At 48.1% G+C, this 72,089-nt stretch overlaps 2 protein-coding genes across 2 annotated transcripts; both read left to right on the top strand.

The window, feature by feature from the left end:
* The first annotated feature begins 23,071 nt into the window (after positions 1 to 23,071).
* LOC149336546 (endothelin-converting enzyme 1-like) lies at positions 23,072 to 37,768 on the top strand. The gene is made up of 5 exons (XM_089554727.1): positions 23,072 to 23,791; positions 27,731 to 28,866; positions 30,890 to 31,092; positions 33,215 to 33,582; positions 37,256 to 37,768. Exons 1-5 carry the CDS (start codon positions 23,072 to 23,074, stop codon positions 37,553 to 37,555), a joined length of 2,727 nt encoding a protein of 908 aa, XP_089410853.1. The 3' UTR covers positions 37,556 to 37,768.
* A 636-nt stretch (positions 37,769 to 38,404) lies between these two features.
* On the top strand, positions 38,405 to 39,577 carry LOC149336545 (uncharacterized). The gene has a single exon (XM_089554726.1). It carries the CDS (start codon positions 38,405 to 38,407, stop codon positions 39,575 to 39,577), a length of 1,173 nt encoding a protein of 390 aa, XP_089410852.1.
* Positions 39,578 to 72,089: the final 32,512 nt, after the last annotated feature.

Raw genomic sequence — 72,089 nt, 5'->3', positions numbered from 1 at the left:
CAAAGCATTGCTGGTCCAGGCATCATCCTCTCTTTTTCTTTTATGTTTTTTTTACCTCTTTTTTGAGAGGACCAATAAAAGGGTCAATGGGCTTGAGGAAGCCGGCGGGCTTGGCAGGAGGAACCTTGCGGCGCTGAAAGAGCGAACGTAGTGCGTAACGTCATGTCCAAGGGGAGACCAGTAGTATTTTTCGCGAATCTTGGCTTTCGTTCTAGTGACGCCAAGCTGGCCGGAAGTAGGTTCGTCGTGGCAGGCATTCAAAATTTCGACGCGTAAGTTCTAGGGCACGACGAGCAAGTACTCACGACTGTTAGAAAAAAAGTTCTTTTTGAAGAGTACGCCATCCCGCAGGCAGAGGGAAGATAAAGCGCGCCGGAAGGTGGCAGATACTGTGCCACTGGCACCTTCAATATAATCAATGACGTCTCGAAGGTCCGGGTCGGCGCGTTGTTGGTGTGCAAAGTCGGAAGAGTTTAGGGCGGTCACAAAGGCGTCGTCGTCCGCAGCGTCGTCAGGAGCTGGTTGTGCAGGGGCACGGGAAAGGCAGTCGGCGTCCAAGTGTTTGTGGCCGGATTTGTAGGTTACAGAAATGTCGTATTCCTGCAGTCGGAGACTCCATCGTGCAAGGCGCCCTGAAGGATCCTTTATGTTGACCAGCCAACAAAGTGCGTGATGGTCTGTCACTACTTTGAAAGGTCGACCGTAATGGTATGGTCGAAACTTGGAAATTGCCCATACGATGGCGAGGCATTCTTTTTCGGTGGCAGAGTAGTTAGTCTCGGCCTTAGACAGTGCACCACTTGCGTAGGCAATTACACGATGTTGATTTTTCTGGACCTGAACTAGGACTGCACCCAAACCAACATTGCTGGCGTCAGTGTGTACCTCAGTGTCAGCTTATTCATCAAAGTGCGCCAGAATGGGTGGTGACTGTAAGCGGCGTTGAAGCTCTAGGAACGCCTGTTGTTGCCGCGCTTCCCACTGGAACTGGACATCGGCCTTAGTCAGGTAAGTAAGTGGCGCAGCGATTTTAGAGAAGTTTTTCACAAAACGGCAGTAATAAGCACATAGTCCAAGGAAGCGCCGAACTTCTTTTTGATTGCGTGGCGGCGGGAAATTCGCTATGGCGACGGTTTTTTCAGGATCCGGAAGGACCCCTTCTTGGTTCTCGAGGCGGCCCAAAAACTTCAACTCCTCGTAACCGAAGCGACACTTCTCGGCTTTTAGAGTTAGTCAAGAGGATTTTATGGCCTGCAGCACCACCTCGAGGCGACGAAGGTGCTCGTCAAAAGTTGGGGCGAATACGATCACATCGTCCAGGTATACGAGGCAAGTGTGCCATTTCAGGTCCACGAGTACTGTGTCCATAAGCCTCTGGAAGGTCACTGGGGCGGAGCAAAGACTAAATGGCATGACCTGAAACTCGTACAACCCGTCTGGAGTGATGAATGCCGTCTTCTCGCGGTCCCTCTCGTCTACCTCTATTTGCCAGTACCCAGACTTCAAATCCATGGAGGAGAAATACTCGGCGTTGCATAAATGATCCAAAGCGTCGTCGATTCTGGGCGAAGGATAAACGTTCTTTTTTTAATGATGTTATTCAGTCGCCGGTAATCAACGCAGAACCGCAATGTTCCGTCCTTTTTCTTTACGAGCACGACAGCTGCGGCCCAGGGGCTCCGAGACGGTCGAATGACGTCGTTATCAAGCATATTCTTTACTTGCGTGCTGATGGCGGCGCGTTCTCTAGAGGAAACACGGTAGGGTGATTGACGCAGTGGTTGCGCCGTGTCGTCCGTAATAATGCGATGTGTAGAAAGGTGTGTCCGGCCGACGCGCGGAGACGACGCAAATGTGTGTCTGTAGCGATTGAGCAGGTCGCGCAGCACGCCTTGTTGTTGTTGCGGCAATGTCTGATTAATGTCGTACTTGACATCGACTATGTCCTCTGGGTCCGGTCGTGAAACACGAGTCAGGCTTTGTGCGCACTTGGTATCAGTGACGGCATCTATGTAAGCGACAGTCGTCCCCTTGTTCAGGTGATGGTGCTCATTGCCGAAATTAGTCAGGAGTACATCAACTTTGCCGTCTTCCAGAAACACTACCGCCCGAGGTACTGCAATACCGCGGTCGAGAAACAAAAGTTGTTTACACTCGACTATTTCTTCAGTGTCTCGAAAGGTATGCGAACCGACAGTCACCAGTATACTGGAGCGGAGAGGCACGGTCACTTGCTCGTCAAGAATATGGAGCGCCCACGGCAGTGCATCTGTGGTGTCAATGGCATTCTCTTTCGAAAACTGGACGGACTGGGACTGCAGGTGAATGATGGCTCCGTTGTTGATGGCTCGCACCCTTCCTTTCCAAGCGCTCCTTGAGCTTTCCTTCCTTCTAGTCACACCCCCAATGTTCCCTCTGTGGGGCCCCAGGAGCCACATTCGATCCATATTATGCGGTGGTGGTGGTGGTGAAAACATTTATTAAGAAGGGACAGGAGGTATGTTTAGATCAGCCAGTAAGAGGCCGATCCTTACAAGCACTAGGTGGAGGTCCCTAGTTTGGGACCCCAGTGGCGGTGGCCGCCGCCCCGGCACGCCCGACTAAGGCTTGTTGGGCCTGTAAGTCGTGGCAGCCGAGCAGGGTCGCCTCCCAGTCCTCCCGGGTTCGGTTGGGGATGGGGGGAATAGCGGGGTTGGAGGGGCAGGCCCACACCATGTGATAGGTGTCCGAAGACACCGCACTACAGTGCGGGCAGTTGCCCCTAAAGGAGGGATCGAATGTTTTAGTGCTGCCGGGCGCAGCTTGGTGAAGAGGCGGAGAAGGAGCCCCTAATCCGCCTTCTTGAGGCCTTTACATGGGATAGGGTAAAGGCGATGGCTATTTTGATAGTAGGTTGTGATATCTTTGAACTTTATAGACCGGATTAAAATCGGGTTCTTTATCAGGTTGGGAGGTAAAAACAGCCCGGTGAGAGAGCACGCGGGCGGCTGCGTCTGCTGCCTCATTTCCTGCCAACCCCTGATGAGCAGGGGCCCATATAAGGTAACGGTGTGCGGGGTCCGTATCCCGCATACAATTTTGGTAGATTCAATAGGCCAGGAAGGGAGTGCAGCCTTGCTGGACATTCCGACAGGCCCCTCGCGAGTCGGTGACTATGTATTTTGAATCGGAATGTGAGGCCGCGAGAGCAATCGCGACCTCTTCTGCTTGTGTTGCACTGCTGGCTCTGTTCATCTGCCGACAACTGCAAGCACCAGCCCAATGGGCCCTCGCCGACCCGGAGGGGTGGGAGGTCGTGTTCTCTACCTCCGACCCATCCTCGCAACTGAGGCTGGTGCAGTAGGCGGAGAAGGTCGCCGTCAGACATGGGCTACCGGCCACCGCCCACGACCAGGAGCCATCCCAGCTCTGAAATTTGAAGTATAAGGGCTCTGCCAATAATAAAGTTTATCACCACCATCACCGTGTTTTGTTGGATCCGAAACGCAAAAAAGCGCCCGTGTGCTGTGCAATGTCAGTGCACGATAAAGTTCCCCAGGTGATCGAAATTATTCCGGGGCCCTCCCTCTCGTCTTTCACTCGCATCTTCATCCCTTCCCTTACGGCGCGGTTCAGGTGTCCACCGAGATATGTGAGACAGATACTGCGATTTCCTTTCCTCAAAAACCAATTTACCAGTTTACCCTTCACTACGGCACTTCTTTCTTCCTTTCTTCTCTCACTCTCTTCTTTATACCTTCTCTTAGTTCGCGGTTCTGACTAGCATGCAGGCAACATACCACAAGGGTGGAAACACGCGAAAATCACTTTTATTCCTAAAGCGGGTAAGAAACTCAGCGCTGAGAATCTACACCCAATTTCATTAACATCATGCCTAGGCAAACTCATGGAACATGTGATGCTCAACAGGCTCCAAAACTATGCGGAGGACGTGAACCTCCTTCCTGAAAGAATGTTAGGTTTCAGGGCCGAACTATCTACCCAGGACATACTCTTGCAGCTTAACAAGGACGTAATTGAAGCTGACGAGGGAACAGGAACGAAAGCAATCTTGGGTTTAGACCTTTTTAAAGCTTTCGACAACGTCACCCAAAAAGCCATTTTGACAAACCTGTCAGAAATCAACCCCGGAGAAAGGACTTACAACTACATCCGATCCTTCCTCACTAACTGAACAGCAGTGATAACGGTTGGAACTATAGAGTCTGCCCCAATCACGCTAGGAAGTAAAGGAACACCACAGGGCTCCGTCCTGTCCCCTTTCCTTTTTAACCTCTCCCTCATCAAAATTCCCCCCAAATTAGCACAAATACCAGACCTACATCACACGTTCTATGCAGATGACATCACACTTTGGGTAACCAAAGGATGCGAAGGCTACATAGAAGACACACTCCAAGAAGCAGTGGACATCATTGAGTCATGCGCATGGGCATCCGGCCTCACTTGTTGAGAACAAAAATCTGAACTCTTCGTGATCCGTCATTAACAAAGAGGTAGGAGTACTACGACTTCCCCCCCGCCAATAAACGTCTATGTCAATGGACGGTCCGTCAAAGAGGTACAAACCATTAGAATACTGGGGTTGTACGAGGGGGTACCCAAAAGAAACCGGACTTATTTTTGTTTGAACTTATTTGTTGACATTTTAAGCACAGACCTTCAATCTCCTTCAAAGTATTCCCCACTTGCAATGATACGCTTGTCAAATCTGTCATTCCATTTTTCAAAACATTCTTTAAATTCATCTTTTGTGATGCTTGACAGTGCTTCCGTCGTTTTTTTCTTCACCTCAGCCGCATCAGCGAAACGCTTTCCATTCACCTATTTTTTCATTCTAGGAAAAAAAGAAAGTAGCACGGGGCAAGGTCGGGAGATTATGAGGGTTGAGGAATAGGGGTCATGCCATTTTTGGTCCAAAATTGTCGTAGAGACAGGGCTGTGTGAGCAGGGGCATTGCCATGATGGAAAAACCAGTCACCCGACCGCCACAAATCTGGCCGCTTCCACCGCACACTGTTGCCCAAATTTTTCAAAACATCCAAGTAGAAAGCCTGGCTAACTGTCTGACCCTGCGGAGCAAATTCTCAATGGACGACTCCTCTCACGTCGAAAAAACAAATCAGCATTGTTTTGAGGTTTGGTTTCACCTGACAAGCTTTCTTGAGGCGAGGTGAATTTGAAGTTTTCCATTGGCATGATTGTTGCTTTGATTAAGAATTCGATTCAGGAACACTTGAATGTTCCCCATAGCATCGTCCTTGTACGTCTTTCTTAATATTTCAGGAGTTTCCATTAAACTTTTTCCGAGCAAGAATCAGAATTTCACCGGCGCACGCTGTTCGCGAAAATCAGCCATTGCAAAAACGACACTCACACAAAACAGTCGTCACTCTAAAACTCTGCCTAAACTAGTCTGGCCTTCTTCAGCGACGGCACTCGGCTTACTGACTCTGGAATGTTCGTTCTATGCTCTCCTAGTGGGAAAACGCGGTACCACAGAGCTTTGGCGACCAAAAAATTTAGTCCGGTTTCTTTTGGGTACCCCCTCGTATTTACAAACAAATGGAAAGAATACTGACACACTCACTAAGCTAAAACGGACGGTAGAAGCGACGGCGCGATTAATCCGCCGCATGGCTAATCGAAGACAAGGGGTGAGGGAAAGAGATTTATGCCGACTAGTGAAGGCCTTTGCGCTAAGCAGAATACTCTATGCCACCCCTTATCTCAAATTTGCGAAAGCAGAAAAGGACAAATTGGATACCATGATACGGCAGGCCTACAAAGCTGAGTTAGGACTCCCACTAAATAGACAGTTTTAGTATAGCGTACGCAAAGCCTTTGCGTATGCAATAAAATAGCGCATGTAGAATGCGCATGCGCAGAACGCTAAAAGAAGCTTAGCGTTTAGCGTACGCACGCAATTTTCTGGAAATAGCGTAGCGTCTTTGCGGGGCTTGCGGAGACAACATCGCGGCGCCCTGTTTGCCCGCTTCGGTTCTAAAATACCTCGTCATTGAGTTATTCGGTGCTCAACTGGCAATAAATGGTGGTATTCGCTTCCGCTTTCTGTCGTTTCACTGGGACGCAATGCTATGTGCGATAACTTGCCGGTACTTTTGAGATAGCAGTCTGTTCTCAAGCCCGTAAGCCTAACAACAGGTTGTGTACACTGTCGTCATGGCAACGGCCATTTTTAGCACTTCTCCGAAGTTTTAGTTTCGTTTTCGTACACGTGACAAACATGGCCGCCAGCCGCGCGCGTTTTTCGGTGGCGGATGACATAGAGCTCTTCCGCGAGGTTCGCGAATGCAACCCATTCGCAAACCCGCTCAAGTGGGCCGAAATCGCGCGAACTCTTGGCGAGTATTCGGCGAAGGCGTTCACAGCTCGCGCTGTGCGCGAACGTGCCGAGCTGCTGCTGAGCCAGTACGCGGCCAACGATCGTGTCAACCTGCGCAAGTAAGTTGTTTTCATAGTTATTGAAGAAATCATACACTCGCCAAGGTTCAAAGAAAATAAAAATATTTGACGTTTCGGCGCCCGTACGGGTGCCTTGATCACAAAGATGCGAAGAACGGGCAGGAGAGCTATATATGGGCGGTTTTCAGAAGGGTGCGCAGGTATATCTCTGGGAGATTGCCATGGGTCCGGTTAATGGTGTTTGGCGTGGATTGAATGCACAATGATTGTATGAGAAGGCGTTTTTGTAATGATTTTTCCTTTGCAATTACACGTGCTGCGTCCCAGTCGATGGTATGGCCAGTTTCTTGATGATGTTGCGCTAAAGCGTTTGAGCTAGATTTTCCTTTGGCGACGTCATTTTGGTGCTGCTTGAGCCTTGTCTTGAATTTTCCTGTTTCTCCGATATAGGAGGCGTCACAATCACGGCAGGGGATCTTGTAGACCACACCTGGGAAGATATCGAGGTCTAGAGGTTCCTTGACTCGCAAGAGTCGTTGCCGAAGTTTGCACGGCGGAACGTGGGCCACATGAATGTCATAATCTGAAAAGATCCGAGCAAGGGTCTCACTCACACCATGGGCATACGGAATCGGTACCCGCTTCTTTGCGCATGCGTCAGTTCGGATAGTCGGAGCAGAGGCGCGTCGTTCCTGGGATCGCAGTATTTGGGCTGGGTAGCCGTTCCGTATCAGGTCTTGCCTGACCTGTTTCACTTCTGCTGCTCTGCGCTTAGGACTTGAGCATATCCTAAATGCGCGGTTGAACAGAGACGCAGCGACTGAGCGCTTGTGCCCGATGGGATGAGATGACTGAAAGTTTAGGTACCTTCCGGTGTGAGTGGGCTTACGATAGACGGTGGTTTGCAGAGAATGCGGTGAGCGTTCCACGAGGACGTCGAGGAAAGCGATGTGGCCATCCACCTCCTCCTCTAGGGTGAACTGAATGCTTTGCTGGAACGTGTTGAGGTGCGCTAGAAACCTGTGTACGTCTGGCCGGTTGATGACACAGAAGCAGTCATCGACATAGCGTACAAAAAACTGTGGTGGGGGGTCGAATGAGGCAAGTGCTGCGGATTCTATTGATTCTAAGGCAAGGTTTGCACATACTACAGAAACTGAGGCACCCATGGCTGTTCCGAAAGTCTGTCTGTAGAAATTCTTGTTGAAGGTGAAGTAAGTATTGGAGAGGCAGAATTTTAAGAGTCGGCAGAAGTCGTCGGCTTCAATCGGGGTTCGTTCAGGCAGAGTCGCGTCTTGGCTCAGGGCTGTCTTGGCCCCTTTAGCGGGAAAAACCACTACGCATGTCCGGAATGCAAGCGACTTCGTCGAGAAGCTGAAGAATGTGCCCATTGACGACACCGAAGCAATGGCTTCTTTCGATGTGAAGTCTATGTTCACATCTGTGCGTGTGGATTTTGCGGTGGAGTGTTGCAAGAAAGCCCTGAACGAAGACGCGACTCTGCCTGAACGAACCCCGATTGAAGCCGACGACCTCTGCCGACTCTTAAAATTCTGCCTCTCCAATACTTACTTCACCTTCAACAAGAATTTCTACAGACAGACTTTCGGAACAGCCATGGGTGCCTCAGTTTCTGTAGTATGTGCAAACCTTGCCTTAGAATCAATAGAATCCGCAGCACTTGCCTCATTCGACCCCGCACCACAGTTTTTTGTACGCTATGTCGATGACTGCTTCTGTGTCATCAACCGGCCAGACGTACACAGGTTTCTAGCGCACCTCAACACGTTCCAGCAAAGCATTCAGTTCACCCTAGAGGAGGAGGTGGATGGCCACATCGCTTTCCTCGACGTCCTCGTGGAACGCTCACCGCATTCTCTGCAAACCACCGTCTATCGTAAGCCCACTCACACCGGAAGGTGCCTAAACTTTCAGTCATCTCATCCCATCGGGCACAAGCGCTCAGTCGCTGCGTCTCTGTTCAACCGCGCATTTAGGATATGCTCAAGTCCTAAGCGGAGAGCAGCAGAAGTGAAACAAGTCAGGCAAGACCTGATACGGAACGGCTACCCAGCCCAAATACTGCGATCCCAGGAACGACGCGCCTCTGCTCCGACTATCCGAACTGACGCATGCGCAAAGAAGCGGGTACCGATTCCGTATGCCCATGGTGTGAGTGAGACCCTTGCTCGGATCTTTTCAGATTATGACATTCATGTGGCCCACGTTCCGCCGTGCAAACTTCGGCAACGACTCTTGCGAGTCAAGGAACCTCTAGACCTCGATATCTTCCAAGGTGTGGCCTACAAGATCCCCTGCCGTGATTGTGACGCCTCCTATATCGGAGAAACAGGAAAATTCAAGACAAGGCTCAAGCAGCACCAAAATGACGTCGCCAAAGGAAAATCTAGCTCAAACGCTTTAGCGCAACATCAACAAGAAACTGGCCATACCATCGACTGGGACGCAGCACGTGTAATTGCAAAGGAAAAATCATTACAAAAACGCCTTCTCATAGAATCATTGTGCATTCAATCCACGCCAAACACGATTAACCGGACCCGTGGCAATCTCCCAGAGATATACCTGCGCACCCTTCAGAAAACCGCCCATATATAGCTCTCCTGCCCGTTCTTCGCATCTTTGTGATCAAGGCACCCGTACGGGCGCCGAAACGAAAATTATTTTTATTTTCTTTGAACCTTGGCGAGTGTATGTTTTCTTCATAACTATGAATTTTCCTCGCCAGACGGGATTCCGTCGAACCCTAGACTTCACTTTAAGTTGTTTTCATTGCATGAAAAGATAGTCGAAACGTGTAGAGTGCCAAAGTTTCAAGCTGTTCCCGTGGTTGACACGCAGGTCTGGAACTGAAGAGCAGTACTGCGAAAGGGAACAGTTGTTACAAGAGATAATAGATATAGTGAGGGAGGGCGGGCATAATATTAGAGCGCCTCGGCGAGCAAGGCCTGAACCCCCAGGGCCAGCAAAGCGCATCTCTGGAGCACGGGCTCGGGATTTTGCTGCGGATGGCGTCGTACTGGACGTCACTGATGACAGCCTGTTGCAACCGAGTAAGTATGCGGCCACCTGCAGATCTAGAGTCATTAAATTTACATGACATCGCTGATTAATGTGTTTGGATTTTTGTGCTCCACTTCAGGCAGCCAAGATGACTCGGGCGCGTCACGGGTTCAGCTCTTCGTAATCGACGAAGATGGCAACATGAATCTGCAGCAGGAGGGGCCCTTGGAGCAGTTTTCCCCCCGCGCCAGCCTACCGGACGCTGACGGGACCAGTGATCGGGAGCCTGGTGCAGCAGCTTCTGAGAGCCAGTCTTCGTGTGAAGCCAGTACTTCCTCACGGCCAGCTACCCGAAGTGAGCTGCAGCAAGGTAAGCGGGGTCTACACATTTAATACTTTTGCAAGACGTGTTCTTATAGAAATAAACAACCCTGCAAAAAGATGATGCACCTTTTCAACGCGAGGCATTGTGGTGCATCAGTTGCACAGAAATTATTAGTACAAGCTGGTTGCACCTATAAATATTTCCACGGATCAAAACTCCAAAGGGTTACATTATTGCAACTTATAACAAAATAACCACTTCACAATAAACTTCACAAGAAGAACAGATTTTTAAATCAGCAAGGTCTTGGTTGTCATTGATTACTTGAGGTGGTATGCAGCACTTGTTTTTACTATACCAGAATTAAACTAAGATTAAGTTTTATTTATATCAATTAGATCAGAGGGCTCATTGTAGGTACTTGTTCACAGAACTGCAGTGATACAGACTCGATAGTGTTTCTGTGCAGTGGGCTATGAGGTGTAGCATGAATTACTAAGTTATCATTAGCTGCCTGTATTCTTCTGCTGTGTGAACTGAAAGTGCCACTAAAAATGTAGCATCTCATGATCTGCCAGAATCAATTCTTCACTAGCTGAATATGGATGGACTGCTGTCGCTATGACTGAGGCAAAATTAGCAGGCCTTAATACTGATTGAAATATGCACTCTGAAATAGTTATTGCAAAACAGAACCAACTTGAGCAGGAATTCATGCACCTAGAGATTATACCAAGGCTTGATGCCAAATGAGAATGAGACAAGTGCATTCTTCTCAAGTGCATAGCAATACACTGTTGACTGTAAGCAATGCGAGGATTATATGGCACATTATATAGAGGTTCGCCACTCGAGAGCTTTTTTTATTATCTCCAATATCAGCGTTGTTATTCTGGTCACAAACGTGTACACATGAGCCCTAAATCTTGCTCGACAACAAGAACATTGTTTGAATTTCCGAGAGATAAACATTGAGAGACAAACACAAACAAAGAAACACGGAAATTTGTAGGATTTTTGTGTTAGTTTGGCTCAGTTAACCTTTCTAAATCCCTGGAAGCAAAATTGAACACAAATCAAGGGGAAGTGAAAGCATAGCTCGTTTAATCACATACATGTCATTGAAGGGTAACAAAATGAGTGATTCTTTTCTCAGGAGTGATAACACCAGTACACCTGGGACGTGGCAGTGAAAAACATTGAGGCATGCAGGCATCACCACTTTGACCCAAAAAGCATTTGCATCATTACTTTTCAAGTACGGTGGATGTCAGCAAAGGAGCTGTATTTTTTGTTGCCTTTGATCCGCATTCTTCAGACCTTTCCGTGAGAGTGATGCCGACTCGTGAGACATTCCATTTCACATTGGCCTCACATGCGAAGGGTTGCTCGTGTGCCAGCTATGTTAATAACAGTGGTTTCACCTGTGTTTCTAAATTTTAGCTCATGTGTATGAAGTTCCCGTGATGCAATTTGCATTAGTTGCATGCTTAACAGGTTTTGTGAATTGTCCTCTGCTGGGAAAAGGAAGCAAGAAAATATAGATTATGAGTTTCTTGAGAAGAGGATGAGGCATGATATGCTGATGAAAGAAAAAGACAATCTGATCGAATCACGGATCACGACGGATCACGGCCCGTGATCGGATCGATCACGGGCCAATCCCCCGCCGTGGGTATGTGCCATTCAGCCCGAGAACATCATCATCATCATCACGGCGTTTGGCTCTTGAGGAAAGCCGGCTTGCGTGGGAAAGGGAGCGAACCCTCACCGAGGTGCGTTTGAAGGAGGCGGAATCAAGCCGCAAAGCAGAGAAGCATGCAGCACAGCTTAGGGTGCAAGAGGAACTGCTACAGCAGCTTGCAGAAGAACGTCATCGCTCTGCAGCCCAACATCAGGCAATGATGAACGTCGTGGACCGCCTGCTTACAAAAATAAATAAACTGTAGTCCACAAAGACAACTGTGGGAAAGTGCAATGTCCTACACAAACAGGTTCTGCTATATTATCTTTGCATGCCTCCTTTAACAATGGTGGAAAATGATTGCTTTCATTCTATACCACTCCTCATTTCACCTGCAAGACGTGTACTTTCATTACCGTCATTAGTGTGACTGCAGATGATGAAAAGACCCATTCTCTTAGTCCCTTTTATTGTAAACTCTCAAGAAATGAAATAAAATAAAATAAAAAAATTGGAGAGGAAGCCCGCACCCAACCAGAGGTTATCGCAGGCGATCCAATTAAACATAAAAGAAAAGGGGCCAACGCCCAAAAGAAAATTTAAGAAAAACCAATTACAAGAGAGGAAAAAAAAAAGGCACAAATGATGGTCGGGGAAAAGTGGTTTTTAAGACAAGGCGCCCCTGAAGGATTACGAAGGACGAAATGAACATGAAACAATGATGGGTCCAGCGTGCCTAGTTTCTTCTGACAGGCTCGCAGGCGGCTAGGAGGAGGGAAGGTGCGGGGATCTGTAAGAAGGAAGAAGAGACAGGAAAAGAAAGCGAGGAGAAAAAAAAACGAACAAACAGGAGATACTGGGCTTAAGAAAGCAGAAGGGGTACATGAAAAAAGGGAAATAGAAAAGAGGATCAAGTAAATAACAAAAGGCAGGTAAAAAAAAAACAAACAAAGGAATATAACGAGCGAAATTCATAAAAAAACAATTAAGACATGAAAAATATAACAGCTAGAGGAACGAAAAGGAATGGCAACAAAAAAAAATAAAAATAAAAGTGAAAAAGAAACGAAAAGCAAACAAAACAAAGACTGCGTGTGCACGCAAAGCCAACCGATATCATGGTACACATACCATCCACATGCCCGTGAGGCAGGGGCAGGGCCACAGCCCACCAATATTGGCCATATGGTGCCCCCGACCACATGAGACATGGGGAGGCGCAGAAATGGCAGGGAGGTCTACGAGCCATCCGGGCGGGAACAAAGACGAGAAACAGGTGAAAGAAGGGAAGAAACGCGAACAGCAACGCGAATAAGCAACGCACGAGACCGAGGGGAACCTAGTAAAGAGGGGAAGTCATGAGGGGAAAGAAAGTGCGGATAGCCGGGAAGCCGTGCTGCTACGTCTGCGGTGGGAGGACAGGCACGCAGGTAATGGAGAACATCCCCCACAGCTGCCCCGCATGGACAAGAAGGCGAAGGAAGGAGGGCAAAACGATGGAAGTACGAGGGAAAACGACCGTGGCCAGTTAGGAGAGGGACAAGAGATCGGGGTGGAGGGAAAGAGAGCGGGAGACGGTTAATAGAGGGGACATAAACAGCCAGGAGGGTGTCCGAATGTTCCGCGGTCCAGGTGTCCGACCAAAGCCTGAGTACAGTGGTACGCATGCGGGTGCGCACTGACAAGGGTGACAGCCACGACGGCCGCAAGAGGCCACGCGCCGACGCCAGAGAGGCGGCCCAGTCAGCGAGCTCGTTGCCTCTTTAATATGAACACTTTGGTTCCCGAGCAAACGAATCGCAAATAAAAAAATACGTGTTATGGTTAAGCCATGGTTCTGTGCATAATGGGGATCATTGAAGCCGAGATGAGACACAGTTTTGGGATTTCCAAAGTGTATTATCCTGAGTGCCATTACACTCGAAATAATGTACCATTTCACGTGTGTAGGGATCTGTGTATATGCTTCATGGCGTCTCATGGCCAGACGAACTGGTTCCTTCTACATCTGTTCACATCCCAGGGCCTCACGACTCTGTCGGCTAAGAGCTGCTTAATTAGAATACCTACATAGCACGTGCTGCAGACAGTTTCCTTCAGAGCCATTTATGCAATATGCCAAATCGTAAGGGAGCGCAGACTTAGCAACCTTTCACTTTGAAGCCCCTATGGGCTCTGAGCATTTTTCTTTGCGCATTCACCACACAGCGAGTTTCCATATTAACAAGGTATGAACACATTAAAAAAAGTTTACTCCCCAGAAAAGTTGTCCATAATCCATGTCGTCCATATTAACGGGAGTCATATTAATGAGGCAGGACTGTTGTTCTCTCAGCAGGTTTGATTGGTGCTTGAAGGGATTAGAGTGGCATTTTATGTAGCAGATGGGGTCAAGTAAGTCTTCAGCAATGGAGGGCACAGGCCAAAGTATGAAGACACCTGACTGCCATACATGCAGGTGTGGCAGTTGGTGAGAATGGTCCCAGCTTTGTACATCTGTGCCACCTGTTGTCTCAGAAGTTTCTGGTTCTTTTTGAAATCTAAAAACGCGAATTCTGCGGCGACCTTCCCAAATCCCCATTCAACCGCTAGCCGAACTTGGCTCATCGCATGGTTAAACGCCTGCTGACGAGGTGTCAGGAAAGCACCTCCGTAGGGCTTCAGCAACAGTGGTTTCAACGGATACGCCGGGTCTCCGTAGATAACAAAGTTCTCCTCGCTGGCAAGCTTTTCAATTTTGGAGTATGCACCACTTGCCTCCAGTATTCCTGCAACACAAAAACGCACATAAAGGCACGTGCACAGAAACCTAAAACTAGGGCCATTCCTGTAGTCAAAGTACATAGCACCCTTGCAATAAGGTTAGCTCTGAACACTAGACAAGACATGCGAGGCCAGAATAACGAGGTATATAAATAAAAGCTACTCTTCCATTATGCCTCTAGCTTTGATAGAATATGTATATTGTGTGTGTGTGTGTTTGGGGGGGAGGTGGACAGGCATCCGAATTTTTTTAAAATGAAGCAAACACAAAGTCATGCCAGCATGAAATTTGTGACAGTAGTTCTGTGAAATAATGCGAGCATGCTATGAAACCTTAGAATTGACAATCACAATGAAATGCATGCCTCTATGATGCATGGTGAACGTTCCATTCGTTTATATCTTTACTTTGTTACTCTGTGCCTGAGATACTCAACCTGGATCTAACTGATGCACAAAATTAGCTAAATGACGAAGTTCACAATTTGCAAGTGTCTCCTGTGTCCTGAAACCAGTACATGAAAAGAAGACATCTGAAGGGCAGAAAGTTGGCCAACAATGTCTGATTAAGCACATTCAGTTGCATGTCCAATCAACAGTTCATTATTAAAATTTAAGAGTATTGCAAATGAAGTTGACACTTTTCGGGTGATTCTGCTAACCTTGAAGTGACATTTTTTCACCGAGCCATGGCTTCATTCAATCATCTCCGATAGAGTTCCTTCAGGGATACCAGTCATAGAAAGATACTTTTAGGCCTCCTGAAATCAATCTAGCTTTGGAACATGGTTCACCTCTGTCACTAAGTGCAACTTGCAGTATGATAGATTCTATGTTTTTGTCCGCCAGGTCATGAGTTTCAAAGCTGTGACACGTTGCAGCAGATTACACAACCATAATTGCGTAATCTAGCCCAGTTACTTACCTGCATCATGCCGTATTCCAGGATAAGGCCCATCTAGTTGGCACACGATACCATTCGGACACATCAGTGATTGATATCTCACGCAGTGGATTCTTTTGTGTCCCGAAAAGTAGGCTTGCTGGTTCCTTTTGGGACGACATATGGCACGGGCAGTGCCATCAGTGAATCCAACACAGTTTGACAGAGGTGCACCTTTGTTTTTGACAGCCTGTAGCAACAAAAAATGATTAATCAATAACCGTGTGGGGCATACATGAAGCTTCAGACCATAACAAACCATAAATGTGAGCTTTTACAATTTTAGCACAACACACTGTGGTAACAGAACCTGCACGATAAAATCAGAAATTGCGTTATAAATTATTTCCTCGGCTCAGGCTAATTGCATGCGGCGATCCATACCGACAGATCTTATGCTTCATCTTTGGTTACAGCCAAAGAAAGATGAGCAGTTAGCAACTTGCCCAGCAAGACGTTCTTTTATGCTTCATCCCACATGCCCCCGCACCATATAGTAACCTCACACTGCTAAGGTGTAAGGTTTCTATTTCATTAATACGTTTTGGCGGGCTAGTTGGTTAAGCATCTTGAATAAACAGCGCGAACGAAGACGAGCACAAAAGACAAGAAAACGGACGACACAGCGCTGATGTGATTGCTAATATTGTAGTATCTCACATTTATGGACCGTTGCGACGTGGAACTATTGACACTTTCGCAATATTGCTAATTTTTGGAGTGATAAAATTCAGGGGGCACTTTGGCTCTCTAAAGTGCTGCAAGGCGAAAGCCTTTCCTGGCGCACTGTTTGTTTGGTTTTTATTTTATTTTTTCATTTCATTTTTATTCTGATTGTTTTTATCTTACATTTAACATTTATTTCTTTTTGTTTCTTTTGCTTTTGTTTTTATCTATTTTTTCTATTTTATTTTTCATTTTAATATTTATTTTCTTATTATTCCTTTTATTTTATTTATGAAACCTATGCATTCAGTGCACGTGAAAGAACCCCAGGTGGTCGAAATTTCCGAAGCCCTCCACTACGGCGTCTCTCATAGCCTTAGTCGCTTTGGGACGTTAAACCCCACAAACCAAACCAAACTAATGCCAAAGGCCCTGGTTCGATTCCCAGTATTCCCAGTATGAGGCATTAAAGGCTTTCGCCTTAAAACTGACTTACATTAGCGAATTCCCCGAGAGTAGGAGAGGAAAGCCACTGATGGTTGTTAATCTCATTCAAAAGGTGCCCGAAGCTGGTGACGATGTGGTTGAGCATTTTCGATGTGATGCTCGACATGACCGAATTGTGCCTCCCGAAGATGAGCTCTAGGTCGCACCATCGATTGGGGTACGCCAGCCGACGAAGGGTGAGGCAGAGTGCTTCGCGGCCAGGCACCTTGACGTTCTGGGCACTAATAATAGTGTCGGGCACCATCAGAGCACATAGCAGTTCGGTAATGTCGTCTTTTTCAAACCGAAATTGCTGCTTGAATAAGGAGCTCTCGATGTTGTCTATGTCCAGCAGTCCGTGGCGGGAACGCTATCGCAGTAGCTCCGACTCCCGTTGGCGCCTCATTTCGTACTCCAAGTAGTCCACTCAAAAATCTCCTTTCAGTAACCATCGCTCCGCATGCGGCAACATGAGGTCGTCGATTTCCGCCCAAGTGAGCACAGAGAGGAGGCGATGATCGCACAGGATGCTTGAAGGCATGTCGTGAAGTCTGGGGAAATCACCCGAAATAGCAAAGGTTGCAGACAAAAACGAAAGAGCGCGCGCTTTGAGAGTTTGGCTTGGTTTGGATCAAAACGACCTCAATTTTTTTTTCGACGTGTGGCGGCGCTAGGTACTTACCCAAACGGGGCTTAACCTGGATGTTGTATGTCTACGTAGCGCCTATTGCGGAACGGTCCGCAAACGCTTACCTAAAAGTGTTGTTCGCGCTTTGAATTTAGCGTATGCAAACATCTTGCATGTTGCGTACGCAAAAAACGCAAACGCTATACTAACACTGTAGAATGCCTCAACCGAAAGGCTTATGAGGTTAGGAATACATAACACCTACAATGAACTGAAAGAAGCCCATTTAATGGCTCAAACAGCGAGATTAGCCAATTCTAGAACTGGCAGGAGTATTCTTACCAGGCTTGGAATTAACTTTCAACCTACCAATACAGATGCCAAAGTATACTTACCCCGCGACTATAGGACGGCCCTATTAATCAAACCACTCCCCAAAAACATGCACCCCTTACACCATGAGGGTAGAAGACAAGCACGAGCCAAAGGCTTACATAATAAATACAGACAGTGCGCTGGAACACTTTATGTAGATGCGGCAGAATACAAACATACGAATACATTTGCAATTGTGGCTGTGAATGAGAATGGTGACCTCATCGTCTCGGCAACAATCAAAACGAAATCCTCTGAAACGGCAGAAGAGGCGGCTATAGCCCTTGCCCTAGCGCATACCCAAGAGAGCATCATCCTCAGTGACTCCAAAATGGGTATCAATAATTTCGCAAAAGGCCGAATTAAAAACACCTCTCTTAAAATCCTTAAGGCAACCAAATTCTCACCAAATTATTCCGAACTGCTATGGGTCCAAGCCCATTCGGGGAATCCGTGTAACGAGGCAGCCCACAATGAAGCCCGAGGTTTCGTCGACCGGGCAGTGGATAAGTCTGGCTCCCTGAATTTCACAAAGGACTCCATGATCACATATCATGATCTCACCAATCATTTTAAACTAGATAGGAGAATTTCCCCCCCTCCAGACAAAAGACTTACTAAAGAACAAGAGGTTACGTGGCGTCGTCTGCAGACGACATTGATACGCACCCCATCACTCCTCGCGCGCATTTATCCAGATCTTTACAACCCAAACTGCAAACACTATGGACAACGTGCCACCTACGATCACATCCTGTGGGACTGCAAAATAGAGCCACCTCCGGGTGATCTAGTTACAGCGCCTTCTCTCGAGCGGTGGGAGACCGTGCTGGCTAGCTCTCAACCCAGAACGCAAGTTTTGGCTACAACGAAAGCGGAGAGGGAGCAGGCCGACTGTGTCCTCAGGAAGGCCTACAAGATCGCTTTGCACCTACCCAGGAACGCATCAAACGAAAAACTGCTCCAGCTCGGAGTCAGCAACACCTTCGACGAGCTCGCAGAGGCTCAAACGGGTGCACAACTGGTTAGACTCAGAGGCTCCCCCACAGGAAGGGCGCTCCTGAAGAGGTTGGGTCGGAACACCGGTGGTCTGGCTGACAGATACACAGAAGTACCAGACGACCTCAGAAGGACTTTCAATGTAGGGCCATTGCCTAAAAACATGGATCCCAACTTACACGAGGAGAGGCGGAGGGCTAGGGCCGAGCAGATGGACAAAAGGCTAGGCCGATCCGAAAACACACTATATACGGACGCTTCTATGTACGCAAGCGTAGAGAAGCGCACAGCCGCTGTAGTGGTAGTCAATGGTACAGGGGAAATGACCTCCTGCGCTTCAGTGGGAGTGTCGGGGATAGCGGAGGCCGAAGAGATTGCCGTCGCGCTGGCGGTAGCCGAAGGCTATAGAAGAGGCCGCTCCCTGAACATTCTAACGGACTCGAAAGAAACATGCAAGAGTTATACGAAGGGCAACATTAGCGGCATCGCCCTTAGGATCATCGGCGAGGCGGCAGCTTCCGCTGGAAAAACGCCTATACAGCATATCATCTGGGTGCCAGCTCACGCAGGCGTAGCAGGAAACGAAAGGGCGGACAGCCTGGCTCGAGGGCTCACTTACCGAGCAGGCTTATCGGACGCCCCGGAGTTACGGCTACTCACGTGCGAGGGAGGCTACGCAGAGACCCTACAACTTTATAGGGGAACTAGAGTGAGGTATCCACCACCACACAGAGCACTGACTAGGGAAGAGGCTGTAGGATGGCGTAGGCTACAGACGAACACTTTTCCTAACCTGTACATATACAGCAAAATGTCACCAACGCAATTCAGATCAGACTGTCCCTGGTGCGGCGGTACACCTACACTCTATCACATTACCTGGGAGTGCGAAAGAAACATAGCATTCCACAATTATCAACCACCGAGTGAGGAGCAATGGGAGAGCTGTCTCTCCAGCAGCGAGCTCGAGGTCCAGAGGGCCTTGGTACAGCACGCTGTTGAAGCGGCACGACTCAGTGGAGCCCTGGACTGAGGGCCCACCCTTGCTCGAAGACTCAAGTCGCCAGCGCCCAAGCAGGACGACCAAGAAGTCTTCATCTCCGCGAATCTCTTGAAAGAGCAATAAAAGTTTTCTCTCTCTCTTTGGCGGTGGAGTGGGCTGACAAAGTTGTCGAGGGCTATGTACTCTCGACCACTTAACGCGACCTCTTACCAAGCTCTTTCCGGTGAATAAAATGTTTTACAATCAAGCAATCTGGTGTCCACGGAGATGTGAGACAGATACTGCTTCAACTCCTTTCCTCAAAATCCAATTTCCAATATCGGTCCTCTGAGGTCCTTCCAAGCTGCGCTAACTTTCGACAACGCTCGCCCTCGCTGGCTTGCTCGATAAACAACGTGCTTATGGAGACGGGCATAAGAGTTATTATATTCAGCACATAAAAGATCTGAGCTGTTTTCCGTAACCGTTTTGCTGAATTTAGAGTGAGACAGTTCTCTGCTTTTTTAAAGGTATTTTCAAGACGCTAGGCCAACAAAGCTAGCTCCACGAAGGGCGTCAGGAATGTTACCCTATACTTAGTGGGTGGTTGAACTAGTGGCGCCATTCGCGGTTCGACTAATGGTGGTGTCTCCAGTTTCCTCGTCGTCGCATCTTGTTACCTGTCGTTTACATCACTGTCATATAAACTTTTAGAGCAGAAGCTCTGCTTCTCCCCTACTTGAGCGAAGGTCATGTCACTGTGTGAAACTACCTTGGGAGGCAGCGGAGCGCTAAGGATTTAAATACAAATGTAAAAACACTGAACTGTAATAAAAAATGACGACACATTCAAAAATACAAAGCAAAACGAAAATGAACAAAAATGAAATGAACAAAAACAAGAAATAAAAACACAACAGCATTGCTTTATTGAGGTTTAACGTCCCAAAGCGACTCAGGCTATGGGACGCCGTGGTGAAGGTCAGAAATTTCTACCACCGGGGGTTCGTGAACGTGCACTGACATCGCACAGAAACAAGGGTATCTACAATTTCGTCTCCATCGAAATTCGGCTGCCGAGGATGGAATCGAACCCGCGTCTTTCGGGTCAGCAGCCGAGTGCCGTAACCACTGAGCCACAGTGGCGGACAAATAAAATATTAAAAAAATAAAAAAAGAAAAAGAAAAAAATAAAAGTATACAATTGCAGAGAGAATTTCGGAAACTAATGTGTAAACAATAGCAGACAGAGCTGCTGAAAAGCAGCTTTCAGTCTGCATTAAGGTTTGGCATAACTGCGACGAACCTGTCAATTTTCTTTGCCCCGCCGCGGTGGCTCAGTGGTTACGGCGCTTGGCTGCTGACCCGAAAGATGCGGGTTCGATCTTGGCCGCGGCGGCCGAATTTCGATGGAGGCGGAATTAAAGAGGCCCGTGTACTCTGCGATGTCAGTGAACGTTAAAGAACCCCAGGTGGTCGAAATTTCCGGAGCCCTTCACTACGGCGTTCCTCATAGCCTGAATCGCTTTGCGACGTTAAACCACAATAAACCAAACCAATTTGTTCTGTCTGAAGATGCCACCAAAGCCGCAGAAAAAACCACTGGAGTAAAATAAAGTTTTCCCTTTAGTAACCTCGCATACAGTACCCGCTCGCGTAGCTGTTGTGGCAGTGGTGGTGTTCCGCATTCTCAGCGTGACGTACGCGTCAATTTTTTGCACCGCACATGCGTGGTCGAAAGCGTGCAGACCTATGTCGCAGCATTGAGGAACGTCCTGCGCACGTGTCTCATTTCCCACGTCCAAGTTGATGACGTGGAAGGTGCCATAATGCACGAGGGACGAGACTGCATGCCCATGCGAGCAAGGTTCTCCCCCTCCTCTTCAGCCGCCGCAGGGGCTCAGCGGTTATGGTGCTCGGCTGCTGACCCGAACGAAATACGCGGGTTCGGTCCCGGCCGCGGCGGCCGAATTTCGATGGAGGCGAAATTCTAGAGGCCCGTGTACTGTGCGATGTCAGTGCACGTTAGAGAACCCCGGGTGGTCGAAATTTCCGGAGTCCTTCACTACGGCGTCCCTCATAGCGTGAGTCGCATTGTGACTTTAAACCCCAATCAACCAGCCAACCTCTCACCCTCTTTTCCTTCAGCATTCTCGGTGCTTTGCTGGACAGGAGTGCCGATGGAGGTGTAAATGGAAAATTCACAGGGACACATAATTACATCGTTTGTTGGGAACGAATGCGATAACATTCGAATCCGTATATGCATTTGCTGTTCGGTTTGGTGATATCAGTTGCCCCCAGCCAGCCAGGTAACTTTATGAACCAGGACCCATTTTTTTTCCCATGATTCAGCTCACACTCTCAGATTAGAAAGCATTCGCATGTGCGCTCTCAGAAGACGTAAAGAATTCCCGCTTATCTATATTATTATTGAGACAGCATTATATGGCTCTGTTGCGTAAGCGATAAGTGTCCGCAATTTTGTCTGCACAATTACGTCGCTCTCTGAAGATAAACGCGTGAAGGTTGAAAGTGTGATCGTGACATGATAAAATGTGGCCATGGGAAAAATTTGGTTGATGTGATGTAATTAGATGATCAATTAAACGCGAACAAATACACTGAGACGACAGAATAGCTACGGACGTCGATATGGTACATAGACGTCAGAACAGCCACGGACGTCGTATAGCCTGTGGACGTTTTGCTTTCGAATTGCTCCAATGCGGGTCGCCGCAGTGATCCAAATCTTTTTCTGTAACCCTCCACTACTGCACCCCTTGCTGTCTATGTTCTTTCTTTGTCTCCTCCATCCTTTCACGGCGCTGTTCGTGTGCCTGCCGAGATGCGTCCGCCGCTACCTTCGCCACCAGTATAGACTGGCAGCTAATGGGGTCCTTATACAGCTGTGGCTGGAAATTTACAATGTTTACTCCAAACTTTTCCAAGCCAAACTTTTCCATGCCGCGAAAGGTCCTGCAGAGGGCCCTGTTGGTTGTTCCTGAGCCCTAACGACAGCATCAATCGTCCCACCCCTTATGAGCCAGCTGCTTTTCATAACGGCGGGCCTGAGCCGTCACTCGGTTTACAAATACCAGAGGCATTTTGTTTGGGCGCACGCGTACCGCAACTACTTCCTGCTGAGTCACTGCACCACTTGTTCAAGTCAAATGGCGTTTGGCGAATGTTGGCCCTAATACAGACTGCAGTCTTTCCCGGCATTTACGTCTCTGCTCTTGGTCTTTTATCAGGGATGGAAGAGCACTGGTACCCTATATATATACTGTGACTGGACACAACCGACTATGTTCCTGTGTCAGGACGCCATGCATGCATGCAATGTCCTGTTCTGCGGATCATTTTCTCCAGTTGCATCATCAAACATCTCTTGCGACAGTGCATCTGATCTGTTCTTACAAGCATTAACAGTGCACTTTGCTTCGGTGGGCTTGCCCTTGCGAAATCAAGCTTTCGTTTATTTCTCGGACACTTAGAGGAAGTGATTTCATAATCATCATATCTGCATAAGCCGCATTCGGATTTCGCCTCGCCCGATTCTGTCATGCAGCCTGTGTTGACTCCGTATGTACAAAACTTTTGCAAATCCCCTTCTCTGTAGCACCTGTAGCGGCGCACCGGTCTAGGTTTGTGGGTTCTCTTGGCATTCTGTCTTTTTATTTTACTTTCGCGCGTGGTTAAAAGAAGGCGTGCGCACGTGAAGCGTTCGCACGTGACAAAGAAGAAGCAACCTTCCTGCAGTGTTGGTCATGGACGTCGACCCTCCGACCAAGGACGGCACGAAGACGCCAAAGGCGTCCAGAATCTCCAAGAAGGCGACAAAGAAAGCACCCCAACACCCGAAAGATACAGAACAGGAGAAGGATTCGTCCAGAGCATCGCGTAAGAAGCGAAAAAGGGGCGCCGAGAGATCACCTGATCATCGCAGCGACACAAGAACCCAAGAAGTCGCCGATGATGGTAAGCACGCTTCTGACCAGGCAGGCAACCATGAAGCGCTCGCCGAGACATCGCCGAATAGAGCAGCAGGCGTTCCTGGTACCACCAGGAACGGTGAGCAGCCAATGTCGTCCCAGCTCCCGACTGCTGAGCGGTGTGACGTCACCGCGAGCCAATTAGAACCACTCGGCCCCACGGAAACAGAGCGTACCATCATGCCAGCTTTGAGCGAGGGCCAAGCGATTCTCCCAACAGCAAGCGACGAGTCAGCTGCTGCTGCCACAAGCGGCGTTCCTGGTGACCTCGCCACCGTTCCAGCTGAGCAAGTCCAGAGCGCTGACGCAGAGCCGCAATACACGACGCGCACCATACGCAAGGCGTCTGCATACCAAGTCGGCGTCGAGGCTGAGGAAGCGATCAAGCCTAGCTGCCCTGCAGACCAGCCGAACGCGAGGTCCCTGAGCGCGCTGCCGCAGCCCACCGTGGAGCGTCCTGAAGATGGGAAGAAGCCTTCGGGTTTTGGAATGATGGTAAGCAACGCACTGCGAAAAACGAAGGATAGGTTTTAACCAATTTTCATGAGTGATGACGTCTAGCGCTGTACTTCTTTCATCACGGACCCCATTGGGCCCAACAAAGAGCACCGCAGACAGCCTGTTACATTTCAAGTGGGAGAGGTTTTGCACTGTCCCAAGTTCAAGGGTAATTAATTATGTTCATGAGCTCATAAAATTTTTCACCAAAAATTGTAACCCTTCATCAAAGAGGCTCATGGGAAACAATGGTATTAAAATGAGTCAATATAAACGTGTGACAATAATATCACTTTGCGTAAATTGCTGGGCTAGTTGGGTCATAATGTTGTCAGCGTGGAACCAGCAGAACATAGACGCAGGACAGAAAAAATAGGAGGCTTATCAAGGTTAAGCCCAGCGGATGCGAAGCATGTTAAGCATGGGCGCGCCTCTTCGATGCGTCGCCTCTTCCGATTTTCCTTCTCCGTTTCTCGTCTCCGCCGCTCCTTTTCGAGGCGCTGCTCTCGTTCTTCGGGAGTTTCTAAAGCACGCTTCTGTCGGTTGGCAACATTTCTCCCTTCCTGTCTCAGTCGTTCCTTTTCGAGTCGCTGTTGTCGCTCTTCGATGGTTTCCATGGCACGTCCCTGTCGTTTAGTGGCATTCCAGCGCTCCGAACTGGTAGAAATGCTGACGAAGTCGCCGATTCCGCTAGTTGAATCACTGGTTGAGGCTTCACTTACACCCTCGGAGCGTTGTCGTCGAGCCGCATATTAAGCGCGCCGCTTGGCTAGGCGTTCTTCGCGTTCTTCATCGGTTTCCGTAGCACGCTGCAGCCTTCGTTTTGCATTCCTATTATTAACTTCCTTAGCGTTTGGAGGCATCTTGAACGCATACACGCCCGGCGCAAAGACGCTGGCGCGGTTGCGGGCACAGACTGACGCGACGGCGGGCGCGCGCCGCTTCATCCCTGGCGTGACGTCACATATCACGTGATGCAGCGATGGTGGCGCCGCCGCCGCGTCGCGCGCGACGGCGCGAACCGAAGCGTGGAGGCCTCCGCCGGGCGACGTCCGACGGCGCGATATGAGGCCCCATCTGCAGCCGGTGTGACGTCATCACGTGACGTCACATCATGTGATCTCACTTCAAGGTCAATGGTGGCCACCGCCGGGAGGCGACCGACGGCGCGATATGAGGCCCCATCTGCTGCCGGTGTGACGTCATGACGTGACGTCATGTCACGTGACCTACTTGAAGGTCACTTGAAGGTCAATGGTGGCCACCGCCGGGAGGCGACCGACGACGCGATATGAGGCCCCATCTGCAGCCGGTGTGACCCCACTTTAGGGTCAATGGTGGCCACCGCCGGGCGTCGCGCGAAGGCCCGAAACCTACGTTAATATGCTTCGCATAAAAAGCAGGTACACACACCACACCGCTGGTGGTGTGTGTACCTCCTTTTTCTTGTCCTGCGTCTATGTTCCGCTGGTTCCACCCTGACAACAATATCACTTTGAATCGCAGTGCTTATGTCCCACCATTGCTTCTACTTTTCTAGTTCTGTTGTTTCCCACTCGCTGCCGCTTGCTGCCTGCTTATTGTGGCCTGAAGCTGCGTATTATCAAAATTTGGCTGGTCTTGACCTGCAGTGCTGCATCGCCATTTTGTGGCACGTTTTAATATTTTTGAGGAGGATTTAACCGAAAGTTGTTGCTACGAAAAGGATAGAAAGAAACGATATGTACTTGAACGCACACTGCACACAGGAAAACAAGAAGCGCTGCTGAAATGTTTCGTTCCCGCCTGGGTATAGTAACAGGCTCCAATGCCTACTGGTCATAGCAGCTGCAGAGAATTTTGCACGTTTTTAACCAATACGGTTACATTCGGCAAGCTTTATCTTGTTAGTAACTGATGCATGCAGATCAGTTAATAATGCAGCTCACTTTATCGAACATTATGGACAAACGGTGTGCATATCGTGAGATTTAAATGCTGACCATAGGCAAAAAAGTACAAGGGACGCGCGATCTCGGAAAAAACTTACTCCAGCTTTGCGCCACTGCCCCGTCGCATGGTATTGTTTCTGGAGGCTACAGTGTGAACGTCCTTCATACCTTGAGGCATTTTAGGCGAGTGGATTACTAGACTGCTCAGAAATAAACTATTTGCTTGATATTCGCGTCCCATAAAAGTTTTGTGCCCATAGAAGGGGGTAGTGGGGCAAAACGCGGCACAGAGCAAAATGCGACATCTTGTTACTTACCGCCCCGTCGCATTTAAATGAGCTAACATGGTACCTTGGTATTTATGCGGCGACCCCCGCACGTGCAACACGGGAAGCGGCTGAAAAGGCGCAGCATTTTGTCCTTTAGATTTGTCAGAACTGAGCAGCTAAATCAACCTGGCGTCCTAGGTTAGTGAAGGTTAGTAATTACAGTCGTTTATTGGTGTAATGTTATTACTCATGATGCCTGTTATGCTGTTATGATGCCTGTTATGATGATGCCTGTCATGTTATTACTGATGACTACTGATGATGCAGATCATGAAGCAAATTAATACATTTACAGAATTTACAAGGGTGAAAACTGCAAGTTACAGAAACGAAGTCACACAGACTAATAAATGACTTTAACTTAAATAAAAAACAACCTCACACAGAGAAAGAACTCTACAGTACCTTACTTATCGACTAAATCCATTAGTTAAAACTTAGGTGCTGAGAAAGATATATGCTAAGCACAGAGGCTCTACTTAGACTTATGTCCAAAGCTTTCCCGCCCCATTTTTGGGTTCCAGAAATAAAGAAGCCAGAGCGACAGTCTATCTCTCGAGTAGGCTCTAAAAGATTGTCTATAACAGTTAATGGGGCCAAATTCCTATTCCTTCATTGGTGGTATGAGCAATATGTCGATTTTACTCAGTCGGTCCTGTGCACTGTTATATTTTACCCCACAGTGGGGCAAAAAGCGACATTTTGAAGTTTTAAATTTAACGATATTTGACTGTGTCCCAATTAACAAGTACCCTTATATTTGGTGAACGTGATGTCAGGATGCTAGGGAATTAGTGGGAATTATTTGTTTTCTTACGTCTGAGAAAAAATAAGGCGATGGTTTGCATATTCATGCCCCGTTGTGCCGCACTCTCTCCAAGTAGTCTACAAAAAAAACGTAATTCTTTGTTTGCTACACTCCTGCTTCATTCTTAGTGCCCACCTGACTAAGCAAAAGGCCCCGGCCAAAACGAGATGTGCCTTGGCTTTAAGCAGTGTGGAGAGCCGAGAATTTTAATAGAACACAAATGACAAAGGGTTGCGTTGATGGGCAATAAAAATTTTAATCCAGGCGTTTTTACTTTTACGAATCATGAATTTGTTACCTAAACCTCAATTAAGTCTTTATGAAACCTGAGTCACATCGGGTTCGATCCCGGCCGCGGCCTTCGAATTTCGCTGGAGGCGAAATTCTAGAGGCCCGTGTACTGTGCGATGCCAGTGCATGTTAAAGAACCCCAGGTGGTCTACATTTCCGGTGCCCTTCACTACAGCGGCCCTCATAGCCTGAGTCACTTTGGGTTGTTAAACCCACTTAAAACAGTAAATGTATTCTATATGGCTCAGGTTTAAAAATCTTCATTGAGGATGCGGTAATAGATACATGATTATTAGAAGTGAGTACGCTTGTATTTAAATTTTTATTGCTCATCACTGCAACGTTTTTTCACTTGTGTTCTACTAAAATTTTCGGCTCTGCACACTCTTTAATCAAAGGCACATTTCATTTTGGCCGGGACCTTTTGCTTGGTCAGGTGGACATTAAAAGCAGGAATGTAGCAGACAAAAGATTACTTTATACACATTTATGTGCTTTCTGATATATCGCACATACAAAACTCTTGAGCACGAAATAGCGGCGGTCTGATTCATTTTGCTCTGGTGCACCCTTTCAGAGCCCCGAGGTCCCCAAGAGGCGCATCTGCCTCAAATGTTGCGCCGGGACATCCTGCCTATTGCTAGCCATCTTCGCCACTGTGCTTCTGGCATTTCGAGCCCCCTCCCAAGGAAGTCACTACGAGACCTGCGACACGCTGGGATGCGCCGCCTACTCGAAGCGGCTGCAAGAGTCCATCAACACCTCAGTGAACCCTTGCGACAGCTTCACCCATTACGTATGCGATGGCTGGAACAGTCGCTATGAAGCCAGCGTCAACGACATTGCGCTCCTGTCCGCTCTCACTCGAATGTACCACATTATTCGAGATATGAACGTACCCAAGAGTGGTCAAAATATGATGCAACGCGCCGCAGCGTTCTACCTCAGTTGCGAATGCGTTGGGAGAGCCCGCTGCAATGAACTACTACACGTCGCGCGGGCACTGGAAGGAGCGAACGTCGTGTGGCCTCTCAAGGCGCGCCGTCCAGATTTCCTACGCTCCCTGCTGCACGTGTCGATTAACCTTCGTTGGGCAGGTATCCTTGCTTTCGAGGTAATCACTACTAAGCGAAATAAGTACCTGCTGCTGCGACCACCGCTAGCTTTCTTTATATTAGGGCGTAGGGCAAAAGAGCAACTTCGTTCCCCTGGCAGCAGGGAGCATTATTTCGAGGTACTGAAAACAAGCTTCAAGGCCGCAAGCAGCACTGCAATTCACGGTGACCTGGTGACATTTGAAGAAACACGAAATGTCGAACGTAAGATATGGGACGTGCTTTGGAAAAACGCTGTCGCACATCCGACGTTCAGGATGAAAAACGACATTTTCTACAATTCCGTCCCAAACCTCACGCTGGAGCGGTGGAAGCGAGTTTTGGCCGACTATGGAGTGTCGTTGCGTGAGGATGAAGATGTCAAGTTTCTAAGCGATTCACGGCCCTTCGTTGATACCTTCCTTAGTTTGTGGAAGAAGTACGGGGAGGAACAGATGCACCTTCTGATGTCCTGGTGTACGGTTCAGGTGGCGGCGTGGTTTGCTAACCAGGAGCTGCTAGTCAACTTCTACGGCACCAAGCAGAAGGTGCAGCTCATACACCGCGCGTTCTGCTTCAGCAAAACTTTCATCCTCACCGGCGACATCCTGCTTCACAGGTGCGTTGTAGTACTTTGCTTCCTGACTGCAGTGATAGTTCGCGGCTTTTGTCTACCAGCGACCATACCTCGGCAAAATAACGAGTGCTCACTCAGGCTCACTCACAAACCATTGGTCAACCTACGTGCTCACTGAGCCTCACACTCATATAGGCCTCGGCACATTCAAACTAATGAACCCAAACTCATTTACGATTAGAACTCCCTTGGGCTCACTCAAGCTCACTACCCATCAGGTGTCAAGAACTAATAACGAGTCATGGCTCACTCAGGCTCGCGACTCAAGGCTCACTCAATCATTTCAACTCACGACTCATTTGGTCTCACTCGCTCATTTCGATTCACGACTCATCTGGACTCACGACTCATTTGGGCCCGCTCATTTCAACTCACGACTCGTCTGGGCTCACTCAATTCGATTCACGAGTCATTTGGGTTCATTTAAGCGCAATAAGTAATACGAGTGCACAGTAAACGCGACCGGACTGACACCGATTCATAATAATCAATGTTAGCACTGATCATCAAGACTCGAATCATGATTTGAATGCGAGCCCGGACTGGCCTCGACTCAGGTAGGGATCTGAACTTCAGCTCGTACTCACCTCGACTCAGATCATGATGTGAACGTGAATCTGAACTCACTTACGACTCAGGTCATGATCTTAACGCTAGTCCGGACTCACTCACGACTCAGATCATGATCTGAACGTGAGTCTAGACTCACGATGCAGATCGTGATCTCAAAATTAGCATGAGTGAGCCCGGGTGAGTCCACTCATGAGAGTTCGCCCACCTAAGTCAGCGACCCACAATAAAGTTCTTGCATAAGCCGGTTTCAAGACGCGCGCAAGCATGATGATCGGCTTTTCGTCAGGATTCCGTAGCAAGCTTCATTTACCAGTCCTTTACAACCTAACTGAGACAGACAGACGGACAGAAAAACTATTTGCTGCAAGTGAGTAATTCCTATGTCGAAGAAGCTAGTTCGCTCAGTTAAAAAGGGAATTGTGTCTACATTAAGAAGTGCCTTCAGTCGTTTGGCGTACAAACTACATCTGAAATAATTAGGATTCTTTTCTTTACGCCTAGCCTTTCTGTGTAGCTGTGCAATCGTTGGGCCCAAAAACAGCGCGGTAAAGACACTAAAGCGTAGTTCACAGACTCATATGTCAACAGAGAACCACGAGGTAGAGTATCAGAGAAGCGCTGGGTGCTTTGTGCTGTAGAGCCGTTCAAAGCGCTGCCTGTGGAGACACTTCTTTTCCGGTCTTAAAATACCACAAACAAGCAGCATGAGATAAAAACATGAGAAAATAGAAATAACACTGCTGGTTTTGTGTTCGTTTGTTCCTTCCAAATACGAGGAAAATGTAGGTCGCGAAGCAGCTAGCAAAATAATTAACGGCAAGTTACTTTAATTATAGCGCTTTTTTTGCATTGTAACATAAGGGATTGAAATGAGCGCAACCCTACCCATTGAAGATATTAATGTCGCGTGATATAATCTTGTGTTATGCGCTTGTGTTATTCACAATATAATCAGAGGACGTCTGCACTTCGTCGATTTCAGCGGATTTCTGGTTATGTGAGGACCTTGTTGGGATGAGCGAGGGCCGAAACATGGCGGGCAGGCTTTTGGTTCATAGCTTCTCGTGCTCATTGAAGAATATTTGATTTACTGCTGAAACACTGGCGCGTGTACTGCTGTGACTTCGGTCGCTGCGTTCACTATTCCCTTCCTTTCTCTCCTTAGACTAGAGTGAAAGTCGCTTGTCTCTTCTCAAGTCCCTCACTCCGCTCTGAACATTTCCGCTGTGTGTCACGGTCAACGGTCAAGAATGTACTGCTGCAGTACCCGCACTCATGTGTATATGTTTGCTTTGCGCTGAGGGGGTTGTCATGAAGATTTAAGAAATGAGAAAGAACTAAACAGCGGGCTGCTTCCTGAACCCCACGGTTCTTCAGCTTCATTTTAACATAACGCCACGAGACGAAAGTGACACATAGTGCATATTTACAGATTCAGCGACGTCACTCTCCCTGGGGATCTTCGGCCTCAAGCACGGGCGCTGATTTTGGACGTCCGTCAGTCTCTGCATGGGCAGCTTCTACGCTGGAAGCTTTATGATGAGAACGTGACTGCGATCCACGACTGGAACTCCACATCTGTTGCACTGCAGTACTTCGACAAACCGGCAGGAGAGGACTACGTTGGCAAATCAGGTACGTATACGCGCGGATAGGCACCCGGATAAACACTTGCCCGAAAACAGTTCCCGTTAGTCCTAGACTTTCCCTGCGGGCAGTCAAGTTGGAGCATAAGTCACAGGAACTGAATCAGTTCATTAAACCCCAAAGTTCTAACTTTCTCTGCTAGCCCGGTGGCTGCAAGATTTGTTTGTCTTAAATCCGGTGACACTACAAATGCGTGCAAATATACCGCCCCATTTCACCTACCTGTGCTGAATCGAATATCATTGAAAATATCCTGAAGCTCCTTGTAACATTCATCGGCAAAAACAATCTAATCGCTTCTAAAACGCGGCTTTAGGAAAAAGCTACCAACTACAACCCAATAATAACTCCCCTGTACGTCCAAGACGTCCACAGGACATCCAAGGGAGATTTAGTGCCCATTGGGAACGTACTTGTTGAAAACTATTCATGGCCTTACATTCGCTCTTGACAAACACAGCCACGATGACGCCTTGTTCCTTTAATCAAACGCTTTTGGTGTCAAAGCAGTTATGCGCTCACCAAAGCCAACCATGAATCTTTCAACCGACCTTACGGTCTTCAGCCGTTGCCTGAGAAGAGAGACGCCAAGTTAAGTTTCTTGCGCGTGAAATGAAAAAAAAAATGAATTAGCCTTGACTGGGGTTTCAACCCGTGCTGGCGCGAAGAGGTCAACTTCGCTCGTCAATGCAACAAAGCACTATGATACCACCTCATCCGAACATGCCTCGTGTTAAACTGCAACACACACTCCCGCGGTGCATTGCACAACGTGGTCTTCATCAGCTTCGATCTGCGGCGCGAACCGATCAGATAAGCTTAACCTCGACCAGAGCTTAACCCGTGTAGAATATCGTCGACAGACGAGCCGACGACCGGGCAAAGTAAAACCATCAGCCAATAAGGATAAATACATGCTTTCGCACGACTGCTAGGTATAACTGCGTTAAAACTCTTCATTTTTTATCACGCGTTGCACTCAGAAAATATGCTCAAACTAAAGCGCTTCCTTTCCTGTCATACTGTTTCAAAGTGGTTGAAGTATCTTCCAGGCCGGTATCAGTAAGTGCAATTCCAAGGCCACGCATCAGGCCTTTTTATAGTAACGTCTGGTGTGCAGCATAGAACGAAGAAATGCGGCTGGATCCATCGCTGTTCTAGTTACATCAACGACCTGACGTCAAATCTCAAAGCAACAGTGCAAAGGGGCTGCATTATTTAGAAAAATTAAGCTGCATGAATATCATGTAATTCTCTACCAAAGAACAGCGAAATGGGGTCTGGAATGAAAGATGACGTATAATCTCGAGAAATAAAATTTTACGACCACATCGAGAAAAAACAACCCCCTCCTTGGGTTCGGTGAGTCTTGGCTTCCGTTATGTGTATGTACTATCGCGGAGAAAAGTGCTGTACTCCACACGGAGGAAACCGGAGCAACGGAAAAATGCGGCATTTCGGCGAGCTAAAGCACGAAACATTGAAACGAGCCAAGCGACATGCCTGGTGATAATAAAGGTCGCGCATTGTCTGTCTCGATCCCAGATTGCGCCTGTAGATGGCGTTGCAACGCAGTTTTCCCTTGCTCCGGGTCCTGGAGCATGGAGTACACCACTTCTGTCCCCTATAGTACATACTGTATGTGCACGCACTGCAGTTGCACTCTGATACTTTCACGTGTGCCCTTTCCCGCTTTACTCATCGCTATCGCCGAGCGCCTCGCCTGCTCTCGGCAACAGCGATGAGTAAAGCTGGAAAGGGCACACGTGAAAGTGTCAGAGCGCAACTGCAGTGCGTGCACATGTAATATGTATTATAGGAGACAGAAGTGGAGAGCGCCTCGCCTGCGTTCGACGATAACCGTGAACGACTTATCTAAATGTGAACGCTTTCCTAAATCATTCACTTCCCATCCCACGCATATGATATTCTTATTGGTCACCACTTGATTGCTTGAGGATTATGTTTTGCGACTTACTGAAACTGAGGGCTACGCTGGGCCTGCTGGCTTCTAGGAAGTCTCCTGTGTAGATGGTGCCGTGCACTGCGTCGAGATAGGTGACATGTGGACGTAGTACGAATGTATACCGTTTCCGTTGCCGGATTACAGAGCCCAAGGATGTCCACCAGGAAGGCTTAGTGGACATGGGCGGGTCGCTGGTGGCCAACTGGCAACTCGCGGCTCGAGCTTCGTTCCGGAACCGTTTTTCCCGGCGTCTGTCCAAGGTCATCCAGGAGCTGGGACTGTATGTACTCCACGCTGTAGGGAGGGAACGCGACGTGTCCCTGCTGCCGTACGCCTTCAGCTTTCCATACTTCGATCATGGAGCCACTCACGCGCTCAACTACGCCGGGATCGGCAGTCGCTTGGCGGAAGCGCTCAGTCAGCTCTTCCTCTGGGCCTACTTTACGTCCCCTGAGGCATTACGTGCCTTCAGGGACCACTTTAATTGTATGGAGAACGGCCCATCCATTGAGGTGAGAGTAGAGCCAAACCATTCCGAGTTCTTAGCAGACTACCAGAGTATTTTGTGCACAGTCTTGAACGCCTCACTACCGCCTCCTTGGCGACTGAGTGGCGTAATGCTGTCGCACCGAAATAATCTCCTTAGTATTCAGCTTGTTCTATTCATATATTGCTGTACCCTTCTCCGCACTCTGCGGGTTTTCCAGGAGAAGGCGCTCAAAATAGAACGCGGAGAACTCCTTCGTCAATCCCGTCAATCCCCGTTAATAATAAAACGAGCTGATCAACAGCATTGAACACGAAGTGTTGCTTTCTTCGTGTCTGTTTTTGAGCGAAAATTAACTTGTGATGGGAGATAAGGGCACACGTCTGGCATCCAGCACGCAGACTCGTTATTACGCACTTATATGTTGTGTTACAAACTTAAAACGCTCGCATCTGAAGCTTCAAGCATGGCTTTTCTAGCTAACGTGTCCATATTTGGTAGCACTATAGGAAGAATGGGGTGGAGCGCATATGGCAGGTTCTCTCAGATCATGAATGGTAGCTTACCAATGTCCCTGAAGAGGAAAGTATACAAAAGCTGTATCCTACCGGTACTCACCTATGGGGTAGAAACGTGGAGGCTAACAGAGGGTTCAGCTTAAGTTAAGAACGCAGCGAGCTATGGAAAGGAAATGATAGGTGTAACGTTATGAGATCGGAAACGGGTGGAGTGAGTGAGGGAACAAACGCTGGTTAATGACATCTTAGTTGAAATCAAGAGGAAGAAATGGGCTTGGGCAGGGCATGTAATACGGAGGCAGGATAACCGCCGGTCCTTAAGGGTAACGGAGTGGATTCCAAGAGAAAGCAAACTTAGCAGGGGATGGCAGAATGTTAGGTGGGCGGATGAGATTAAGAAGTTTGCGGGGATACAGTGGCGGCAACTGGCAAAGGACAGGGTTAATTGGAAACACATGGGAGAGGCCTTTGCCCTGCAGTGGGTGTAGTCAGGCTGATGATGATGATGATGATGATAGGAAAAGAACGATAGCAGAGCCGATCAACTTCAGCATTGGTACAACTTGCTAATAAAATCAATCTAAATTATTTCCCGCAAATAGTCTCCTTACAGGGTGTCAGTCCTGTTGAGAGGAACTTTCTAGCAAACGTTTCTGGCAAATCGACAATGACCGAATATCTCTCGCGACATTCGCTCGTAACTCGGGCGTGCTTCAGGGACAGCAGGGACGCAGCCGGTTTCGAAAGCTTGTTACTACATGCTACGCCTGCAAGCAATGCGTGTGGGTCAGCACATCGATGTGCAGCTCTGCGGCTGCTATATTTTAAGGTGAAAGCCTTTAATGCCTCATACTGTCGTAACCAAGACGTGTTAGCAATAGTGTCCGCGTTTCGGATGCATGCCTTATGTGGGCATATGCCAATCAATAGCCAATCGATACTTACTCGGGTGCAATTGAAAAACATCAGAACATGATCATGTTCCGATGTAAAGGGATTTCATGATTTTATCATTGTATTTAATGACTAAATGACTAATTGGTAATTAGTAGTAGTTAAGAAGTGGCATGTGGGACTGTGCACTGCGCCTGTACCTTACCTAACACTAATTAAATAGTGTACTAGTTAAGGCCACGTTAACTATCACTAACCACACATTAACTAGTGTCACGAAATTCGCTAGTCATGCTTAATTATTATTAACCATCATTAATAGTTAGACGTTTCATAGACATTGTGTAGAACATTCTAGATAGTTCCATCACTTGACAGGTGAAGGACAGGACATGATGGATAGCATTAGAACAATGGTATAGACCAATTAGGCTAATTAACCTTTCTAGTCAGACCACATAGATAAATAAAGCCGAGTAGGAAATTGGTCGAGTTGGGAAAGCGAACCAGGGGCTCCGGAGGGCGAGACGAGCACGCTAACCACTCCGCCATGCCAGCCCGATGGCTTGGAATGAACAAAGGCGCGTCTAGCTAATACGGCGCCTCCGTTCACTCCCATCTTCTTCCCTTCTCTTACGGAGAGGTTCAAGTGTCCACCCAGATATGCGAGAGAGAGAGAGATACATTTCCTTCCCTCAAAAACGAATTTACTGTCGAGCAAGGCATAGGTGGTGGTGAAAAGCATTTATTACAGGTTATTATACATAGAGAGGTAGTTTGGGAGGTGGCCCCTAGTGCGCCACCCCCCTCACAATACTAGGTGGCGTCCCTATTCCGGGACCCCATTTGACTCTACCGCCGCTCGGGTACTCCGGACCATGGCCTGTTGGGCCGGAAGGTCGTGGCAGCCGAGCAGGGCCGCCTCCCAGTCCTCTCGGGTTGGGTTGGGGTGGGGGGTGAGGGAAGGATTTTTCTGGCATGCCCACACCATATGGTAGGTGTCAGCCACCTCCGTACAGTATGGGCAGAGGCCAGAAAAGGAGGGGTCGAAGTGTTTCATGGCTGCCGGGCACAGCAATGTATTCGTAAAAAGTCTTATCAGAAGACGCTCACCTGCTTTTCCCAGCCCCTTGAGGGGGGTCGGGTACTTGCGGTGAGAGTCTTGATAGTGATTGAGTATGTCTTTAAATTTTAAAAGGGGTTCGTTGTCCAGATCCGAATCGGTAAGGTCATCGCCAGGGGCCCGGGAAGTGAGTGCGCGGGCGGCTGGGTCTGCAGCCTCGTTACCTGGTAGGCCTTGGTGGCCCGGAGTCCAGACTAAGTAGCGGAGCGTAGGATCTCGGTCCCGTGCCGCGTTCCGAAGTATTCGATAAGCTGTGAGGGAGACCCAACCTAGCTCGTAATTTCGACAAGCTCCTTGCGAGTCTGAGAGGATATAGTGCGCCTGAGGGTGAGAGGCCGCCAGTGCGATGGCTACCTCCTCAGCGTGAGGTGCGCTGGGAGCTTTGAAAGTGAGCCCGTCCACCTGTATTTGTTGGTGTATGACCGCGGCCGTGTACCACCCCCCTCCCCCTAGAGCGGTGTGGGCCGGCGACGTCCGTATAAAATACACCGTATTTGTTGCCATAATGGCGGTGGAGGGCATCCGCCCGTGCCTGCCGCCGGCCATTATGCTCTTCTTTGGACATTTTCGTAGGAAAGGGTCGAACGTGGATGGCGCATCTCCACATTTCGGGCACTCGTAGCCTTGAGCCGAATGGGCGATGGCGTTGTGTGAACTCCCTGGCAGCGCTGCAAGACGCTGTAGCGTTCCACACTCAGAGGCGAAGCTTAACATCTGTACCATGCACGCATCAGTGACACAAGCAACAACACTGCGCTTAAGGCTTTGGCCTCACCGCACTTTAAGTCAACAAAGTGCCCCCCTGAATTTTTTCTTCTAAATCGCATAACACTAGCGCTTCTACCTTCAGCCCAGAGATTAATTCTCAAAAAATTAACGGGCCAGTATTCGCAAGCCCAGAAAGATATATGCTATCGGAATCAACGAAGGTGATCAGTTTAGCATGCGCACTGTTATAAAGTGCTCTGGTGCAGTTTATATTTGCAAAAAGACTGTCTACCATAATGTGAAAAGTACAGACTGATGGTCGAGTTGGCGTTACATTACACACCACGTGTCTATCTTCGTCCGTGTGCGCATGTACGTGGGCTGCACCGCAATATCAGTGGCCGTAACATTCCGAGCTTTATCAAAGTTTCCGGTTTGAATATTCACTCTCGCAGATCGACCGGACTACATTTGCGCCTTACCTGGAGCCCCTCTCCCTGAAGACTGCTCTGTACGCGTACCGAGCGCGCAACGCTGCGACAGACGTTCGTGTCCGCGGCCTCGAGTTCCTGAGCCCAGAGCAGCTCTTCTTCGTCGCCGCGTGTTACGTGCGCTGCGCGAGGACCAGCGGGCCTCCGGGCGTCGCCGACGGGAAGTGCGACAAGGCGTTTCGGCACGTCGCCGAGTTTGCGGATGCGTTCGGATGCGCGCCAGGCACGCGCATGAACCCCTCGCACCGGTGCGAAATTTTGTGACACCTTCATGTGGCTTTTTGACTCTCGTGTTGTTGTGATTTGAGTGAATAATAGGGAAAACTTTACTGAATGTTCAAGACAAGCGAGCCTGCTACTCCTAGTAGAAAATTTGTGGAACTAATTGTAAATGGTGGCACTGTTACCACTAAAGACAGTTTTTACATAGATATGTCTGATAGCAATCGCCACCGCATTGTTATATGCGAGCAGTCAAACGCCACAAAATTTCGGAAATCTTTCGGAAGGGAATTGGACTTCGTGAGGGCATTGTATCAACGTCAAGAAGGCTAAGGTTTCATTATTTTTTCCTGGGTGAATTCTGCACAAAGTATGACACTGAAGCAATTGTATTTCTTCATTTGAATGGCATCCAGTCTTACTCCGCGTAACAAAGAAATGCCAGCAGATTGAAAGTTTTTTGATTAATAAATATTAATACATCATCCTTCACTGAAATCTTTATTTTTGCTTAAACCTCCGTTTTCCTATGTGTGGAGATATTTAAAAAGGGTGTTAAAAGAAAGGCAACGCCTGGAGACACGCGCGTGTCACCAGCGAGGTAGGGTGGAGGGGGGGGGGGGGGGGCTAGATACCTGCTGCTACGCACGGAAGTACGCCATAACCAAGTGACAATATTGCCACGGATAATCCCCGTGAAGACGACGTAGAGAAATATCGGTGTGTGCGCGCTTGCCGCTCGGGGCCCGCTGTGATCTGTGTCCTGTGCTCCGGTCGTCCTTGTGCTGACATAGACTTGGGGCCACGTAACATCCTTGGTGGACGCGCCGGGTAGACGATCTCCAAGCCACGCAGCTCCGAAGTGGTCGTCAGGCCGGGGCTACTACCATCATGGCTCCACCCGGCGAGTCACGAACCACTCCTGCTACTCCCTTCGTGGTCATGGCTCCTCCCCGTGGCCCGAGTACCTTTTCTGGGAACGACGGCACCGATTTCGACGACTGGCTCAGCCTATATGAACGAGTGAGCACCTATAACCGGTGGGATCCCACCGTGATGCTGGTGAATGCCATCTTCTATCTTAGTGGCACGGCCCGGGTCTGGTACGAAACCCACGAAGAAGAACTGACGAGCTGGGACACTTTTAAAGAAAAGCTCCGTACTTTGTTTGACAGACCCGATGACCGGAAGCTCTCCGCGAAGAAGCAGCTTGCGTCGCGCGCCCAGTTGTCAACCGAAAGCTGTGTGGCATATATCCAAGATGTCTTGGCGCTTTGCCACAAGGTCGACGCCGCTGTGACCGATTCCAACAAAGTGAGCCATATTCTGAAAGGCATTGCGGATGATGCTTTTAACTTACTGGTTTGTAAAGACTGCACCACCGTGGACGCAATCATAAAAGAATGCTGTCATTTCGAGCTGGTTAAAAGCCGCCGAATTCCACAGCAGTTCTCTCGGCTCCCTAATACGGCCGCCACCTCTTCCTGCGAGGAACCGCGATTACCGTCCCGCGCCTCTTCCGATGATGACCCCGTCGCCGGCACTGCGATCCGCATCGTTCGTCGCGAACTGGAAGCCCTTGCGCCTGTTCTGCCCCGTCCGACCGCACTTGATAACTCTCTACCCGCCGTGTCGCTGATTCAGGCCGTCGTGCGGCAGGAACTCGCTAACCTGAACCTTCCTCCGGCTGTGTGCACCATCAGAAGCCCGGACACTCCCCAGCCACCTCTCTCTGTTTCTCGTCGCACCTATTATTCTCCGCAGCGTTATCGCAACCCCGATGAGTGGCGTACGGCAGACGACCGCCCCATCTGCTTCCAGTTTTCTCGCATTGGCAACATCGCCCGACTGTGCCGCAGTTCATGGTCTTCACCAGCCCGCAACGTCTGCCCCTCCTTCTACAGTCCCACCTCGACCCGCAACTTCTCGCCCCGAGCCCCGTCCGAACCATCTGAAGCAGCCGTTCCCCCTCCACGCCGATTCTCCCGCTCTCCGTCGCCGCAGGGCCGCCGCTCTCGCTCCCCACAGTCGCCTTCTACCAGCCGCTCTCATTTGGAAAACTAAATGATGCAGCTCCCGGAGGTGACGCTGCATCAACGACCCGTCCCACAAATCTTCTCTCGACCTCTCGACCAAATCTAATGGATGTCACTATCGACCGTGTTCCTGTGCGTGCCCTGATTGACACCGGTGCTCAAATATCAGTGATGAGTGCTGCCCTCCGCCGTCGCCTCCGCAAAGTCATCACGCCTGCAATGTACCGTGTGCGTGTTGCGGATGGTGGCACGCCTGCTGTCGATGGTACGTGTACCGCGCGCGTTATTATTGCCGGCGACAGTATATCGGTTCAATTCACCGTGCTGACCACCTGTGCCCATGACCTCAATCTTGGCTTGGATTTTCTGACTGACCATTCCGCCCTCGTTGACTGCTGGGATGGCGTCTTACACCTCGAACTTCCATTGCTGGATTCAGAACCCGTCGATGTATCCCTGCGACTGTTCAGTACCGAATATGCTCGCCTGTCATCCCGAACCGCCTCCTTTGTTCCACTGACCCCATCTCGCCCAGTTCCTGATGGCGACTATCTCGTTACGCCCAACCTTGACCTCCTGCTGTCCCGTAACGTTGCCCTACCTCATACCATCGCCACCATCCAAGCCAACGCCCTCTCTCTGCCTTTCCCGAACTTCGGCGTCTCTTCTCAAGTGCTCCCGTCCGGTATCTGCGTGGCTACACTATCTCCTCTCGCTGCTTGCCACGTCGCTCAGTTGGCCACCACCCCTATTCAAGACACTTCCACCCCGCGCCAGCAGTCTCTACAGTCGCCCGACGCCTTCGAGACCATGATGGCCACCGACCTCAGTCCCGACCACACTGCCCAGCTTCGTGCCCTTCTCCAATCTTTTTCGGATATTTTTGATGTCAACAACACGGCGCTGGGCCAAACGCTCGCAGTCAGGCACCGCATTGAAAACGGCGATGCCCCTCCCATCCGCCGCCGCCCCTATCGAGTCTCTCACGCCGAGCGTCAAGTCATCAATGTGGAAGTTACTAAAATGCTCGCGAAAAACATTATCGAACTCTCACACAGTCCCTGGGCCTCACCCGTCGTACTTGTGAAGAAAAAGGATGGCTCCTGGCGTTTTTGCATTGATTAGCGGCACTTGAATAAGATCACTAAAAAGGACGTGTACGCCCTGCCGCGTATCGATGACGCCCTTGACTGCCTTCATGGTGCCAAATTTTTTGCATCCATAGATCTTCGCTCCGGCTACTGGCAAATTGCTGTAGATGACCAGGACCGTGAAAAGACCGCCTTTGTGACCCCTGATAGGCTTTACCAATTCAAAGTTATGCCTTTCGGATTATGCAACGCGCCAGCCACATTCAAGCGCATGATGGATGCCCTTCTGCACGGCTCTAAGTGGTCCACCTGCCTATGCTACCTCGATGACGTCTTTGTCTTTTCGCCCACGTTTTCCACTCATATCACTGACCTTTCCCAGATCATTTCCCTCTTTCGTCATGCCGGCCTGCAGCTCAACTCGTCTAAGTGCCGTTTCGCGCGCCGCCAGCTCACCATCTTGGGTCATGTCGTCGACAATACGGGGGTCCACCATGACCCTGACAAGATCCGTGCTGTCAAAGACTGTCCCCAGCCACGTTCTTCTAACGACGTCCTAAGCTTTTTGGGGCTCTGCTCCTACTTTCGTCGATTCGTTCAAGTCTTCGCCGACATCGCCCACCCCCTAACCAACCTTCTGAAGAAAGACACCACCTTCATCTGGGGACCTGACCAGGCGCAAGCGTTTTCCAATCTGATATGGAAGCTTACTACCGCGCCAGTTCTGGCCCACTTCGATGTGACCACTCCCACTACAGTTCGCACTGACGCCAGTGGCTACGGCATCGGCGCTATCCTCTCACAGAGGCAATCCGGAGAGCACCGTCTGTCTGATCGCGTACGCCAGCCGTCTCCTCTGCCCCGGAGCGGAATTACTCAATTACCGAGCGCGAGTGCTTAGCTCTTGTCTGGGCTGTTGGGAAATTCCGCCCATATTTATACGGCCGCTCCTTTACGGTTGTCACTGACCACCATGCGTTGTGCTGGCTCTCTTCCTTGAAAGACCCTACAGGACGGCTTGGTCGTTGGGCACTGAGCCTACAGCGGTACCATTACTCTGTACTCCACAAGTCTGGTCGCTTGCACGCCGATGCCGACTGCCTTTCCCGTTACCCCGTTGGCCCGTGTGACAATCTTGGCACTGACAGCGAGGATGCTCTGAGCTCTCTCTCTGTCCTCGCTCACATGGCCGAAGAACAGCGCCACGATGCCGAGCTGCGCTCAATTATAGACCGCCTCAACACCGCCCCATTCGACCCTACGATGCGACGCTTTGTGCTCCATGATGGAGTTTTATACCGCAGGAGCCTTAACCAAGATGGCCCAGACCTCTTCCTCGTTGTGCCCGAGCACCTTCGCACTGCTGTCCTCCAAGAGCTGGATGATCTTCCCACTGCTGGTCACTTGGATGTCTCCCGTACTTACGACCGCGTGCGTCGTCGATTCTTTTGGCTGCGCCTCTACCGCTGTGTACGCCGCTATGTTGCTGCCTGCGACGAGTGCCAGCGCCGGAAACGCCCCACCACTCTGTCAGCCGGTCTGCTTCAGCCCATTGACATCCCCCCGAACCTTTCCATCGCGTCGGCTTAGACCTTTTGGGAGCATTTCCGGAATCCGCCTTGGGAAACAGATGGATAGCTGTTGTCACAGACTACGCTACCCGTTACGCGATCACACGGGCACTGCCCACCACTACGGCTGCTGATGTTGCCGACTTTCTTTTGGCCGACCTCATCCTACATCATGGAGCTCCCCGTCAACCTCTTACCGACCGAGGCCGATGCTTTCTGTCCAGATTTGTCGATGACATTCTTCGGTCGTGCTCAACAAAACATAAGCTCACCACCGCCTACCACCCGCAGACGAACGGCCTCACAGAACGCTTCAACCGCACTCTCACCGATATGCTGGCTATGTACGTTTCTCCGGACCATCGCGACTGGGATACCGCTCTCCCCTATGTGACCTTCGCCTACAGCTCCTCCCGCCATGACACTACTGGTTACTCCCCTTTTTATCTTTTGTACGGCTGCGAGCCCCTGCTGCCTCTGGACACGCTGCTTCCCACTTCTACTTCTCCGCTGTCTGCATACGCCCACGACGCCATTACTCGCGCTGACCACGCTCGCTAACTCGCACGCTCTCGGCTCCTCGCTTCCCAGACCTCTCGGCAGGAATTCTACAACCGCCGTCACCGTATGGTCTCCTCCCCTGGCTCCCTCGTCTTGCTTTGGTCGCCATCTCGCCGCGTGGGGCTCTCTGCGAAACTTCTGTCCCGCTCCATCGGTCCGTACCGTGTCCTGCGCCAAGTCACTGCAGTCACCTACGAGATCGCTCCGGCCTTCCCCGGTGCCACGTCCTCTCCGCATCAGACCGATGTTGTGCACGTTTCTCGCCTCAAACCCTACGTCTTGCAGCCCCCCTCACTACCCTGATGAACACCAAGACGGTGCCTTTTCGACCGGGGGGCCATGCCACGGATAATCTCCGGGAAGACGACGTAGAGGAAGTGTCCGGTGTGTGCGTGCTTGCCGCTCGGGGCCCGCTGTGATCTGTGCCCTGTGCTCCGGTCGTCCTTGTGCCGACATAGACTTCGGGCCACGTAACAATATATTTAAATAAGAGGGTGCATAAAATCGACATTAACTTTTAGAATATTCAGTTACAGCTTAAATACTCACCTGTAATAATACAACTGGCAGATTTGGTTTTTATGTTTAGTAGAAATGTTTTTAAAGCTCATGAGTTGAGGCGTAGTTGAGGCGAGGCGGCGGCCATGGCTTTAGGCGGAGTTCGCACACATGAACAGTAGAAAATTAATTTCGTTCAGACCGTCGGCTCGAAGGCATTTAGTTCGCCCATATGGAGATACTTGATGCCGAGCAAGCGTATACGACGGCGTACCCCATGCCGTGCTTTTACCCATGTTTTTACCTCCCTGTCGGACGTGCGGCCTCCGGAGCTTCTGCTGGCCAACATTCTACGTCTCTGTGAGGAAAACACGGTTGTCTTGCACTTCAGGTCCTCGATCGGCCCCATCGCAGTGAAAAAAGGTCGGCGCCAAGGGTGTCTGTCGTCGCCACTCGTATATTCTATATGGCGAGCATCGAGCGAGAGCTGCTTATGTAGCAGATTGGTTTCCGCCTCAGCTGGCATGGATGACGACCGCCGCGGACGATCTAGTGCTGCCTGTGGAATACCCCCCAAGGGTTTGCAATTTGTGCTAAACAACTGCCAGAGTGAGATTACTCGTCTGAACCCGCGGCTCAGTTCCAAGATAACTCTGGTTTTCTGTTTGGGTGGAACCAACACGGCGTATTCAGAATTAACCTTGGAAAATAAGACCTTCGCCCAGAGTTTATGTTCCGATGTCTGGGAGCGGAGATGTTTGCTTAAAAATCCGTTACGGCCTTCACAAGGCTACCGACAGGCTGCATTGACCTTCCGTGGCGCCAATTTGATTGGACAGTGGAGAGCATGCTATGCTGAATGTGTGGGCAAGCAGACAAAACTGCGGAACACTTGGCTCTCTGCTGCCAAGGCCTTTCTGGTCCACCACGGATGACACATTCTACAGGCATTTTGGTCTCCATTTCCCACCCATCTAGAGGAACAGAATCACGATCACAGCAGCAAGCGTAATATCCGAGCCCCAGTAGAAACCATCGAGAAGCACCTAGCTGGGTGGAGGGTGCTATGTTCCGTCAATACTAGGAGCTCCTCCAGAATTTTGCTCCCGACAATACTAGGAGCACCTCTAAAAACACTGGTTGGGGGTGTCATGTGGCAGCAGTCACTGTAATGGCCACCAAGCTTACGGTGTGCTGCTGTCATTTCTGTTCAAGTGTGTGTGTGCGCGCGTGTGCGCGCTCCTGTGTCTATGTCTGTGTGCGTGTGTGTCTGTGTGCGCGTCTGTGTGCGCGTCTGTGCGTGTGTCTCTCTGTGCGTGCGTCTGTCTGTGCGTCTGTCTGTCTGTGCGTGCGTCTGTGCGTCTGTCTGTGTGTGCGTGCGTCTGTGCGTGCGTCTGTGCGTGCGTCTGTGCGTGTGTGTGCGCGTGCGTGTGTGCGTGTGTGCGTGTGTGTGCATGCATTCTGGGTAGGGAGTGACTAGTGTGCGCACTGTGCATGGGTTTGTGTACTGTGGCTGTGCAACACGCCAGCTGTGCTCGTCTGATTCAAAGTGGAAAGCCGCAATCATCAGGCTTTCTCGGCTAGCTGGGCCCTCCACTGTACCACAAGGTTGAAAGAGTTTTCATGCAGGATCTCAGAAGATTTGGCGTGCATAGCAATTTCACGGAGTGCAATTTCTAACTACGTACAGGGCTTCGATGGCGCACTGCGCTCGATGCAACTGTGATGCTTCAAGCTATTGAAAGGAAAGCATTCTTGGCCTTGCCTTATATATAACCTCCGAGAGCGACGCACTATCTCGTCCGATGAGGCGCTTTTTGCGCAAAGGCTGTCGGCCCCCAAATTGCCGCAGAAGTGCCCCATTGGTCGCATTGGAATCTTGGGGCGATCTGGAACCGAATTGCTAGTTCAAACTTGCCTCAGGCACAGGTCAGGAGTCGAACTGTCAACCAACAGATACGCGGGCGTCTTAGGGAGCCTGCCGACCCTGCCTGTCAGGGTCCTTTTTGCTCGCATATTCGGGCCCAGAAGTACCCAAGGCGCCTTGCCGGTATAATGCTATCACGTTCTCCGCACGTAGTTTAAATAAAAGGTGATTAGCTTCCTTCTAGAAGTTACCATAACCGAAAGGAAGACAGGAAAGATAGAGTTCTCGCTGTTCCCTGAAACGTCATTTGGAGCCCTAGATTGTTCCACGGTAGCCTGAAGTGTAATGCAAATATGTTTACGCGAACTGCCCATGGGTTAGAATTTAAGTATACTTAGGACGGATTAATTGCGTCTTCACGAAATTACACTTAAAATACATTGCCAACACCGAAATGCGTATTCCCGTAACTCGATTTCGAGCATTAGATTGCAGCAAAACCATGATCTGAGCTAGTTGGTACATCTTCACAACTTCACCAGCGGTGCGACGAGGAACAAAAACCGAGATGGAAGGACAGGAACAAGCGCTACTAACAGCTGAAAGTTTATTTGAAAAAACACAGGTTATCTACGCTCAAATGACAAACCGAAGCGCCTGCACTTCCGGCGAAAAAAGCACACAAAATAAAGTTAGGAATCCAGATATGAAACATCACACCCGAGGTTGGTTACAGGTGTGCTAACGCACGTGTCGCTGGTCTTGTGAATGTGATAGACTTCACACAACTCCCTAGTCAGTTGATCTTGATGTCTAAACTTAACCTTACCACTGTTAAGAAGAGGAAAGCATGCTTTTTATTAGACACCTTGAACATACCGGGTTTGTTCAGATGACAATCTCTGTAATGAAGGGACCGATTTGATTAAGGAGCACCATTCAAAGACGATTTATGCTGGTGTAAGCGCGTTTTTATGCATTTGCCGGTTTGCCCAATGTAATTCGTGCCGCATTTAAAAGATATGTCATAGAGCACTCTCTCTGCTCATGGCACAAAAGGCGATTCATGTTCCACTTGGCATGCATTTTTTCTTTTCCCTCTTTTTTGCTGCTGTTCCCGGGCTCTTTTGTCAACAATAGCAAAAACCTTGTCTAGGTTATTAGGGACCGAAAGGAGCACTTTAACCCCATATCTAGTACCAACCTGCTTAAGCCAGTGGGATAACTGATAGATGTAGGGTATTACCGCTTACTTCATTCTGTCATTACCGGAATCACCATGTGGTTCATCTCAACCAAGTGACTTCATCTTCTTCACGATTATGTTGCTAGCAAGCGCTATCACATCATTCGGGAAGCCCGCTAACCTTAGGCTATGAGCCTGCTGTTCGAAACTGCTGCCTAAAGTATGAACACATGATTTCATAAGTTCAGATCTTAAACAAGACACTGCTATGCCGCATTTTACTACATTCGAATGTCCAGACTAATAATTTAGCAAAGGTTTTCCGACCGTGGTAGGAATGACCAACAAACATGATTCACCTTTTTATTCAATCTAATATCCAAGAATTGCGGCTGATTTTCTTCCGGTAATTCAAAAGTCAATTTCAGAGTAAACCCACAGTTTTCAAAAGTAATTAAAATGTCATCCACGTGTGCCTTGAAGTCATGGGCTTCAACAAAAACGAGATAATCGTCTACATATCTGAAGATTTGTTTTACATGTTTGTCTAGGTTATCTTAATGCACCTATCCCCATAAGAAAGGAAGATTTTACTAAGAGCTGGTACCACTTTTGAGCCAATGCACACCCCTGCTTTTTTAACAAATAGGCTGCCTTCCCATTCAACAAATGTGGATTTGAGATAAAATGACACTAGCTCCTAGAACGAGCCCACAGATACACCGCACTTTGAAATGAATGCTTCTTCATCATTATCCTCTGCTCTACATTTCTTATCACACTGAAGGAGCCTATCATGTGGAGCCTATCTTGTCCCTGTCCTTCCTTCACTGTCTTTGTTCCTCGTCCCAGCGCTGGTGAAGTTGTAAGCATTAGATTATTCAACGGCAACTTGAAGTTTGCTGCGAATATGGTAATGTGGACTGCCAATTTGCAAGAATTTAAGTATTCTTTGGACGAATTAATTACGTATCTACGGAAGTCCACTTCAAGTACATTGACATAATGCAAATACCATTTCCTGAAACGCGATTTCGACAAGCGATCCGGAGCTGAGAATAAAACATCTATTCCTACTTTTTTCCTATCCTTCTTAAGTTGTGTGAAATCTTGTGTGCGTAGGGAACGACTGCGAGTTTATCTTTATATATTCTTTTTTCTTCTTTGTCTCTCAAAAAGGCCTCAGCAACTGAAGACAAGAGGGTCAACGGGTAACCAGCCTGCAGTAATCGGCTCTTCCGGGCTAAGAAGCTATCTCCCAGTTTGGGGTTGCAGGATTTTGTTGAATGCATTGTTAACGCATGAAGTGATGATGCTGCGCTTAACTAGCTTCGAGTGCGCTCAATCAAAAGAGGTAAGAGGTTTGTTGGCCCGAGGCACAAAGACCCAGCAGACGTGATTGGGGTTAAAATATATTCCTAAATCTAAAAACCATGTGAAGCCTTTTGTTGGTAGTTCTTGAGCGAAAACAAATGGGTCACAATGCTTGAAAAATTACTAAAAACTTTGGAAACTTCGGAAGGGAGGACGTCCTGCTAGCATTGCAATATCACAAAGTAATCATCCCCGAATCTAAAGATTTATTTCGCATTGTTGCCCTGAACGGACCTGTGTAGCGCTCTGTCTTGCATGGCTAAGTAAAGAACACTGAGGATAGGTGCAACTTATGACTGATACAAATGCCATAGTTTTGAACGAAAAGCTAACCGTTCCATTCCGCGGATGTCGATCTTAAGAACCGATATAGTCATTAAGCCTGCAGACAAAAGATTTAGCATAGTTATCCTGCCGGCCGAAAAATACAAAAAAGAAGCTTTTAGGCAACTCAACAACCCTTGTCATTATAGAAAATTAGATTCAGATCCCACTTCAGGGTTCTGCAAATTTACTCTGAACAAACTGGCAAACTTATTATCAAGGGAACTAATCACGCAGTCCGACTACCACTTCTTAAATCCGCTAAACAAACAGGCAGGACGCTTTTACCTACTTCCCAAAATCCCTAAGGTTTCCGCAGAAGACTTGTTTACCGCAGATATCCCCGGCAGACCTATCGTTTCAAACAATAACACGCCCACAGAGAACTTATCAATTTTCCTGAACAACTATCTTGCAGATATTACCACCCACCTCCCTTCCTTTGTCGAGGATACACCGCACTTTCTCCGCATAATAGAGTCTCTGAATGACGCTTCCATTATCCCAGCAGATAGCATACTTGTCACACTTGACGTCGCCGCTTTGTACACAAATATTCCCATAAATGAAGGTATCGACGCACTCTCCAAAATTCTAACTCAAGGTCCTCACCTGCACGAAACTGAAGTGTACCTCACGCTACTTGAATTGGTACTAACACTCAACTATTTTGAATTCGATTCTTCTTACTACCTTCAAGTATTTGGAACAAGCATGGGCACTCCCTTCGCACCCACCTACGCGAACATTTTTATGGGGCTACTAGAATCGTAACTTCTAAATTCATTTATAAAAAAAACACTTATATACCTGCGTTACATAGACGACATTTTCATGATATGGGAGCATGGGGCTGAGACCCTGAAGGCATTCGTCACACATTTCAATTCATGCCACTCCAGCATTAAATTCACCTTAAACTCCTCGAAAACGCAAGTCAATTTCCTTGACACCACTGCCCGTTTAGAAAATAGCAAGCTCAAAATCACACTTTACAGGAAGCCTACTGACCGACAACAATACTTAGATTTCACTAGCCATCATCCAAGACACTGCAAACAAGGTATATTCGTAGGACAGGCAACGAGACTAAGAAGAATATGTAGCGACGACGACGACTACCTGAAACACCTCCACTCGCTAAAAAACACACTAATCACCAGAAACCATCTACAGACAACCCTTAATAATGCGTTCCAACGAGCAACCACTTTGAAACGAGATGTAGTTCTTAAAAAACAAACAAAAGCTAACAGTCAACGACCTCCTGCACTTATAACAAAATACTCAAACGCGCTTCCAAACAAACAATATCCTGCGGAAATACCACCCCATTTTAACTGGTAACGACCGTCTCAAGAAAATATTTTTTCCCGACGCACCAAGGGTAACATACAGACGCAACCCAAACCTGAAGTACATCCTGGTGCATGCTACGCTCGGTAAGAAACCACCACCGGCAGTAACTCCATGCTCTCGACCTAGATGCAAGACATGCAAACAAAGGGGCACTACGGTTAAAAGTACGGCAAGCGATTTCAGTTTCGATATAAAGACCAGTTTTGACTGCACATCGTCCAATATTATCTACATGCTCCAGTGCTCCTTCTGCCAGAAACAATATATCGGAGAAACCGGGCAAACAATGAGTGCCAGATTAAACGGGCACCGGGCTGACACAACACGGAATGAACAGAAGGCAGTGTCGACCCATTTTAACCAAAGCCATCACAAATTCGACGAACTCAAATTGTTCATTCTTCAGTCCGGCTTCAAATCGACTAGGGACAGAAAATACAGAGAAGCATTCCTAATCCACAAATTTAAAACACTGCAACAAACAGGGAATAACATGTCCAGAGGAAACCTGGAATCTCGCAGGTACATTCCAGGGTTAGCATAATTTTAAATTAACAAATGTCTTGCACGTGGTCAGACCATTTCCTAGAACCTCGCATAAGTATATTATCGCTCTTGCACCCTTCCCACGTCATATCTTCCACCCCATTTCCGGCCTTCTCACCCTCTCCCTTTGTTCACCTTTTTTTTCTAATCCCCTATTATCAGTTCTCGGAAACCATGACATTCCTGTTACCCCCTCCGCCCCAACTTTTGGCTTTCTCTGAACTCGAGCCACTCTCCGCCCCCCCCCCCCCCCCCCCCGCGTTGTCCTTCCTTGGAAATGCCCCCCCCCCCCCCCCCCCATTTTCTTTCTCCTTCCAGTGCCAGCGTATTTTGTTTGCCTTGTTCTCATTTCCCTGCACCACACTGACTAATCCTCTTATCTAAGTTTTCCAGGTCCACCCAGCGCCTCCCCCCCGTCGCAGCCCCTTCAAAGCCTTTGTTCATTGCACACCCCCCAGATATAAGTTTTTCCACTATTGCAGCTTAACGAATCAAGATTCACCTCCCTCCCCTTCCTGACACGCATCCCCTCTCACACCACTTTCCTTCCCCACCCCCGGAGCCTTCCTCCTCGGAGCGAAGGCCCTATTTAATCCCTGCCAATGATGAACGCTTTGCCCAGACGAAGACAAGTCCCCTTGTCCAAACGTTGGCTCAAGCAACCTGATGTTTTCCCCTCCCTTGTTCATTTTGTGATCGGCAAGGACCATCTACCACACCCTCTCTCTACCAAGTACTACACAGTAGCTCAAGGAAGCCGGCAGTTGTGATGCAACTCGAATTCTGGAACTTTACAGCTCCATGCTGGTCTATACAGTTCTTGATGCAATTGACCAAGTCGTCATGAGGGGGTGCATAATATAAGTCCTTTACGGTGATAGAAAATCCTGTAAATGTCATTTCGCAGTCATCTTATAGGAAATCAACCGCAGGTCCTACATTTTTTTACCAAAAATGGGTTGTCAACTGTTAGTAGCGTGTCAGCTGTTAGAAGTTGTTTTTGTAAAAATGAAGCAACAGACTTCTGCAACAGAAGTCCTGAAACCAAAAACTGTAAGATAGCATTTTAGCCTATACACGCCAATTACTGCAGGCTGCTTACCCGCTGACCCTCTTGCCCTCAGTGGCTGAGGCCTTGTTGCGAGCCAAAGAAGAAAAAAGAATAAGACATAAGGATAAGGTCGCAGTCATTCCCTACACACACGGGATTTCACACAACTTAAGAAAGGTAGGAAAAAAAATCGGAATAAATCTTTCCTTTTCAACTCCGCATCGCTTGCCAAGCCTCTGCAAGCGCGTTAATCAAGTGGGTCGTTAGCACTCAGGGTGCATCATAAATCATCGCGACCGGTTCGTTTCCTGTACTTAGGGCGTCGTGTGTTCAATGCCGTTGTCCCGCAGCCATGCATACGTAGTCCAAACCGGCAGATGCCTTAAGGGATGGTCCGAGCACAAATACAGTGTAACGCAACAAATCTCAGGTGATCTCGGCATTCACTTCCAAGATTGTAAATGCGCTCCTGAGCTGGGCACAACTACTGCGCTGCGCAGGTGCGATGAAAAAACCACGCGAGAAATCACTGAAGTCGTAAAAATCGCGCATCGTAAAGAGACTTTTGTCAGCACCCCCTTCATAGCCCTCAAAGATAAAGAACTGCGATTCTTATCGGTAGCTGGATGATCTGAGTTTTGTTATTTATGGTGGCAATGACTTTTTCAGACTCGGTTGTTCTTATTTTCTTGATGCTGCTGTACATTTTTACCGAAGAGTGTGAAAAAATAAACCTTTAGTTGTAGGTCAGCGCTGTGTGTGTCTCGACACCTTTCTTGTCCCTTAGTAGCTCGCTGTTCAGCCTTGTTATGAACCAACTTGCCCACGATGAGTCATTCAAGCTTATAAGGTATCGTAACGTGCGCAATAAAAAATGAATTAAAAACAGTTTTTCTGTATTTCACTCTAACAACCAATGCAGTCGGTGGGAAAACCAGGGAGATAAACCACTGCCATAGTGGAGGGCTTCCGATTATTTTCGATCACGTGGATATATTTAACGTACACTGACATCGCACAGCGCACGGATTCTTTTCAGTTCGACCCCAAGTAAACACTGCCTCCAAAGCTCCAAAGCCCAGCATCCTCGGGCCCACCACCCGAGCGCACTATTCACTGAGCCATTTTGGATGGCGGATGAGATCCTGGCACAGCTGCAAGTTCGGCAAGAAAGATATTTTGACGCTATGATGAACCGGTGAGCGCAGTGACCAACGGCTGTCCCAAGTTATTTTCCATCAAAATGCTGCGAAAATAGATGTCATCTTGGTGCTGGCGGAGTGGTGTATGTTTGTTTCGTAGCGCTTTACAAAACCTATTAACCCTAGCTATATCAGGAACGCATAACGAATAAGGTTCGACTTGCTTTTTTAAACCACAGACATCCCCCCTCCGTGCCCACTCCCACTGAACGCGCTCGTCTACTCAGCCGCAGTACACGGGTTGCAACCGCACCGCGCCGGCCGATTTCGATGCAGACGAGGCCTGTGTGCTGTGCGATGTCAGTGCACGTTAAGGATCCCCATGTGGTTGAAATTAATCCGGAGCCCTCCACTTCGGCACTTCTTTCTTCCTTTCTTCTTTAACTCCCTCCTAACTTTCCCCTCACGGCGCGGTTCAGGTGTCCACCGGTATATGCGATACAGTTACTGCGTCATTTCCTTTCCCCGAAACCAACTAATTATCCCCTGTTCAAGGATTCGTCATCGTAGTCGTCCGTGCCGGCGTTGCCATACAACACCACATGACAACCATGGCAGGTAGTAAAAGAGCGAAACGCCACCTGCCACGACGAGAGCGGAGGAACGGACAACCGGAAGGTTGCACTTCTGAACCCGAAGGTGGCTGCCACGGGAAGATCCCGGAGGGTGGCTAGCAGCGCAAGACGCCACCCTCCAGCGGTGGCAGGTGGCGTGCGGAGAGCTGCGTTGAAATTTCGCATTACCGACTATCGTAGTCGCCCGTCCATTTTTGTAGTTTTATTCATTTAGCTTCAACGGGGAATCACTTGTAGGCTTTCTACTGGCCCCTCCCATCAGCTGGTGTAGTGGAGCGCATGCATGGTGCAATGAATCGAGTCTGAGAATTCTGCTTCATATGCAACCAAGTTCGAGGAGTCGAACGATTTTATTGTAACAGAATCTTGAGACGTGGAGTGAATTTTCATTTTTCAATGTCTAAGTGCAAATGAGCAGCTTAGATACAACGGCAGACACCGCCGGATGCGGTCAACACAAGAGCCTCCTGGCGAACTGCCGTGGTAATTTTATTGCAACATACAGAATGTCCGCAGGCCGACTTTTTATTGTCACTGTGAGCAGGTATTTCGAAAGGTTGAATTTCTTTGGAGGAGAAATTCTAGAGGCCCGTGTACTGTGCGATGTCAGTGCACGTTAAAAAACCCCAGGTGGTCAGAATTTCCGGAGCCCTCCACTACGGCGTCTCTCATCGCCTTAGTTGCTTTGGGACATTAAACCCCTTAAACCAAACCAAACCGTATTTGGAAAGAAACTCTGCGTAGCGGAATTGATTTTGAATGAAGTTGCCATGAATTTTTTACACCAAGTGACCCTCTATTATAAAAAAAGCATGCCCTCAGCGGGCAAGCCGGCTGTAGTCTACAGTTTGTCATTGAGAAACCAATATGTGGCTCATCGGGAATGCAACGCCGGGTCAGCGTTCACCAGCTGCAGTGGTCGCAAGACTGCCAGATGACGTCACCGGGGTATACACAGAAAAACAACATTTCTTCCGAAAATGCAAGGGATTGAACCAAGGACTTTCAGATTGCGAGGCGAGCAAACAACCACCAGGCCATAAAACCACGTTGCTTCGTGGCGAACAAAGGTGAATGTAAGATATGCGTTGCGTTAAGAGTTTCTGCTAATGAGTGGGCGGGTCATTACAAAGGAAGAAAAAATCATCACAACATAAATGAAATTGAAGAGAGATTAAAATACAAAACGGATGCTTTCGCATTCAAAGCACAAAACTAGGCTTAAGTGCGCTCGCAATTTTTGCGACATAAATCCGTCAATACACAATATTTGACTTTCAGATAAATATCGAAGCAGTGATGCTGTGTCCAGTTCTAAAATGTCATTTATCAGCAAGACAATGCAGCAGCGCGCAAAGCTGAACAAAAATAAAACCTGCGAATTCGGGCATTTATCTCCCTGCGTTAGTAACCAAGTGATTAATACTGGATGTCTCTCAGATTTTAAGAAAATTAAGTCTCGCGTGACGGCTTATCGTGGGCGCTTAATTATGTGGTAAGGCGCATGGGATTGCACACCAGTTGCAGGAGCATATTCATGATATCGGCAAGTCTATGATTTCACTGCCTGTGGCCGGACAGGTGCTCTCTGAGGCTTTCCTTATGTAAGCACGTGAATGAGCACCGGGCACAGCGATACTTCTTTGAGATAATGTGCGTCAGTATATGACACTTTAAAACCCCTCGCACTGACGCTGCATAAGCGCATATATCACTATTTAAGGGTATATTCGCCAGTGTGAATTTGCTTGTGCCGATTTAATTTTGAAGACTCTGCACATGTGAAAGGGCACAAATCGCACTTGCACGGTTTTTCGCCGGTGTGCGTACGCTTGTGTTTGTTGAGGTGTCTGGAGCTTGCAGCTGTAAAGGCGCACATGTCGCAACTGAAGGGTTTCTCGCCAGTATGCTTTCGCTTGTGAATAGCGAGAGTGAAAGAATGCGCAGTTTTAAATGCGCACAAGTCGCACTTGTACGGTTTTTCGCCGGTGTGGGTACGCTTATGTATAGTGAGGTTGCTGGAGCTTGCAGCTGCAAAAGAGCACATGTCGCAGTTGAAGGGTTTGTCGCCAGTATGCTGTCGCTTGTGGATGGTGAGAGTGTAAGAGCGCGCAGCTGTAAAAGCGCACTGGTCGCACTTGTACGGTTTTTCGCCGGTGTGTGTACGCTTATGTATAGCGAGGTTGCTGGAGCGTGCAGCTGCAAAAGAGCACAAGTCGCAATTGAAGGGTTTCTCGCCAGTATGCTTCCGCTTGTGAATGGCTAGAGAGTAAGAGCGCGCAGCTGTAAAAGCGCACAGGTCGCACTTGTACGGTTTTTCGCCGGTGTGTGTACGCTTATGTCTAGTGAGGTTGGTGGAGCTTGCAGCTGCAAAAGAGCACATGTCGCAATTGAAGGGTTTCTCGCCAGTATGTTTCCGCTTGTGAACGGCTAGAGCGTATGAGCGCGCAGCTGTAAAAGCGCACAAGTCGCACTTGAACGGTTTTTCGCCAGTGTGCGTACGCTTGTGACGAGTTAAGCTTGAAGAGTCTGCAGTTATAAAAGGGCACATGTTGCACTTTAACGGTTTCTCACCAGTGTGTATAGTATCCTGTGGAGTGACGCATCCAGACTCTGCAGCTGCAAAAGTACACGCGTTTTGATTGAACAGGCTTTCGCCAGAGTGCACAGTATCATGCGGAGTGACATATCCAAACTCTGCAGCTGCAAAAGTACACGTGTTGCGATTGAACAGGCTTTCGGCAGTGTGTATAGTATCATGCGGAATGACACATCCAGACTCTGCAGGTGAAAAAGTACACGTGTTGGCATTGAGCAGCCTTTCGCCAGTGTGCATGGTATTGTGTGGACTGACACATCCAGACTCTGCAGGTGTAAATGTACACGTGTCGCCATTGAACGCGCTTTCGCCAGTTTGCGTACTAAAATATGGAGTGACATTAGGCCAGTCTGCAGCTGTAGAAGGACACATGTCGCGATCAAACCTGCTCTCGCCACTGAGCGTACTATGATGTGGAGTAACATTTCTCGGGTCTGCAGCTGTAGAAGGAAACGTGTCGCGGTTGAAGGGGGTTTCGCCAGTGTGCGTAGGCTTGTGCCGAGTTAGTGTTGTAGAGTCTTCAGTTGCTAAAGGGCACATCGGAATCTGATGCGGTCGTCCTTCTGTATGGCACCGCACGTCTCCCTTACCATCGCACTTCCCTAACTCCACTGTGTCGTCGGAGCTTTTAAATGGCTCTCCTCCTCCCTCAAGGTACTTGTCTCTCGTTACTTCGGCAAGGTTTGCTGAACGATAGGTAAAGGAGGGGCAGCTGAAAACATCTCCTTTCAGTGCAGGTGTCTGCTGCGAGAACGAATTCGGTTCCATGACCGAATACAGCGCTAGGGGTCTGTTCGGGTAGTGTTCACCGCCCTCCTGGGATGGTCGTTGTCCTGCAATGAGCCCCGACCACAATCTCCGTCGTGGTAGTCAGGAAAGCACACCGCTTCTGCGAAAAAAAGTTAATAGAATGTGTGCCGTTAGAGAAATTTAGTTGTTTTTTCGACTTACTCACTCCGCAATATTTTATTTCATTGGTTCAAGCATGCCAATTGCTTATAGGAAAGAGGAATAATTCTCGATAATATCGATGTTAAAATAACACACAGGACGCGAACATTTTAAGGAAACACGCTACATAAAGGACATGTCAAGCAATAAAGAGTGAATTCAAGGCAGCTTTCAGCATAGTGCCTGTAGTGTATGTACCGTCGTATGTGAATCTACGGGGTTTGTTGCAGCGTGTTAATCAGCTCAAGTATGCCAGATATTTGTTTGCGTCGAAGGATAATTTTCGCATAGATTGGAGCTCAGATAACACTGAGGAGGCGCAGATTTTCAGCAAACGCACCAAGTCAACATCTCGAGCAAGTGAATTGAACTGTTGCTCTGGCAGGGCCGAATATAAAGGCTGCAAGAGCAGCTGGTCGAGTGCGCCCACCTCTGCAGTACGTGGCAGCAGACAGCAGTAGACAAATATAATTACGCTGAAACAAAACACACAGAGATCACAACAAGTCAGTCAGCCGTACAGTCTGAGGTAGCAAACAAAAATGCAGAAAAAAAGGGAACGTATTGTGCGCAGAAACAAAGGGAAGAAGAAAAAAGCAGTTTCAATACATTTAGAGCAGTGCGATGGGTTTAAAATTCAGTAGCGCGAAATTTCAGCAATATTCACATCAACTGTTTATTAAGAACTGTATTCCTTGTTTTATATTTATTTTCCTTCTTATATTCTTCTGTATTTATTAACACCATTCCAGATCTCGAAATATGCTGTTTGCACCGTTGTTCTTTTTATTTTTGTGAGTACTTAGTTTTGTTTTAGAACTGGTTTGAGAGATTTGTGTATATTTTTTACTCATAACATATTTTTGTACAGTGTGTATGCCACGGTATCCGCCACTGGACTCTGTAATGTACGTTTGAACACTGACGGTACAATAAATACGTAAATAAATAAATAAATAAATAAATAAATAAATAAATAAATAAATAAATAAATGTTCAGCGTTCAGTGTGTTCAAAAATACGTGGCAATGTGTTTTAATATTTGTTTTTAATAGAGGGTCTAGTGAGCGCCGCAGGTGGTTGGTGTTAATGCGAAAACATTTTTTTGTGTCATGAGCGGTGCGTACAGCACCTCTCGGCAGAGCATGTCATCAGAGCGCGTCCGCGCGAACTGTCAGTAGTCAGTTACAGGGGTAATTAATTGAATGATTCAATTGAATAGTTTTGTGTATAGCAAGAATAATTAACTTACCAAGATGACTTATCAAACGGGTAACTAATTGATTAAAATCATTTACTAGTTCAATTAATCAATCACTACAAAAACTGTTCGGTAAAGTAATTGAATCAACGTATTAATATTTCCGATAATTAATTATTGCTTGTTTTGGTCTATTGGGGTTTAACGTCCCAATGCGCCGAAGGCTATGACGGACGCCGTACTGAAGGGCTCCGGAAATTTCGACCACCTGGGGTTTTTTAAAGGTGCACTGATGTCGCAGAGAACACGGGCCTCTGGAATTTCGCCTCCATCGAAATCCGATCGCCACGGCCGGGATCGAACCCGCGTTTTACGCATCAGCAGCCAGGCGCCATAACCACTGGGTCACCGCGGCGGCTACACGCACGGAATTAAGCAATGAATTCAATTACATCGAATTAAACCGCCGTTACCATTCGTGGATTGGATTATTAAATATTTGAAGTAATTAATCATGTAATTTTTTCAACTATTCAATTACTTCACACATCCATCGGTGATGGTCAAATGTTTAGGGGAATCCCCCAAGGTGGAGTAGATTTGTAATAAGGGAGTAATTACTCATTGACATCCACCCGAGCGCAGCCACACGGCTCCAAAGGAAAGCTATACAGCTTTCTCAGAAACTTCGTAGTAAAAGAAAAATTCGTACCCCGGACCAGGACGAATTTTTCTTTAACTACGAAGTTTCTGAGAAAGCTGTATAGCTTTCCTTTGTAGCCGTGTGGCTGCGCTCGGGTGGATGTCAATGAGTAATTACTCCCTTATTATCCATCGTTGATAAATAAAACTGATCAATTGCTTAATTTCTGAATAATCAGTACTTTTTCGTGCTTACTACAAGCTCTGTCAACGAGTCCCACGCCTTCAGATGTGGTAGAGCTGAATGGCAGCAGTAAGAGAAATGCTTGCGCATTACTGCACCAAAGAAGACTTAGAAGCACCTCTGGAATTTTTCCCAACTATGCTAGTTCTGTAAGCTTCAAGCAGTCGTAAGTGTTAAAGGCCAGATATTATGACTAGGCATATTATGCTGAGAGAAAGTCTTGGCTGCGTGGGCGAAAAATTTAGTCCCATATTGCACGTAACTTTCTGACGCAGATATATTTCCTTATTAAAATGGGCGAGGACTGGTGGTGCCTGCAAACGGGACTGAGGCTTCTTGAGCCCTACGGTTTGCATTGTTTCCCATTGAAAGTGAACGTCTACTTTTCTCGCCTGCGCCAAAAAGCGACGGCAGTGCGACAATGGCCCTTTATGAACCGTTGTGTATCGATAGGGCTGCAGCCTAAAGATACCTCCAAACGCCTTCCTTGTCGGTTGTAATCGGCAAATATAAAATAGCGACTGGCGTTCCTTGGCCGGATCCCACTTTGTCTTCGCTGACAACGATGAACAAGCTTATGTGGGCGAAGCGGTACCTTCCTGGCTTCAGCTTAAGTCCGAAAATTATTTCTGCGCCATCACTTGATTCAGCCTGCTCAGGAGTTCCTCGAAACTCCTCGCGAAGAGCACAACGTCGTCAAAATAAACAGAGCTCGGCCACCGCAGACCTGCAGACCCTTTGCCCCTGATCCGCAGAAAAAATGCAGTTGCGGATCAAAATCCAAATTACATTCTCTTGTACTCAAATACACCGTATGGCCGTATGGCATGATCTTCAGAACCAACGACAAGAAGTACTTCGAGCTGCAGTCAGATCCGGGTGTCGTGGATACAGGGTAGTGGTGCAAGTCGTAGTCATGTTGTTTATGCTACTGTCATTAACGCAGTACCAAAGAGTGTCATCCCTTCTTCACGAGAACAAAACATCACCCCAATGAGCCCATAGAGCGTTGATGACGCCGTACCACATCATTTTTTCGACCTCATGTCTGATAGCATCACGCTCTCGTGCTGTCACTTAGGGTTTGGTTTTGATTTATGGTGTTTAACGTTCCAAAGCGACTAAGGCTATGAGAGACACCGTAGTGGAGGGCTCCGGAAATTTCGACCACCTGGGGTTCTTTAACATGCACTGACATCGCACAGTACACGGGCCTCTAGAATTTCTCCTCCAAAGAAATTCACCCAGTATTCACCATTCACCATTCACTTAGTATGGGCATTGAGAGACAGGTCGCTCGCGTACTCGTCAGTTATGATGAGACGTTTCGTGACTCCGTGGTGTCTGCTGGGGCTTTACTCGTGAATTAAGGCATCCTCTGTGCGCCGTTAGGAGGTCTCTCAATTCATAAGAATGTTCTAGAGAGCTTGAGCTACTGCACTCGTTGAATAAAGCTCTAGAATAGTTAATCCCTTGCTTTCCTCGGCACTATCGTCCAACAGCGCAATTATCGTGCTCTAGCTCAGCTTTGGAGATTCATTGCAAAGTTTTAAGCCAGAACCTCAGCTTAGCAACTTCTGAGACATACGTTGCCTCTTGCAATGCTAATCCTCGGTCCCGGATGAACTGTTTGTTTCACTCTACGATGCACTCATTGCAATTCTCTGTAACCCCAGGAGCCACGGGGATTACGACGGTTGACCAGGGTGAGAAGATACCTGCTTCGATGGAGGCACAATTCTAGAGGGCCGTGTACTGTGCGCTGTCAGTGCACGTTAAAGAACCACAGGTGGTCGAAATGTCTGGGGTCCTTCATTATGGCGTCCCTCATACCTGGAGTCGCTTTGGTACGTTAAACCTCAATAAACCATAAACCATCATCGAGCACACTTGAGCAATGTTATTTGCAGGGTCGCCAGAGAACACATCTCATAGCCCGCCGTCGAAACGAAGAAGTGCTTGGATCTGAGGTCGTTGTCTTTTTTTATGTTCACTGCAGGAAGCCTATGAATTAGGGGTGTGCGAATATCAAATTTTTCGAATACGAATCCAATACGAGTACTTAGTTCCGAATATCGAATAATCATGGGCATACGCATTTAATCACTACAAAACATTTATTTGGGCACCGAAGAACATCACAGTTCAACTATCGATGATTAAATGAATACAAAAGGTGTATGTGGCTGCACAAAAAGTATCAAAGTCTCGAACATTATTCTTAGAAGAGTGGAAATATCAGAGAAGATGGCAAGTACACAGCATTCATTAAGGCTAGCTTGCCATCAGCACCAAAGCGCGTTGTTGGGATGACGTAAAAGGTTGTCGTGAAGGAAAACCAGCTGCACCACATGGTCAGGCAGAAGTAGTTCCCTTCTAACTGAAACGACTCCTCCAGCCACAGAAATTGCCCTCTCACTTGGCACTGACCTGGCACGTATTGCGAGGTACTTCGTGCACAGCTCTGACTATACCAGCTTCGCAGGTATAGCCACAAAAAAGCTCACCAGCGCAGTCAGCTGCGGCATGGCCCTTGGAGGAAGAAAGAATGTTCCTTCCGTGTAGGCGCCGCCATGTTGTTATGTATCTGTCGATAGGGCTTGCGGATCGAAATGAACGCCAGTGCTCACAATGAATATTCGGCTAGATACGAATATTCGCGTCGTGTCGAATATTCGAAACACGCATACTTGGATTTTCGAATCGAATTCGAATACTGAAAATATAATATTCGAAATATATTCGAAAATTCCGAATATTCGCACACCTCTACTATGAATATGATAAGGTCCTGAGAACACAGCCGCAGGACTACAAAGGTGACAGGCCAAGTAACTACGTGCGTTCAGCAGCACTCGAGCAAAACATGATCCTTTAAGGGCAACTGCATAAGTTTTAACAATCGACGAACTTTAAGGGGTCGAATGCGTGAAACTTTCAGGTAATGCATGCTAAATCCTTTTGGGCTAGCATTTTAAATGGTGACGCAAACGCTGATTAAAATCTCAGTGGCATTCAAGTTTCTCCGCAGCACACAGCGCCAAGTGGGAGGGCTCATGATGATGCCATCGAAGGTACCTGTACATTTGAAAGCGTAAGCGCTTGCTTTGAAGGAAAAAGCCAACGCCATAAAAGGCAAAGCACACCGAGAGTTGTTTGCCAGAATCAAACGAAGCACAGCAGGATTTCGTTGACGGCAGCGGCAATCTGAAATCTTCCCTTCCGTGACGTGACACCGAACTTGCCCGCACTTCTCGTGCGCTCTGAGGAGAAGCCTACATTTCAATCGTTGATGACGTCACTATTTTAAATACAAGCGCAAAAGCACTTGCATGATTTACCTAGAGCCTATATAAATATGAATCTATGAATATCGGGCAATTCTCGAAATGTGATTCAGTTTCCCTTTAATGCGTAGGAGAATCCTTCCTGCAGTGTGGATTCCGGAACCGTCGTGAATGAACATAACTTTAATTATGATGGCTGCAGAGAGTCCGGTGATGGCAGTGTCGCCCCTCTTGACTACCGGGTCGGTAACCTTGCGGCCATCAAATTCCACTCTAGTGACGATTATTACCATAAGAATGCACGCTGGCCTATGAGTAGGATCAGTGCTAAGTCGCAGATCGAAATATGGCTCGGGCACGGGCATGTCGTCGTATTCTGGTTAGCGTCCCTTGAGACTTGCCCAGCGTCACTTTCACGCTAAACTTTGTGTGCGGAGTCGTCGCAGTGGAATGAGGCGTAGTCAAGCGTTTTGCTCGGTGAAGAATCTTGGAAGCTCAGCTCTCGGGAGCAGCAAATCACGCAAGCCTGTATCTCTGTCCGCCGAGAATGCTGTAGCATCCACTGTCGTGACGCATTTGAACAAGCGACCTCGAACCCGATGACTGCCGTGAGACATCGCAGGCGCAGTTTGGAGCTAAAGTGACTTAATTTGCAGAGCCCGCAGGTTCATTCTAGACAAATGTGATCGTTACAGTACTTAACGATAGCAACCAGCTCATTTTACGGCCGTCGACAGTACAACCGACCGCTGGTCTCAGCCGCGCTAAATATAAAGCTGGAAAATGAACTTTCGAGGCAAGGTCCAAATGCTAGAGCTACTATCTCGCAGAACGTTGATGCAGTAGCACGTAAGTGCGATAATTCGAGAAAAAAGCCGCCGCGGTGCATCAGTGGTTATGCGCTCGGCTGGTGACCCGAAAGACGCAGGACCGATCCCGGCCGGAGCGATCGAATTTCGATGGAGATGAAATTCTGGAGGCCGGTCTATTGATCAATGTCAGCGCACGTTAAACAACACCAGGTAGCCGAAATTTCTGGAGCCCTTCAGTGCGGCGTCCCCATAAACTGAGACGCCTTGAGACGTCAACCGCATAAACCAATTCGAGATAAATATGGTCGCACTCCCGTCACAGAGTGATAAAGCCATGTACCAAGGCTAAGAACCGACAAACGTTACAAAACCTTAAGGTAATATAATCGACGCACTAATAATGGCACAGCTTCTCTCTTCTGTTTTCACGCTCTAGAATTCGGCCATCTGCAGCTAGAAATGTACGCTGGCATTTCATCTCTCGGATCGGTTCGCTGAGCGAAAACTAATTCAGCAATTCTTTAGCTCAGAGAATGCACATTCCAGGAACTTCCTATTTCTGTTCCCCCTCTGGACTTCTCGGGTATATTTTGTGCAGAAAATGTGATATTTGATGAAGGCTGCCTGGGTGCACACAGAACGCGGGCTGCTAGTATGTGGCAGGCAGGAAAGCATGCGGCTTTCCACGACACCCTCACCAAAAACACCACTCGAGGGATGTGCAGACAAAAAATGTACTCACGTGCGGTCTCCCAGAGTTGCGTCGTCGGCGTCCCGGTCCTAATTGGTCGTTCAAGGTAAAGTGGACGCTGTAGACCAAGGTAGAATAGCTTGGGTTGGCGGCTTGTGGAGCATCTAGACAAGTTGCGACAGAGCGAAAAAGTTTTTGAGTGCTGCACCATACCAAGGGCAAGGAACAAGAAGCAACACTGCGGGGCGCGTGTTAGGCCACACCTCGGTTTCCAGACGTAAACTGGGCAGGAACAACTGGTAATCTTTGATAAACCAGAGCGAAAACGACGGGCATATGAACAGATAGACGAAAGAAAGACTGTGTTCCACCAAATTATTTATTTCATATCGTCTGGAATAGATATTAGCGCTGGAAACATAGCTATAACGCAACCCGAGCACGAATGAAAGGAGGCGCGCAGGGCGAAAAAGACTCACGCTGGGTCTCCCTAGATTTGGGTCTTCGGCGTACACGTCCTGCTTGGTCATTCCTTGTAAAGTGGACGCTATATATCGTGCTACAACTGCATCCCTAAGCAGCCAGTGTAGCAGCTCGACACCTTCGCAAGTCTTAAAAGTTCTCTGGATCTCTGTTGCACACCGTTCTGTTCAGCTGAAAACCACGCCCCCGATCTCTCAAGTTTTTACCGTGACGCCATCATGTGGCAGCCGCGAGGAACAAAGCTGCGCAGTGTTTTATTTTTTATTTATTCAATTCTGCCCACTGCCTTTTAGCAGCCAGGGCAGGACCTGGTATGCAACGTGTACAAATGAATCGTCTATGGCAGATAACAAAAAACAAGAAAAGAAAGAAAATGGGCATGCAGTCAAATTTATGCGCAAGAAACCTGCCCACAAACAGAAACAATAAACGCCGCTTTTACATTCAGGGCAAGAAGCATCAAAGACATCCTTTCCGAGAATGAAACTAAGTACATAAAACCGACTGGCTTGATCTGACTGCAGATAAAAATGCTTCGGGTGATGATAGGATGGCTACATCGTGAGTGGCCAATTCGAGTACACTATCGTACTCGGAAAGAACGACATGTGGCATTGTTTCTGCACTGAGGGATTACAATTGCTTTGTCATGTTCGTACGCATGGTCTTTCGTTTTCTGTTATACTTCATATAAGCCTGAAATTCTTTCTTTGTGTGATAATTGATGATGGCGAAGAGTTATCAATGCCGCATTAATGTATTTAAGTATTCGTTTTTTTCCTAACACAATCCGGGACTGGAATAAGCTTCCGAATGATGCGGTTTGTGCACCTGATTCCATAACTGCTGTTGAAATAATAATGTCATGTATTTCTTCCAGGCCTCCTTCGTTTACAAGCGCGGTGCCGAGGTGTTATCACTCAATCTACTTTTGAACTCATTTAGACTTCTTTTACTATGTTGTGTTCTCCTTGCTGACCTGTTTGCCAATATCTGCTTTGCATGTGTTATTTTATATAGTAATATCCCCTACAATATTGCCCCATGGGCGCTGTAGGTATTTTCAATAAATAAAAAAATAAAAAGAACACTATAAAACGATGCTTTTTTAGACGACATTCCAAGTTGGGCAAACCGGAGCGGCTGAAAAGGTTAGATACCATTACCTGTCTTCAGCAGGCGTGACATAAATCGCAGTGCATTGTTTTAACTCCGCCCTTCTACCTAGATTTCTAATGTTAATTTTCGTATGCGGAAGCCATACCAAATCTACAGCGCGTTGTGGACGTGTAAATATTCTAGAGATAGCTAATATAATCGCATTAAACACTGCGAAACGGAGATTCAAGGTGATAAAAAAATTATGGGGCCGTTTAACGCAACCTAATGCGATAGCGGTGTGCTCTGGAACCATTGCACGCGGATAGAAGTTGACGAAAACAGCGACATCGAAACCACAGAGGCACGTGAGATTGGCAGCGAAACACGCGGGATGGGCAGCTGCGGCGATGGCGTAGTGGTCTAATGCAGGGGCCACTGCCTGCAGCTGTTCTCTATGTACCGCCGCATATGTTGCGGCTGAACGGCCTTTCGCCAGTGTGCACAGTATTATGTGGAGTGACACATCTAGACTCTGCAGGTGTAAAATTGCCCGTGTCGCGATTGAAGGGGCTTCCGCCAGTGTGCGTACTGCACACCGCAGGAAAATAACATTTTTCTTTCGTAGCGCTTGCTCCATTCGCGTTATTTTCGTGCCATGGTGCAAGCATGCCAGGTTGTTCGTTGCATCGAAGAACAATTCATGCTAAAATAACACACCATTCGCAGATATTTTTAGGAAACTGAGCACGTCAACTGCAACTCTAGTATTAAGCAGAGGGTTCATGCTGGCTTTCAAAATGTTACCCGTAGTGTATCGACCGTCGTATGCTGTTAAGGCAGCTCTGATATCACACCCAATGTAGGCAACGCTGTGCATGACATTGTGTTCGTATAAACCACTGTATGTGGTGGAGTTTGACGTTGACGTCATTTGTAAGGCTCTATCCCTTAAAGATTGATGCGGTTTGCTGTCCAAGTTTTGTGCTGAACGTTGTTTGTGATACCGTATTCCTTGAGCATTGTTATAATCAACTTTAAGCTGTTTTCCTTCTGCACGTCACCCCTAACGAAAAAAAAAACACTTCGCATTTAGGCTGAGATATTTTCTTTCCAGTCGAGAATTCATATTGCAATAAGCAATTAGCGATACTTCTCTGCTCTCCACAAAGCTGAGATCATGCCTGCAAGTCTCATATACTGTGAAAGCGAATCACGAGTTCTCCAGTAAATATTTGGCAGTCATAACCCACACGTGCAACAAAGTACAACTCGTCAGCATTAGTATGAGACAGGAAATACTTGAGCAGATTGAGTAAGCAGCAGATCTATAAGTGGCTATAAATCATCAAGAAGAATCGAAAGATTAAGAAAGAAAGAACTGTACACAAAACCACAGATTATTGCTCTAGCACTTCAGCGTATGCATGCGAGGTATCCGTATATCGATACTGACTGGCAAAGAACGTCAGAATTAAAACTTAGGCTCTCGGTAAATGTGCTTGAGTTGCTTGCGAAGGCAAGTACCTGAAAAAAACTGCTTCAGTACTAAAACAATCGCGGTGTCTCAGTGGTTATGGTGCTCGGCTGCTGACCCGAAAGACGCGGGTTCGATCCCGGCCGCGGTGGTTGAATTTCATTGGAGGATAAATTCTAGAGGCCCGTGTACTGTGCGATGTCAGCGCACGTTAAGGAACCCCAGGTGGTCGAAATTTCCGGAGCCCTCCACTACGGCTTCTCTCATAGCCTTAGTCACTTTGGGACGTTAAACCCCATAAAATCAAACCAACTAAAAGAATCTTTGCGTTTGGTGAGAAGGGAGGGCATTCGTTTTTTGAATAATATACAAAAGCTGTGGTAGGTTCGACTAAAGTGAAAGACCTGGCATATCTGCGGGAAAGGCATGGTTCACTTCAGAAAAAGGCTCACACGCAGGAGTAAAAGAGGTTAACAAGCAAATTCCCTCCTGAATGCCGTAGACTCGGAGATGGTGATATAGGAATTGAAATAGGAGACAAAAATAGTTAAATTCACTGCATTTTGATGAACATGATGCTGTAGATTCAATAAACATCATTATGCAGCTTGGCTAGGCATAGCCTGCATAATTAAACGCCAGAAGATTTTTTCCAAGTTTACACAATTTTTTTTTAATGCGAGAAGCACGCCTGTGTGGTATGTGCAGGCGGATTGTGTAGCAAAACGGAGATTACGAACTAATTTTGTATGAACAAGTACACAACTTGCTAAATTTAACTAGTCATCTTTTTTGACATTTGAGGGGCAAACCTGATAATTCTAAATTGATTAGTTTGGTTTGGGTTTGGGGGGTTTAATGTCCCAAAGCGGCTCAGGCTATGAAGGACGCCGTAGTGTGGTGCTCCGGATAATTTAGACCGTCTGGGATTTTCTAACGTCCATTGAGTGTCTTTGGCCTCCATTTAAATCGATCGTCTTTGCCGGTATCAAACTCACGTATTTTGGGTCAGCAGCCGAACACGATAACCACTGAGCCACCGCGACGGGCCGTAGAGAAATATACAGTGGAGCCCAATTTTAACGAACCTCAGGGTAGCGCGGATTGCGTTTGTGGCATCCGAGGTTCCTTGTAAGCGGACTTTTCATTTTCAGCCAGAAATGCTATGTCCGACAAAACAAGAATTTGTTCCTCAGAAACATTCATTATCCGCATCGGCTTCTTGAAAGTAAACAACACAACGACGCTTTCCAAGCTCCGCGTAGCGGGTATACGTATGCTTCTGTCCAAGGCCAAGCAATAAGATGCTTTAAGAACACGATTTAACTAACCTCGGTGAAAGCGTTCATGGCAACCGGTGGCAGCTCGGCATCCCCGTCAGCAGATTCTTGGCACTCGGGGAGTTCTCGCACTTCGCGTACAATGGCTTCGTCTGTGTATCGCTTTGCGATGTCGCTGTCATGATCCCCAGTTCTCAAAGTCATCCCAGGCGAAATAATATCCCACCATCCGTGCATAAACATGTGTCTAATCACGTGCATGTTCAACAGCATCTTCTGTCATTTCTTCCTTCAAATTCTCCTTCAGAGCAGCAATTTCCCAAGCACTCCGCAGTAAGCCGCACTCACGTAAGCCCCATTCACAGCCACCTTCAGCGTCATTTGGTATGAGCATGCGCTGTATATAGCGCCGATGCTGGGAGATACTGAGCGTATGAATTAATTCCATTTCCGGTGTCTGAATTTTGCACTTTTTATTCGGGGGCGAGAAAAGCATTGGCACCACATTCAGAGAAAGGAACACGTGGTGCGTAGCAAATTTGTCACGAACGAACAGAAGCTCCCATATTTTTTGCCATGTCATGAATGAGTTCACGCGCCACTCGACAAGATAATTGTGCATCGCCCTTGTGAAACTCGTGTCTGGTTGTACGCTCCATGAATTAGAACAAAAAGTGAGGTATTACGCAGCTTTCAATTCCGCTTGAAGCGCACGAAAGAGCGCGCCCCAAAGTCTCAGTTGGCTGGACTTGCGCATGACGATGGACAGCCGTCCGTCGGAGGCGTACCTCCTCGTAAACACTAAAGTTTGCGCTGGCTTCGACCAGCGCAGGTGTCGCCTTTCAAGGCATTTGCTTTTGACGGCTCGATTCGGTAAAACTCTCTCTTCCTCGTCCATGTGTCGCTTTTCCTACTGAAATTTTTCGTTCCCGCATTTGATCAGAGGGCGGGTGCCACGAGGGGTCCGAGGCGCTCTTCAAACTCAGCGCTTACTAGATAAGCGAGTTTCTGGACAGCGCAGCCGAATATGCTGCGCCTCTCCGTTCGTTCTGACCTCGTTACGCTGCCACGGTAGTTCGTAGTATCTGAAGTGCAGTCCCCATTGCCCTATGTATATTATGACCGTAGCACTACCCTAGTTCTTAATGAGCGAGAGTTCGTTATAACTGGCTGTCGTTATAAGTGGGCTCTACTGTATATCTACGGGCATAAAGTTTTCTAAGTTGCGTAAGGTAACTGTGACGGTACAGAGGTGCCTGCAAAGGGCGAAAGTGTAGGCGTGCGCCGTAGGGAGGCGCAGAACATAGTTTTGCCACACCTTCCCAAGTACCGCAATTTTGTGATCGCGACTATTCTTAACAGCTTCCCGGCGGCGATAGCAACAAGCTCACTTTGCTGCCGTCAAAGAACACAATGACCTGAGCTGTCAGCCGCACTAAATTTAAAGCTTAGAGTAAGCTAGCACGACGTAGAATCAACAGCACATAATTATTACAAAAGTTCACGGTATTATGATTAATGCACAAATAATGGCGCATCTTCTGTCTTCTCTTCGTTTCGCGCTCCAGAATTCCACCAGCCGTAGATAAACATATACGCCGACTTCGCTGAGTGAAGGCTGATGCATCAGTTCGTTAGGTGAAAGAATGCATATTTCAGGAACTTTCCGCTTCTGTTCCCGCACCGGACTCCCGAGAATATTCTGTGTAGCAAGTGTGATACTTGATGAAGACTAACTGGATGCAGACAGAACGCGGGATGCTAGTATGGGGCAGGTAGGAAAGCGTGCGGCTTTCCCCGACACCCGCACAAAAAAAACACCAATCGAGGGATGTGCAAGACAACAAATGGACTCACGTACGGTCTCCCAGAATTACGTTGTCGGCTCCCCAGTTTTAATCAGTTGTGCAAGGTAAAGCGGACGCTATACTACGAGGCAGACCAGCTTCAGTTGGCAGCCTGTGAAGTGTCTAGACAAATTCTTAAGGGGAAAAAGTTCGCCATTTGACTACTGCATCCAGTACATTGTTTTATGAGCATGCTCAAGCTCTGGTGATTATTTGAGCGGCGCCAAACCAAGGTCAATAAAAAAGAGACAACACTCCGGGATGTGTGTTGGGCCATATCTAGTTTTGCAGGTGTAAATTGTGTAGTAAAGCTCGTATTCCGCTTTCAGACAGAGTGACGTTCACCCGGCATACAAACAAATGGACAGAAGCCACAGTAAGCTCCACGAAACCATTCATTTCATGCAGGCGGAAATTCATATTTCCACTGAAAAAAACCGCTATAACGTGACTCGTTCACAAAAAAAAAACGGGAGGCGTTAAATGGGTAAAAGAACAGTTTTACTCACACATGGGTATCCCTAAAGTTAGGTCATCGGCGTTCTTATCCTGCTTGAAGATCCAGTGGAATATGGACACCATACAGCGGGCTAAAACTGCTCGACTAAGCAGCTAATGTAGCAGCTAGACACCGCCAGAAGTGTTCAAAAGTTCACTGGTCCTAAGTTCTCCCGTACTGCTTGTCTTAACACCACGCCCTCGGTCCCACATGTTTTCATGTGGCGGCACCACGTGGCAACCACGAGAAACACGATTGCGTGGTGCGTTTTTTGTTCTTCTTTTTTTGCATTCAATACTGCCGGTTGCCTTTTGGTGACCAAGGCAGGAGTGGGTGTGCTACGTGTAAGAATGCTTAGTGTATCACAGACAACAACAAGAAACTGGAGAATATGAGCATACTGCCAAGTTTCTGCGCAAAAAAACGAGCTCGTAAATAAAATAAAAAGGCACCATATTTTGATTTACGCGTCGAAAGCATATAAAACCTACATTATAAGAATCAAATGAAGTACATAAAACTTACTGGTTCGATCTGACTGCAGACAAAAAATTCCGGGGGCACTGTGACTGTCTAAAGTTCATAGAGGCGAAAGCGTTTTCGCAACACCTTGACTGCCTCTGTGTCGCTGGTGACGTCACCACGAGATGGCGTCACACATAATGACAAATTACTAAGCAATGACAAATTACTATTTCAAGGCTCTTACAGATTTTGACTAATTAGTAATTAACTGAGAATTGATGACGCTTAAGCTTCGCCTTTAGGAGTGGAACGCGATAGCGTGTTGTAGCGCTACCAGGGAGTCCACGGAACGCAGCCACCCCTTCGGCGCGATGCCTTGCCCTTTGAACGCAACGCTTTTGACGAAAGGTTGGTTGGTTGGTTGGTTTATGGGGTTTAACGCCCCAAAGCGACTAAGGCTATGAGAGACGCCGTAGTGAAGGGCTCCGGAAATTTCGACCACCTGGGGTTCTTTAACGTGCACTGACATCGCACAGTACACGGGCCTCTAGAATTTCTCCTCCAAAGAAATTCCAGCAGCCACGGCCGGGATCGAACCCGCGTCTTTTGGGTCAGCAGCCGAGCACCATAACCACTGAGCCACCGCGGCGGCTTCAAAGGAGATAAAAAAATGGCTGAGGCTTAGCTAAGGTTAAGCCTAGTCAGATGCGAAGCATATTGATGGCTAGGCTTTGTAATACATGGCTTTCCTTGGTTGAATACTTGGTCATTTTAATACAACCACTAGAACTGTAGCAAGGATTGCCGTGGCAGCTATATACGGGATCATCTGTGAATTCAGTGCAGTGTACAACCGCTGCCCCAGCACCGGCTACAACAGCTTTCGCTTCTCGTTCATATCAGCCCTGCTTCTAGGCGGCATCCCAACACCTGGCCGCCTCGTAAGTGCCCGGAGATGTTGTTGTTGTTGTGACTGAGAGAAGGATGGAAAGGAAATTGCACGGGCCTGCTACTGGCTCGAGCCAAGCCACCACCGCTGCCACGTGCAGATAGAGGAGAGTTAAAAGATGGCAAGCTCAGCTTTGTAATTCTGTGTCATCTCGGTGGACACCCGAACTTCACCGTACAGGAAGGGAGGAAGTGGGAGTGAAAGAAGAAAGAGAAAGAAGCACCATAATGAAGAAAATCAAAATTGTATTTGAGGAAAGAAAACTACGTAGTAACTGCCTCAATCTTGGTGGACACCCGTCAAATGCGTACACCTCTGCCACCAAGGTTCTGCTGACAGCCTTCTGTCGACAACAACCCGATCTTAATCCGATCTATACCTTCAAGATATTACAACCTGTTATCAAGAGAGTTATCGCCTTTACCCTCGCCCATGTAAAGGCATGAAGAAGGCGGATGAGCGGCTCCTTCTCCGCCTTCTCACCAATACATTTCTGTGCCCCGCAGCACTAAAACATTTTGGCCCCTCCTCCAACGGCAGCTGCCCGCACTGTAGTGCGGTGTCTTCTGACACCTATCACATGGTGTGGGCCTGCCCCTCCAACCCGGCTATTCCCCCATCCTCAACCCAACCCGGGAGGACTGGGAGGCGACCCTGCTCGGCTGCCACGACTTACAGGCCCAACAAGCCTTCGTCGGGCGCGTCCGGGTGGCGACCACCGCCACTGGGGCCCCATACTAGGGACCTCCACCTAGTGTTTGTAAGGATCAGTCCCTTAAGGGCCGATCCAAACATACCTCCTCTCCCTTT

The sequence above is a fragment of the Amblyomma mixtum genome, chromosome 7 (genome assembly GCF_055824585.1).
Source record: "Amblyomma mixtum isolate Tamu chromosome 7, ASM5582458v1, whole genome shotgun sequence".
Lineage (NCBI taxonomy): Eukaryota > Metazoa > Arthropoda > Arachnida > Ixodida > Ixodidae > Amblyomma > Amblyomma mixtum.
This window is presented reverse-complemented; position numbering and strand designations above follow the sequence as displayed.

What these genes read in the sequence shown, in the direction of transcription:
- LOC149336546 (XM_089554727.1), top strand. Translation starts at nt 23,072, where the DNA reads ATGGACGTCGACCCTCCGACCAAGGACGGCACGAAGACGCCAAAGGCG. An exon ending in GGACTACGTTGGCAAATCAG is followed by an intron (nt 31,093 to 33,214) that starts GTACGTATACGC and finishes GCCGGATTACAG; the next exon opens with AGCCCAAGGATGTCCACCAG. An exon ending in AGAACGGCCCATCCATTGAG is followed by an intron (nt 33,583 to 37,255) that starts GTGAGAGTAGAG and finishes TCACTCTCGCAG; the next exon opens with ATCGACCGGACTACATTTGC.
- LOC149336545 (XM_089554726.1), top strand. Translation starts at nt 38,405, where the DNA reads ATGGCTCCACCCGGCGAGTCACGAACCACTCCTGCTACTCCCTTCGTG.